The following is a 72,089-nucleotide window of genomic DNA, read 5'->3' on the forward strand; positions in this document are numbered from 1 at the left end:
TAAAGAAAAAATGAACAAAATGAAAATTTATTATTTTGTTGTCGGAGCCAGCATTGGAATGTCACTTTGACTCCAAAATTAAAATGCTTCAACAGTAGAACAAAGGCCAACCTTTGATAGGTTTCTATCAAACTATACTGAATCCTATGTATAGTCCCAGATTATTTAAGAACAAAACAATCCTGTGCACACTATGAGTCGATTTGACAGTAAAACTGAAATAATTGTGAATGGTCTGATATCAAACTTCCCCTAATTTCAATTCAAATGTGTGCCTACTTGTATCTTTTGGTTACACTTGTAGGAGCACTGTTCAGTCCTTGAAAACATGCACACATCTGGTGTTCTTTTTCCTCATCACTTGTACTATCTGTCTACTTGACATCTTTGAAATGTATCTCTTTAAACTTCCTTTTGTTTTCATCGAGACCTCCAAACCTAGGCACAGGGTCTGAGTTGGGTGTTCCATGGCATGTACCAAAATTATTATGTCATTATACATCTGACTTCTAATCTTTTTTGCTTAAGCCTAGTTTACTTATGTGCTATAATTCTCTTTAAAAGTTAACACAGTATGAAGCAAAAATCATGTTTCCCTTCATCTGAGGGGGTCTACATGCTGTATTCACTTCAGTAATCCAAAACCAACTCTTAAACTCTAATGTCCTTATTGTTCCGCGGGTGACATTGCATTCTCCTTTTCCATGGCAATTAATATAAAGTTATCATTTTCTTTATACAATTATCTAACTTGTTTAAATTTTTTTGCAAGGTGTATCCACCTCTGCATGTCCTTTAGTTTCTACAGCGTGGATATTTTCCTTTCCACAAAATAAAATATTTAGTTTGTTCTAAACTTTCAATTGGGAAATTTTAAACGTATATGAAAGTGAAGGGGCTGGTATAATAAATGCCTATTACTTATTATTTTTTAATTTGTTTTAATTTACATTCAAGTTAGTTAACGTATAGGGCAATGATGATTTTAGGAGTAAAATCCAGTGTTTCATCCCATACATACAACAACAGGTGCTCATCCCAACAGGTATTCTCCTTAATGCCACTTGCCCATCCTCCCACCCAAAACCCCTCCAGCAACCCTCACTTTGTTCTCTGTATTTAAGAGTCTCTTATGGTTTTTCCTCCTCCCTGTTTTTATATTATTTTTTCTTCCCTTCCTTTATGTTCACCTATTTTGTATCTTAAATTCCATATATGAGTGAAGTCATATGATATTCATCTTTGACTAATTTGCTTAGCATAATACACTCTAGTTCCACTCACGTTGTTGCAAATGGCAAGATTTCATTCTTTCTGATTTCCAGGTAATATTCCATTGTGTATATATATAACACATCTTCTTTATCCATTCTTCGGTTGATGGACATTTGAGTTCTTTCCATACTTTGGCTATTGTCAATAGTGCTGCTATAAACATTGGGGTGCATGTGCCCCTTTGAAACAGCACTCCTCCTGTATCCTTTGGATAAATACCTAGTAGTGCAATTGCTGGATCATAGGGGTTATATTTTTAAATTTTTGAGAAACCTCCACACTCTTTTCCAGAGGGACTACACCAGTTTACATTCCCATCAGCAGTGCAAAAGAGATCCTCTTTCTCCACATCCTCACCAACATCTGTTGTTGCCTGAGTTGTTAATGTGAGCCATTCTGACAGGTGTGAGGTGGTATCTCATTTTGGTTTTGATTTGTATTTACCTGGTGATGAATGATGTTGAGCATCTTTTCATGTGTCTGTTAACCATCTGGTTGTCTTCTTTGAAAAGTGTCCTATTCATGTCTTTTGCACATTTCTTCACCGGATTATTTGTTTTTTGGGTGTTGACTTTGATAATCTCTTTATAGATTTTGGATGCTAACCCTTTATTCTATATGTCATTTGCAAATATCTTCTTCCATCACGTCTGTTTCCTTTTAGTTTTTCTGATTGTTTTCTTCACTGTGCAGAAGCTTTTTATCTTGATGAGACTCCAATAGTTCATTTTTGCTCTGGTTTCCCTTGTTTCCTGAGGCGTGTCAAGTAAGAAGTTGCTGCCGCCAAGGACAAAGATGTTGCCTGTTTTCTCCTCTAGGATTTTGATGGTTCCTATCTCATGTTTAGATCTTTCATCCATTTTGAGTTTGTTTTTGTTGATGATGTAAGAAAATGGTTCAGGTTCATTCTTCTGCATGTCGCTGTCCAGTTTTTCCAACATTTGCTCAAGAGACTGTCTTATTTGACTGAATATTCTTTCCTGCTTTGTCAAAGTTTAGTTGGCCATACATTTGTGGGTCCATTTCTGGGTTCTCTATTCTGCTCTATTGATCTATGTGTCTGCTTTTGTGCCCATACCATACCGTCTTGATGATTTCAGCTTTGTAATACATCTTGAAGTTCAGAATTGTAATACCTCCAGCTTTGGTTTTCTTTTTCAGGATTGCTTTGGCTATTCTGGGTTTTTCTTGTTCCATACAAATTTTAGGATTGTTTGTTCTAGCCCTGTGAAGAATGCTGTGTTATTTTGATAGGTATTGCGTTGAATATATAGATTGCTTTGGGTAAAATCAACATTTTAATAGTATTTGTTCTTCCAATCCATGAGCATAGAATGTTTATTTTATTGTGTCTTCTTCAATTTCTTTCATAAGTTTTCTTTAGATTTCAGTGTATAGGTTTTTCACCTCTGGTTAGGTTTATTCCTAGGTATTTTGGTGCAATTGTAAATGGGATCAATTCTTTGATTTCTCTTTCTGCTGCTTCACTATTGGTGTATAGAAATGCAACCAATTTCTGTGCATTGCTTTTAGATCCTCAAACTTTTCTGAATTCATGGATCAGTTTCAGCATTTTTTTTTTGGTAGAATCTTTTGGGTTTTGCACATAGAGTATCATGTCGTCTGCAAAGAGTGAAAGTTTGACTTCCTCCTTGACAATTTGGATACCTTTTATTTCTTTGTGTTGTCTGATTGCTGAGGCTAGGACTTCCAACAATATGTTGAATAACAGTGGTGAGAGTAGACATCCTTTTCGTGTTCCTGACCTTAGGGAGAAAGTTCTCAGTTTTAGCCCATTGAGGATGATATTAGCAGTGGGTCTTTCATATATTGATTTTATGATCTTGAGGTATGATCCTTCTATCTATTTTCTTGAGGGTTTTTTATCAAGAAAGGATGGTGGATTTTGTCAAATGCTTTCTCTGCATCTATTGAGAGCATCAAGTGGTTCTTATTCTTTCTTCTATTAATGTGATATATCACATTGATTGATTTGCAGATATTGAACCAGCCCTACATCCCAGGAATAAATCCCATTTGAGGGTGGCGAATAATTCTTTTAATGTATTTTTGGATCTGGTTGGCTAGTATCTTGTTGAGAATTTTTACATCCATGTTCATCAGGGAAATTTGTCTGTAGTTCTCCTTTTTAGTGGGGTCTTTGTTTGGAATTAAGGTAATGCTGGCCTCGCAGAATGAGTTTGCAAGTTTTCCTTCCATTTCTACTTTTTTGGAACAGCTTCAAAAGAATTGGTGTTAACTCCTCTTTAAACGTTTGGTAGAATTCCCCTGGAAGTCCATCTGGCCCTGGACTCTTGTTTTTTGGGGGAGATTTTTGATTACTGATTCAATTTCATTACTGGTTAAGGGTCTGTTCAAATTTTGTATTTCTTCCTGTTTTAGTTTTGGTAATTTATATTTATTTTTATTAATGTTATATGTTATGTTAGGAATTTGTCCATTTCTTCCAAATTTCCCAATTTGTTGGCATATAATTGCTCATAATATTCTCCTATTATTTGTTGTTCTGCAGTGTTGGTTGTGATCGCTCCTCTTTCATTCTTGATTTTATTTGTTTGGGTCCTTTCCTTTTTCTTTTTGATCAATCTGACTAGGGGGCTATCAATTTTCTTAATTCTTTCAAAGAACCATCTCCTAGTTTCAATGATCTGTTCTACTACGTTTTTGTTTTGTTTTGTTTTGTTTTGTTTTGTTTTGTTTTGTTTTGTTTTTATCATTGATACCTGCTCTAATCTTCATTATATCCCATCTTCTGGTGGTTTGGGGCTTTATTTGTTGTTCTTTTTACAGCTCTGTAAAATATAAGGTTAGGCTGTGTATCTTAGATCTTTCTTCCTTGCTTAGAAAGGCCTGGATTGCTATATACTTCCCTCTTATGACTGCCTTTGCTGCATCCCACAGGTTTTGGGCTGTCACATTTTCATTTTCATTGGCTTCCATGTATTTTTAATTTCCTCTTTAATTTCTTGGTTAACCAATTCATTCTTTAGTAGGATGTTATTTAATCTCCAAGTATTTATGGTCTTTCCAAATTTTTTCTTGTGGTTGTTTTTGAGTTTCAGAGTGTTGTGTTCTGAAAATATACATGGCATGATCTCGATCTTTCTGTATTTGTTGAGGGCTGATTTGTGTCCCACTGTGTGATCTATTCTGGAGAATTTTCCATGTGCAGTCAAAAAGGATGCATATTCTTCTTCTTCAGGATGAAATGTTCTGAATATATCTGTTAAGTCCATCTGGTTCAGTGTGTCATTCAAAGCCATTGTTTCCTTGTTGATTTTCTGCTTAGATAATCTTCCCATTGTTGTAAGCGGGCTGTTGAAGTCCTGTATTATGGTATTGTTGTCCATGAGTTTCTTTATGTTTGTGATTAATTGATTTATACATTTGAGTGCTTCTAAACATTGGGGGCATAAATGTTTACAATTGTTAGATCTTCTTTGTGGATAGACCCCTTAATTATGATATAATGCCTTTCTTCATAACTTATAACTGTCTGTATTTTAAAATCTAGTTTGTCTGATATAAATATGGCTATTCCAGCTTTCTTATGGAGACCATTAGCATCATAGATGGTTCTCCAACCCTTTACTTTGAATCTGAAGGTGTTTTTAGATCTAAAATGGATCTATTGTAAACAGCATATAAATGGATCTTGTGTTCCTATACATTTTGATATCCTATGTTTTTTTAACTGGAGGGTTTAGTCCACTTAGAGTGAGTACTTAAAGATATGAATTTAGTGCCATTGTGTTGCCTGAAGTGTTTGAGTTTCTGGTGATGTTCCTTGATCCTTTCTAGTCTTTGTTGTTTTGGTCTTTTTTTGCTTTGTTTCATCTTTTCTCCACTCAGAGAGTCTCCCTTAAAATTTCATGCAGGGCTGGTTTAGTGATCATGAACTCCTTTAGTTTTTGTTTGTCTGGGAAACTCATTATTTCTCTTTCTATCTTGAATGACAGCTTGCTGAATAAAGAATTCTTGGCTGTACATTTTTCTGATTCAGCATGTTGAATATGTCCTGCCACTCCATTCTGGTCTGCCAAGTTTCTGTGGATAAGTCTGCTGTGAACCTGATGTCTTCCTTTGTAGGTTAAGGACTTATTTTTCCTTGCTGCTTTCATAAGTCTTAACTTGTCTGTGTATTTTGTGAATCTACTATGATATGCCTTGTTGATGGTCAGGTTTTGTTGAAGCTAATGGGACTTCTCTGTGCTTCCTGGATTTTGATGTCTGTGTCTTCCCCCAAATTAGAAAAGTTTTCCACTATAATTTGCTCACATAAACCTTCTACTGGCTTTTCCCTCCCTTCATCTTCTGGGACTCTTATGATTCAGATGTTATTCCTTTTTAATAAATCACTGAGTTCTCTAATTCTTGTATCTTGTTCTTTTGCCTTAGTTTCCTTCTTTTTTTTCTGCTTTATTATTCTCCATACTTTTGTCTTCTATATTGCTGATTCGCTGTTCTGCTTTGTCTATCCTTAGGGCCGTGGCATCCATTCAAAATTGCATCTTGGTTATAGCATTTTTTTTTTAATTTTTTTTTTCAACGTTTATTTATTTTTGGGACAGAGAGAGACAGAGCATGAACGGGGGAGGGGCAGAGAGAGAGGGAGACACAGAATCGGAAACAGGCTCCAGGCTCTGAGCCATCAGCCCAGAGCCCGACGCGGGGCTCGAACTCACGGACCGCAAGATCGTGACCTGGCCAAAGTCGGACGCTCAACCGACTGCGCCACCCAGGCACCCCTGGTTATAGCATTTTTAATTGCAACCTGACTAGATTTTACTTCTTTATCTCCACAGAAAGGGACTCTATGCTTTTTTCAACCCCAGTTAGTATTCTTATCATTGTGGTTCTAAATTATAGGTCAAATATCTTCTTATATCTGTGTTGATTAAGCCCTTGGCTGTCATTTCTTTCCATTCTTTCTTTTCAGGTGAATCACTTTGTTTTGTCATTTTGGAGGAAGAAAAAGAGTTAATGAAATAAAAAAATAAAATTAAAAAATTAAAAACAACACAAAAAATCAAGTAAAGGAAGCTAGATCCTAGGTGTGTTTTGGTCTGGCTATTGAAAGAAGCTTTATAGATTAGAGGAAAGGGGAAATAAAAGAAAAAAAGAAAAGTAAGAAAAAGTTTAAAAAATTTTAAAAATGTCTATAATAGATTAAAATGAAATGAGAAAGTGAAATAGAAGAAAAATTAACAAAAAAGTAAAAACCATAGTAAAAAGAATTTGATTTTTTTAAATAAAAGGAAAATAAAAATAAATTTTTCTCTTTCTGTATCCAATAAAAAGAAAAGAAAGGAGAATAAAAAGACAAAAATACATAAACAAAAGCAAAACATTAACAATAGCAAATGGATGAGTCAGTAAACAGAATGAACCCAAATGAAGTTACATCCAGTCTCCCTAGTACTCAAACTATGCAGCACTTTATAGTCCATACACTAAGCAGATGGAGAGACTTATGGTGGTCCTCTAGGACATGCGCTTGGAGGGCACAGTTGGGCAGGATTTCATGTAACAGCTCCATTCTCCACTAGATGACATTGCTTAGTTTACTGAGGTGGATTGGTGTGACACGTGGGCACATGTATGCCTGTGTGCAGGAGAGGTGAAAGTGGCTTCACCCAGCTTCCTAGTCTCTGGCACAGGAACTTTGCACTGTCATTGACTGGCAATCAAGCACCGTTCCTTTCTCTCAGGCTTCTGCCCACTCCCCACTTCTACCATGTCTGGGCCCAAGCCATCAGCCTGCCAGGCGGCATCTCCCCCACAAATTTTTATCTCATATGGGTCTCTGTTTCCAAACCCCTCACTTGAGAGAACCCTGAAGCTTGGACCCACTACAAACCTCTGGGAGGTCCTCAGTGAGCAATTGCCAAGTTCCAGCTTGTCCCAGAAAACTTTTGTCTGATTGCACAGCAGCAAAGGTTCAGAGATTATGGAAAATCACAACACACAGCCAGCACCAGGTTTCCCTGCATTCTGGTGTCTTTGTTCCAATACCAGCAAATGTGGCTACTCTCCACAGTCTGCTGGGACTTTGCCTGTAGAGAAGCCATGTAGTCTCTACCAAATGCACTACAAGCAGGGGAACTTCTTCTCCCATTGTGCCCCATAAACCCCTCAGACCTCACTGCCTGCTCCTGGAGATTCACCCTTTTTCATCATCAGAGCTCCACCAGGTATTGAGTTGCAGAATTTCTGACTCTGCACTGCACTGTTTATAGAGCCCTAATGGTATTGAAACCCTCTCTTTTCTCCATGTCAATGGTTTTGAAGGGAACAGATTTCTTGTTCAGTCCCTTGTGAGTGTTTCCACTTTTTCTGTTTCTCTCTAACTACTTTCAGGGGAAGTACTTTTCCTGCACTCTCCTGATACACCACACTCTCCCTGACTTTCTCTGTCCCCTCCTGATAAAAAGAGCTTCCTACCCTCCACGGTTTCTCTCTCCCCCAGTTCACTTTTCTGCACCATGTACCTGCCAAGTTCTGTGGCTTAAGTTATGCAGATTGCTGTGTTAATCCTCAGATCATTTCCTAGGTGTACAAATGGTTTGGTGCTAATCTAGCTGCATTTCAGGGAGGAGAGAAGCTGGGAACTTTCATGCTGGTCCACTATCTTGGAAAAAAGGACCCCCCATTACTTATTTTAAACAATATCAACAGAATTTAAATTGTGCTTAATGTATACCTACACCCATTTTTCCCCTCTTGTATTATTGTGAGGCCAGTACATGATAACATATCATTGCATCTATAAATTTTTCACTACATATCTCTAAAATATGAGGTTTCTAAAAAAATAATCAGTTCTAGTTGAATTGTTGAATCTCATACCTCCTTATTGAGTGGATAAGGCCCCTGGATTCATTTTAGGTCATAGTAAATATCTGACACATGAAGGGTTGAAAAATGCTGATTTTAGATATAATGCTGAGAATCATAAGTTGTCTCTAACATAACCATTATCTAGAACAAACAATAAAACTATTTATATGATATAATGATTTATATAATATGACATATGGTATATCAATATATGTTGATACACATCTCATATGTAGATTTATTGCTATCTGTCAGTTTTTACTGATATCCACTGTAGTTCTTGAACACATCATTACCAGTACCTGTGAAAATCACTTGAGGGCCGTTAGGATCAATGTAATTCACTAAATTAACTAAGAATTATATCACATAAGCAATTATATCATATAAAATCAAAAAATTATTTGAAGTCTGAGGAAGTCAATACATGAGTTATAAGTCAGTAATGAGTCTCATGCTTGAGTGAAGGAGACAAAGAGAAAACCTGCATAAAATCTTTTTCAAAATTTAAATGAAGAACACATATAATTACTGAATCTACATTGGGAAAGCAACGGAAACATTAATTTGAAATTGACTTCCATTTATTTAAGCAAGAAAAAAGGTAAAGGATAAAGTCTGAAAAGATAAGTATTATATATAGCATTGTTAAAATAACCAAGAAGGTATGAACACAGACAAAAATTCTCACACTCCCTACCTTTTTGTAAAATAAGGAGCAGGAAGACAGAGTCAATCAACCTGTACCCTTGCTTTTGGCTTCCAGGGCAACGCTCGTAAAGAGTCACACTGGAGACAGCAACAAGCAGCGGGCCACTGCATTTTGCAAAGCCCACCAAGTAACAACTCATAGGTCCTAAGCAGATTCTTCTCCATAAATGCACTTCATTTATTGTTCAAGTTCATATAAAGATCAGAATACATATTACATTAAACTCATAATTTTGTATATTCATCCAAATAACAATTAGAGTTAAGAAAGTCTAAATTTATCTAGTAAGATTTATCTAAATTTATCTGGGGCAGCAATTTCTTTAACTTTGATGTTTATAAAGCAATCTCAAGAGCTCCCTCCCCCTAAAAAAATGGGCAATGAGAAGGAAAAACAGGGAGCACTGTGTGAAAATGAAGGATTTGCTGGCTAAAATTCTCTGAGTATTATTTTTAAGAATGAAATAATACTCTAGGGATATGTGATCAGTGAGGTATGCCAGATGTCAATGTTATAAATAAAATTTCATTTAGACTAAAATAAGTACAACAAGATTTTATATTTAATGAGTTAAGTTTATTTTGAGATATATCCACAAATGTCACAGAAGGTATAAAGACGGAAGCTGCATGTCAATAATGGCGTAGGAACGAGGACATCCATCTTGAGAGGTGAAATTCTTAATCAAGAAAATGGTCCCCCGCTGATCCAGAGATTATTGTTAGATGTCTTCTTCAATGGCTATGACAGTATCTCAAATATGTCAAAGATCATAGTGAAAAAATCAAAAGAACCATTTGATGAAAATGAGAGAACATCCATGAATTTTTATGTAGCGGACAAAATTTTTAGTAAAATCCATATGACCAGTATCCCCTATAGAAAGTGGGACGAAAGTAGCCACAGCCACAACCACCATAACCTCCAAGACCATAACCATAGCCCAGGCCAGCAAAACCACCAAGGCCATAGCCAAGGCCACCATAGTAGTTGCCGTAGTAGTAGCTCATTGTGTCAAGGCTTGAGGATTTGGTTGGTTGTTGAAAGTGACTTTCCAGAGAATGAATATCACAACCTGAACCCTGACTTTTATACTCCCTCATTTGGGTGTGGCTCACTCCATAGATATTTCTCATTCTTATTTCTTTTCACAAATATACTAAACATCCCAATTATATCTTTGTCTTGTGATTTTACAAGTTTTAACGCTACTGATGCATAATTTTATTTACTTATCTGCTTCATCTACATTTCTTACAGCCAGAGTCTTTCAATAAAAGGTAATTACTATGACGTCTTCAAAGCTCATGGCTGATTAACATAATCTAACTGGATTGCTACTTGCAATGTGCCCTCTTCTTGCATCATATTAATTTTACTGGTCTTTGGATCTCATTATCCTCCTTTAGAAAGAGCCAGAGCTCTCCTCCCAAGCCAGAAATTGTTTTCCCATTTACTCAGAATGAGCTTGAAGATGTTAAAGCACATTGGTTAAGAGCCCAATATATGGAACCATACAGGCTTTTAGTTCAAACCCTGGTTCTGTCCATCACACATTATATAAACTGAGTTTCTCAATCTCTTAAAATATCAATTTTTACACATGTGCAAAGACAATAATAACTTCCATCTATGTTTTTTACCTTTGCATCAAAGCTCCCTAAGTGTAGAACAACATGCAATGCATACTTTATTCCACTCTCAGCACACAAAAGTAATTATATCAAAGGAATAAATATAGCATGGAAGACTCCTTTCTTATATAGCTTTGAAGATACTTAAAGGCACCGAGTGAAATTGAAACACCCAGAAAAAAAGGTGTACTAGAATTTATATCTGTTAAATGAAAGGGCAATATCTATGTCATTTGGGAAGAAAACCATGCTTAATTAGTTCTTAAGCATTTGAATTACAGTAAGCTTGTATCATTCTAAGAAAGGATGATATTGTATAAGGAAGTTTAATTTAGGTCTTTAATAAGCAATCATTAGTAAATATAATTCAAAAGAAAATATATTGTTCTTTGTAAAAATATTGGCAAAGCCCAAATGGAAAAAGTCCACGTTGATGAATAAATTAATTTTATTGGAAACAGATATCCTCTTGATGGAATAAGGAAGTTACCACAATGTTGATAAAAGTTTTGATGGTGAAGGTGTGCCTTTTGATTTCAAAGGACACTATCAACCTGACTATCCTGATTCATCCTTAAGAAGCATAGCTAGCATTACCAAATTATTCCTTTTATTAGTTCCCTAAGAAAATGCACAAAAAATATGTAGCTGCTTTATGACTTCAAGCTATGTTTAAATTTTATTAGTTTATTACATTTAAAGCTTTTCATGGTTGACATTCCTCAGTCCCAGATTCTTTCAAACTCTTGCTACTGCTGTATCCTTACTATTTGACCTTGATAAAGTACTTAACCTATTTCTGTTTTCTTATCTCTGTGATGAGAATAGTATTTTTTTCTGAAAGATCGAGTAAAAATTTAACTAAATAAAATGGATTCTCAAAAATTAGAACTGAAGGAAAAAAGCAACATATATATGAATTTTCTTTAGTGATACACAGTTGCAATGTATTTGGCAGTTATTCCCAAGGAATTTCCAAAGATATTGCAAAACAGTGAGGGCAATAGGAACAATGAAAAATCCTTGTTAGTCAAAGTAGCCAAAATAACAAATTCTATAATAATGTTTGCCATGAGGTAGTGCCAGAGTTTGCAGTCCTGTGTAATTTATATGGAAAAGGAGAAGAAATTATGACTTAAGCTACAGGAATGCAAGTCAGGGAAAAATAACTAGATTCAAGTTTTAAGGCAGTTAGCCAAGCCCCATACCTAAAATTAGCATATCTATCAAGGGTATAAGAAGCACTGAAGAGTCTTAAAAGCTCTCTTTCAAGAAACTATCTTAGCTAAATTATTATGAAAATAATTTCTAAAGAATTCTTCCTAAGAAAAATAATCCCAGAGGAAAAATAGTCGTTCAGTATGAAAATATATTGCTTAGACATTGCAAAACTTACGTAAAACATGTTCATCTTAATGCATGGACGAGAAACAAAATTTGCAAGGGCAATAAAATTAGTTTATTGGAAACATGACCAGGATTATTACCATAAATAAGGAAGTTAGTGCCATGTTAATGAGCCACAATAATAAGGGAAATCAGTCCTTAATATTAAAGCTAATCCCAAGGGAAGTGATTTGGGTGGGTTTTTACTTTTTTGGCCAGAGGTGGGCTCCAATAAAGTAACTGAAATTAAGGAAATCCAAAGTGAAAATAACATTAACAAGATTGAAGAACTCAGTAGAATAGATTGTACTAATAATATAAAAAATACGAGCTTCCTTATTTTAAATTCACATTATTTATACTTACATGTGTATTTTTTACTTTATTTAAGTGTAGTTGACAAAGAATGTCACATTAGTTCTAGATGTACACCATTGTGTTTCAATAATTCAATAATTTATACATTACACTACGCTCACCACAAGTGTAGCTAGCATCTGTCACCACTGAGCTTCTTAATAAAACAAGTGTTTAAGTACAATAGAGAACACAAATATGTTCCATAAAAAGATGGACAGTGGAAGCCACAGCTATAGCCACCATGTCTATCAATCTGTAGTTAGGAGCAGAGAAAGAACCAGGACCATACCAAATCTACCACAGTAGATTTATAGAATCTCATAATGCCACCACCTACACGGGTCTTCTTTATAGTCTTTCATGGAAGGGAGTGGCCAATTCCACATTAAAAATTCTTATTTAATTGGAATAAGTTTTAAGTATCAATATTAAAAAAAAATTTTTTTAACATTTATTTTGAGACAGAGAGAGACAGAGTGTGAATAGGGGAGGGGCAGAGAGAGAGGGAGACACAGAATCTGAAACAGGATCCAGGCTCTGAGCTGTCAGCACAGAGCCTGATGTGGGGCTCGAACTCACGGACTGCGAGATCATGACCTGAACTGAAGTCGGACGCTTAACTGACTGAGCCACCCAGGCGCCCCTAAGCATCAATATTTTTAAAGGATCCCCAAAGGATTCTAGAGAATAGCAAGGGTTGAGAACTAATAATTTAGGGACATAACAGTGATCCCAATTTGGGATTTGGTTGTTCACCAACTGTTTACTTAGATCTCCCAATTTTCTATGTTTATAGGTAAAGCTTGAAGCAAAATTCGTATCTTCATGATTTACACAAAGGATACAAGTATAGATTCAGAGGATTACATGCACCTTATTGTTTATAGCAGCATTATCAACAATAGCCAAATTATGGAGACTGCCCAAATGCCCACCAAATGATGAATGGAAAAGAATAAAATCCTGCCTTTCACAACAATATGGATGGAACTAGAATGTATTATGCTAAGCTCAATAAGTCAGTCAGAGAAAGATTAATACCATAAGATTTCACTCATATGTGGAATTTAAGAAACCAAACAGATGAACATATAAGAGATGGGGGAAAGAGAAGACACGAAAACAAACCATAAGAGACTAGAAGGGAGAGAACAAACTGAGGGTTGATGGAGGGACGTGAGTGGATGGTGGGCTAAATGGGTTATGGGTAGTAAGGACGGCACTTATGATTATGAGCGCTGGGTGTTGTATGTAAGTCATGAATCACTGAATTCTACTCCTGAAACCAATACTGCATTGTATGTTAACTAACTAGTTTTTAAATAAAAATTTGAAAAGAAAAAAAAAACCTATCTTTATTAAGATTACATTCCAGGAAGAAGATAGTAAATAAACCTATTGGATATATCTATTAGCTAAAATGTAGATGAAGGAAATAAGAGAAAATAATTACATACAGAGTGGCAGAATAGGGGGAAATACCATGATATAAGAAAATCAAGAAAAAGTCTCTTTGAGGAGAAGATATTTGAACATAAGAATGAAGGAGACACATGTACATGTCTAAGTCAAAGAACAAGCTGAATAGAAGGAAATGTACTTGTAAATGTTTTAAAATGGGAATTATTTTAGTATGATGATATGGAGAGAAAGTTAATGTGGCTAGATTATAGTTAATGGAAGGATATAAGGGTGGGAAAGAAAGTCAGAAAGTTAGGCAGATTACATATAATCTAATGTATTAGATTATACACAGCCTTCTGGACCTTGATGATTTTTATTGGAATTATAGGTGTAATGGAAATGTATGGAAGATGTTTAAGTGAAGGGGGTGATCTGACAACTTGCTGCTATATGGTTTGTGAATTGCAAAAGCTCAAGAATGGAAGCTTGGAATCTAAATTTATTGCAGTAATGAACACAAGAGATGGTGGTCGGCTCTATAGGGGTATGCTGGTGGATAGGGCAGAGATGGTAGGTGTAAGAAAAGGAGGAATAAAGGATACCATCTTGGTATGGGGCTGAAGGAATTTGTTGAATGCCTTTGGTGTTATATTTGAGGGGAAGCCTGGTTGGAGGCAGAATATAAAAAGATCAAGATCAAGACATCTGATGTGGACACAGAAATATTTGCTTAAAATATTGAATAGGCAGTAGGACGGGCAATGTGAAGCTTGAGGGATGGTGTCTACAGCATAAGACTGCATGGGATAATTGGAAAGAATGTAGGTAGATAAGAGTTCAGCTCTGGCATGTAAAGGTAGGAAAGAGACCAGGAATCCAGCAAAGGAGTCTGAGATAGGGTGGTCAGTATCATAGGAAGAAAGTGGCAGCGTGGTGATCAGATCAATGAAGAGAATTTTTCAATAGGAGTAATTAGTAACTTCAGTGTAAATGCTGCTGATGGGCACTTGAAAAATAAGAGACCTGACTGGGGAAGAGGGGGTGGCTTCGAGTACACAAGTGGAAGAATGGCTTTTAGACAGAACAAGGATCATTCATGCACTGTAATATTCAGAAGGTACATTGTATGTTTGCTGAGGAATGATTGTGTTAGGCAGAATTCTAAAGACATTCCATCAAGTTTTCTGTCTCCTGGTTACTTAATCACAGATGGATCTAGGTACCACTGAGGGGAGTTTCAGATGTAATAGTTATTAATCAGCTGACCTTAGAATAGGGAGATTATTCCTGAATCATCCAAGTGAGCCCAATGTAATCACATGGGCATTTTAAAAGCAGAAAGAAAGGCAGATAAATTAGATATGTCAGAAGAGAGCAGCAGAGGGGAGCCTGGGTGGCTCAGTCGGTTAAGCCTCCAACTTCAGCTCAGATCATGATCTCGCAGTTTGTGGGTTTGAGCCCCGCATTGGGCTCTGTGCTGACCGCTCAGCCTGGAGCCTGCTTTGCATTCTGTGTCTCCCTCTCTCTCTGCTCCTCCCCTGTTCATGCTTTGTCTCTCTCCTTCAAAACAAAAAAACATTAACAAACAAAATTTAAAAAAAAAAGAAGAGAGCAACAGAGAGATGCAGAAATGGAGGTCTAATATTAGACCGGTAAGAATTTGACCTGCCATTGCTGGCTTTGAAGATGGAGGGACAGGGTCTATGAGCCACGGAATACCAGTGCCATCTAGAGGCTGAAAAGGGAAGTGGGACATCAGTCCTGCAACCACAGGAACTGAATTCTGCCAACAACTAGATGGAGCCTGGAGGCAAATTCAACCCCAGAACTTCCAGAAACAAATGCAGCCTGCCAACAAATTTGTTCTGGTGTTGTAAGACTAAACAGAGAGTCATCTGAGCCATTTTGTGCCTGGATTTGAGTTGCTCTGAACCACGAGGTTTATGATAATCCATTACAGCAGCAACAGAAAATAAATAAAATGATGATTGGTAGACGTTTAATTCTCCATTGTTCTTAATTTTTCAGTGAAATTTGAAACAAGTCACAAGTTGGATGAAGAGTAAAGCAGATAGTGTCAGGCATTTAAAAAATGATAAAGACTGTAATCATTATTTTAGTCATTGGCAAAGTGAATTTAGTAGGAAAATGGAGAATTTCTGGGCATGGCTGAATGCCTAATTGAGACTTAAAATTATAAATGTAATATAAGACAATTCAACAAGGCTAGACTTCTCTAGACAAATACCCCTGTATGTGAGTAAGCATGGAAAAAGCAGAGTTAAGCAAGGATTGGAATTTTAAAAGTCTGATACCACCAGTAAAGTGAGGTGAGGGATTTAAGGGTGTAGCAAAGCTGCGATTGGAATACTGTACAATTGATAATACTATCCCAGTAAAAGTAGAAATAAGAACAAGGGAGATGTACAGTAGAAATTCGATGAGATCCATAGTTTATAGTGGAAAGGGGACAAGAGTTGTTTTTAAAAAATGAATATAGTAATATAAACCCCTAAAAATGGGAAGTAGAAAACAGAACAGTTGAAGATTGAAGGCAGGGACCAGGGCACAGAGGAAAAAGAGTATGAGGAGAGGCAAACACCAGGGTGTTTGAGGTGAAAAGAGGATTGATTGTCTAAATCCAAATGTATGAATAAGAAAAGGTTTCTTTTTTTTCAATATATGAAATTTATTGTCAAATTGGTTTCCATACAACACCCAGTGCTCATCCCAACAGGTGCCCTCCTCAATACCCATCACTCAACCTCCCCTCCCTCCCACCCCCTATCAACCCTCAGTTTGTTCTCGGTTTTTAAGAGTCTCTTATGCTTTGGCTGTCTGCAAGAAATCTCTACCCACTGATGCGGCAGAGACAGGATCCTAGACAGGATTCAGTCAACAAGCAAACACCCACGAAGACAAATACCACACAAGCCCACAGAACAGAGAGCAAATACCTTCCACTTAGACGCATCGTTAAGGCAAGGAGATTATATTTACGAGAGAAGAGCCCTCTCCCATTTAGCAATGAATATTATTAATGGTCACTAATTCTGTTATAGATAGGGAAGTGATAAGTGAAATTTTATATTTGTGGGTTGAGAGGTCAACATTTCGGAAGATATTAGGAACATCAGATTTTGTTGATTCTCTTGCATGTCCTTGGAATCATTCTGAGCCAGATCAGATACAAGTGCTAATTTTAAACCTGTCTGTGGGCATAATTTTAAAAGAAAAATTATTATAAAATAATTGTGTCAATGGACAAATATTGGCATATATATTTATGTTTCAGAAAATTATTATTTAGGCTTTGAAAAAAAAATACACTGGTATGTGTATGAAATTCTTTAACATAAATCAAAATGAAACCAAGTTTGTTATGTCAATGAAGACACTTTATGGGAAAACAGACACAGAGCTGTCTGTGAATGAATGAAGTAGCAGCAGTTCCAAAATGCAGCCATTCTGAAAAGAACTCCAGTGTCTTTGATGACATTCTTCTGAGAGGAATGAGTCTTCCTTGCCCTGCTTTCTTCAAAGCGCCTTCTGTAATGGTGTGTGATGTTAGCCATCTTTGCAGGTAATGAAGTTAACAATAGGCTTGACTTTGAGGACGGGAAGGAAAGAAAAAAAAGTTCACCATTTACAATGAGAGAAAGTTTCTACTGTTTTAGTAATTGACAGATTTTTCAGTGGAAGCCAAAGGAGCTATATCTTCTCCAGAAGAAGGGACCAGAGCAGGTCTTAGCTGAATTTATCATAGTCAATATAGCCAGAACGATTGCCACAGCCACATCTCAGGCTTCCAAAATCATCAAGGTTATAGCGAAGCCCACCAGAGTAATTGACATGGAAACTCGTTGCTAATAGGATTTCGGAATTAAATTTGTTTGTTTGTTTGTTTGTTTGTTTGTTTTTCTCAAGGGCCAGGAGCTTTTGGACCAACTCCTGTGTTACTCTGAGGTTCTTGAAGCATCTGGGGCTATTCTCAACTGTCACATTTAGACATAATATCCTGCTCTTGTGGTATTTTACTGGCATTGGACCATTCGGACCCAAGACTCTTCTCTATTGGGAGCAATGACAAGTAGCGATGTGCCCTACTCTTTATCCTCACCTCACCTTCAAAGTTGGGACGGTTAGGAGAAGATGAGACCTATTTTCATAAGTTCACTGTAACATAAGCTCCAGACACATCCCAAAGATTCTTCTTTATTTCTTATCCCTAGGTAGTTTATAAGAATACATTAGTTTTCATTTTCATTATTCTACTTCTTTGTGTGTTAGTATCCCTGCAATTGAGCTGCTGCACAACTGAGAAAAAGATCTGGGGAAATATGATATGTCTAATTTATTTATACTATAACTTTATGCTTTGACCTACTCAGAGATCTGCTTTTGTTTACACACTATAATCTGTAATCTTGCTAAACTCACATTTTAGCAGATACTTTAGGAAAGTTTTCAGCAGATACTTTAGGATTTTCTGCATATATAATCATATAATCTGTGAACAAGGGATGATTTTATTACTCTTTTTCTAATATACATGCCTTTTATTTCTCTTATTTGCCTTATTTTGCTGATAGGCCTTCCTGTTTGATGTTAAATATGAATACTCAGAATAGACATATTTCCTTGTTTTTCATCTTAAGAAGAAAATATTCAGTCCTTCACAATCGAGTATGATTTTAACCAGGTTTGTCACGGATACCTTGATCAGGATGAAGTTGTGTTCTACTATTCCTAATTTGCTAAATGTCTTTTTTAAATTTTATTCATTTATTATTTCTGTGAGAGAGAGAGAGAGAACAAGTGGAAGAGTGGCAAAGAGAGAGAGAGAGAGGGAGACACAGAATCTGAAGCCGGCTCCAGGCTCTGAGCTGTCAGTACAGAGCCCGACATGGGGCTTGAACTCACAAATTGCAAGATCATGACCTGAGCCGAAGTCGGACACTTAACTGACTGAGCCACCCAGGTGACCCAAAGTCTTTTTCTAATATATGTTGAATTCTGTCAACTTTTTTTTCTGTATTAATTGAAATGATCATGATGCACAACAATGGCACCCTTCCCCAAACCACTTTATGCTATCACTTTCTAGTGATACTAACCTCCTGTCCATAATCCTTGTCAACTGCTGATCTGTTTATTATCACTATAGATTTCAGTTTTGAAGAATATCAAATAAGCGGAATCATATACCACATAATCCTTAAGATTGGCTTCTCTCAGAATTATGTCTTTGAGATTTCTGCAATTAATTGAATGTATCAATAGGTCTTTCTTTTTCATTGTGAGTAGAATTCCATTGTACGTATGTGCACAGTTTTTTTTTAATAAATAAATATTTGAAGTCTATTTGGTTGTTCCAGCTTGGGGCCACCACAAAATAATGTTGTTATGAACATTCGTGCATCTAAATTACTTTTAAATATTGTCAAACACCAAATTTACCCTTACTGGAGAAACATAGCTTCAACTCTGAAAGCAATTCCAAAGATGTCCCAAAATTATGATTACAGAAGAGGCTAAAATCACTAGCTACATATCTATTTAGCACCTCAAAGGGAAAAATTATTCAGAAGTATATAAATCAGTATGTATTTATAAAGCCACTATTAATGTGACTTTAGAGTCTAATTTTGTATGCCAAGTGGTACTTGTGGCTGCAGAAAAAATGACTTCATGCCGGTTCTATCAATGAGCTCTCACTTCAATTTTGTAAATTACACGTACATTCTTTTTCTGATGATTTTCCATATGACTCCCTGATGCCAAAGTAGCCTCTTCGCCTTTAGTCTCATTATTAAAGCAGCCAGCTAGACACTCTTTCTCACCCGTTAGATTCCACAGACATGAATCAGATCCTATAGTCCATTGTGCACATAACTAAAGAAAAATAATATCATTCATTATGAGTGGTCTTATTAGAACCCTACTCATTCAAGTAAGGCAGAAAGAATATTCTACTCAGGATGAGGACTCACAGGACATCAACGTATTTCTTTAAATATAAATAGTCTTTACAAAATTCACATCAATGGTCTCAAACCATCTGTATCTTGTGTATGGTTTGTTGAGCTGTTTAACTGATTCTGAGACGCTAATACTGAAATCCCTGATACTTCCTTGAAATAGCACATTTATTATATGGCAGTCCTTCAATAGAAACTTTTAATCTATCAATTCCATCATACAAGGCTGGCAATAGCTGTCATATCCGCAGTCACCCAGAGCTGTACCTGTAGCCAGCAGAGGAATGACCCATGTCCCTAGGCTAGCATATCCATAGCTACAGCCCAAGAGATCATAATAATTGTTCCTAGTAGCTTAATTTGTCAGGAATAGCAAATGAAAATAATTTGTTGAAATAAGTAAATGGAAGAAAAATCTATGTTTGCTTTCTTTTATACACACACACACACACACACACACACACACACACACACATATATGTCATTCTTATTAAAGAAATGAAATTGGGGCACCTGGGTGGCTCAGTTGGTTGAGCTTCCAACTCCGGCTCAGGTCATGATCTCACGGTTCGTGGGTTTGAGCCCCACAGTCGGGGGCTCAGAACCTGGAGCCTGCTTCCAATTCTGTGTCTCCCTCTCTCTCTGTCCCTCCCCTGCTCATGCTCTGCCTCTCTGTCTCTCAAAAATGAATAAATGTTAAAAAATGATTAAAAAAAAGAAAGAAATGAAACTTACAATTCGTTGCTAAGTCATGTAAACCACGATGTTATTTAAAATAAATGAATCAATCATTGAAACATCCCACCTCTATGATGAGGAGTCAACTCCATTTCACTGTCAAAATCCCATGAGATGGGCACTAAACACAACTTGTAGAGGTGAAATGAAAGCATACAGAGATTAACTTGTTCAAGACCACAAGAGGTAAGGAGAAGTGGAACCCAAACTCAAACCCAAGGCTCTTTAACACCAAACCCCGATGATGAAGTGAGAATCTATTTTCTTCTCAACTTTGAAGAACAAGTAAATGATGTCTGAAGACGTGATGTTAGCACGACTAGAGAATAATTTGTTTCAGAGATGTAGCTGTTGAATATTTGGCTCTATTAGGCTAATGGTGACTTAGAAGTCCGCAATCTACTTTTTCAAGTCCATAATCTACTTTTTCAAGTCCACATCTTGTACCCAGTTACCAGTTAATCAAGACAGTAATTCAGCAGAAGCCAGAGAACCAGCTACTAAATGGGTGATAGCACCATACCCAGAGCCACATCTACAGACGGCCCATGCAAACTGCCTCATCCACATCCACACTCACAGCCCAGCCTTCTTTAGTGATTTCTGTTGCAGCTCACCATGTCGGGAACTAAGGATCTCATTGGGTTTGCAGGGCGGTCTGCATTATAACTACCTATGTAGTGACGTTCAGATCCCTTTAAGAGTGGGATTAAGAAAATTTGAAGACGTGCCACATTCTCCTTCTAGATAAAAATTGCACAGACGAGTTGATAAAACCATTCATTTCATATTTGAGAGAAGATCTGAACTTGCTTGTAAAGCCCTCCATTCATTTTCTTTCTGTTTAGCTTGCATTCTTCAAGGCAAAATTGTGGCTACGATGAAATGATATTTACAGCTTCAAAGTACTCCTCTCTACATTTAAATCTCAAAAACAGGTTTCATAACATTAAGTGGTTCTCTTATAAAATAATGCTTTCTAACCATTAATTATATTACCTTGCTAACGTATTTCTTAAATCCCATATGGTATCCACATCTCTTTCCTATTATTATTAAACTAATAGCATAACATTTACTCAGGAAAATGATGAAAAACCATGATCCCTTTTAATAAAAGTTGTGCAAATGTATCAATCTCTTAATGCCCTTTTATGGTCATTTAGTAGCTTCTAAAGCGTAATTTTTATATCATCTGAAATTTTTCCAAATGTAAAAAAATAAATGAATAAATACATGACAACACCGGTCTTGAGTAAAAAAAAAAGTTCAAATGATTTAAAAATAAGTTTGCAAAATAGAGTATCTGCGAATCAATAAATATGCTAACATTTATTAGACAAAATCAAATGTCCTTAATAATGGAAACATTTGCAAAATTGCTTCTCCCCTTGCCTCTAGCTTTCTCGAGCAAATAATAAAAGAATGAGAAAGTTTTGTTCTTCCCTAAAGTTCTTAAGATCTATTTTCATTAACATTAACAAAACCTAAGAGTTTAATGCAAAAAAAAAAAAAATGATAAATCTGTGGAGAGAGTGCCTTTAAATTCAAGACTGACAAAATTGTTGGAAATATTATCAATTAAGGGCACTAATGGCCTTCTACATGGGCAGCGGATGTAAGAGATTGTTTTAATCAAGCTGTAGGGCAGACTGGTTCTGCAGTTTCTTCAACTAACCAAGCACATACCCAGCAAGAATTTGTTGAAACAGTAGTTACTCAGGCATATGGAAACAAATCTCTTGTGCTAGAAAGCTTACCCTTCCCCCTCCTTCATCCCAAACCCTGAAAAGACTAACTTATATTTTTAATTACCTGAATGCTTCTAGAGGATCATAGAATGTTACAACCAAAAAGAAGCATGTAATTTATTTTTTCCAATTTTTCAATTTCACAAATCTTGTAAGTGGTATTCATGTGTAAGAGAGCGTAAAAAATGTTGCTCAAAGGCCCCAGACATGGCTTTACCCATTTACTCCTGTGGAAAAATCGAAGAATAAGCTGAGAAATTCTTCCAGAAATAGGAAAGTATAATGTTGATGGGACACAATATTTAGTTTGTTATTTCTAAGAATAGACATTTGAAAAGAGCCTAAAGTAGGCTTTTGTCCAAGAGCAGAAAGATATAGAGGAAAGTGAACATAATCTTGAAAAGCTGAACTCTCTTTGGCAATGAAAACAGAGAAAGATCTTGATTTGCATAGTTAATTTGAGTAGATAGTAAAAAAAAATCACAAACCAGTTCTCTGAAATCAATTATGAGCTGCCTTGGGCTAATGTCTCCATGTTTGTTTATGAGGCTGTTTGGCTGTACATATTTATGAGAGGATATAAATTAAAACCACAAGCTCCCTAATGGGCAGTTATAAATGACCTTCTAATTGTCAATTGAAGCACATTCCATTCAAAATCCAAATCATTGTCTTCTCTTCTCAAACCTCTCAGTTACAGAAAAAGAAGCTTATAATTGTGGAAAGGATTTTAAGACTGCAGTCAAAACTTTAATGTTGAATCATCTGTTAGTTTATATCATTGAAATAAAGTAATATGAAGCACAAAATATTGATTGATGCTTTGGGTTGAACTGTGCCCTCACAAAAGATGTACTGAGCACCTAACCTTCCCACCCACATGGATGTGAGTCATGTGGCTTTAGTTGGAAATCAAGTCCTTTAGGGCACCTGGGTGGCTCTGCCAGTTAAGCATCCAACTCTTGATTTTGGCTCAGGTCATAATCTTACAATTCATGAGTTCAAGCCCCACATCAGACTGGGTGCTGAACATGGAGCCTGCCTGGGATTCTCTCTCTTTCCGTCTCTCTCTGCCCCTCCCCTGCTTGCTCTTTCTCTCTCAAAATAAAGAAGTAACCTTATAAGTAAATAAATAGGGTCTTTTAAATGTAATCAAGCTGACATGAGGTCAACATGACATCTTTAGGGTCGGTTGATTATTAATCATGTTGATTATTCAACATGACTGGTGTCCATTTAAAAGGGAAATTTTGGACACAGAGCCAGACACTCATAGAGCCAACAGGACGTAGTGACATTGAAGGGACATACAGTGTGACAATGACTGCAGAGATTGGAGTTCTGCTCCTCCTGGAGCAGCAAGCCAAAGAATACCGGCCTACCATCAGAAGCAAGAAAGAGGCAAAGGAGGATTCTCCTACAGGTTTCAGGTGTATAACCTTGCTGACACCTTGAGTTTGGACTTCTAGGCTCCAGAACTGTGAGATAATAAACTTCTCTTGTTGGGGTGCCTAGGTGGCTCAGTCACTTAAGCTTCCGACTCTTGATTTCTGCTCAGCTCATGATTTCCCGGTTCATGGGTTTGAGCCCCACATCAGGCTCTGTCCACACTGGCAATGGGGACCCTGCTTGGGATTCTCTCTCTCTCCCTCTTTTTTCTGCCCCTGCCCCACACGTTCTCACCCTAAAATAAATAAACTTTTAAATAAATAAATAAATAAATTTCCCTTTCTCTTTTTTTTTTAACGTTTATTTATTTTTGAGACAGAGAGAGAGACAGAGCATGAACAGGGGAGGGGCAGAGAGAGAGGGAAATACAAAATCCAAAACAGGCTCCAGGCTCCAGAGCCTGACGCGGGGCTTGAACTCACGGACCGTGAGATCATGCCCTGAGCAGAAGTCAGACGCTTAACCGACCGAGCCACCCAGGCACCCTTCCTTTCTCTTGTTTTAAGCATCCAGTTGGTGGTGCCTTATTACAGCAGCCCTAGGAAATTAATACAATCACCTACTGTCTTGTACACCATGATATATACTTATTTGTTTACATGTCTATGCATGCAGCAGAGGGTAGGCTTATCTTACAACAGTTCTTGAAAGTAAAAATTATTGTCAGATGTACCTGATTAAAAGTGGATCAATGAAGTTAAGAAATTTGCTTTATGTCATACAGTTATTAGTGAGGAAGGTATACAATCCCAGCCTCTTTGTCTCCAAATTCCACATTTTCCAACTATTCTAAATACTCCTTAGAGTTGTCTGGAGATTTAAAAAGCTTTTCACACTTTAATTGTTATGTTTTGGAGTATTGGGAAAATTAAATAATTATATATTGATTATATATATATGTACATATATATATATATGACATGTTGCAAAATATCTGGCACACAGTAGGGCAGAAATTTTAATTACCTTCCTCTTTTCTCACTAATTAGTTCCATTTATTTAACAAATATTTTTTGAGCTCATGTTATGTGCTAGGCACCTGTTCATTCCTAGAAACCTGTTCATTCCAGGTTAAGATGCAAAGCAGCTTAGCCTCAAAGTTCTTGCAAAGGTTTTCCCTTCAGTCTTTGGTTTTTCTTTAGTTCAATAACCCTTCAACTAACTACATGTAAATCTCTAGGGAAATAAAGACCAACAGTCTCTCTCATTGTTCTCCTTCTCCTATTATGGCTTATGAGAAAGAAGGAATGAAAAAAAAAAAAAAACATTCACATATGATGAACCGTCTGGGACAATCTTTTTCAAATCTGTGTTCTCCTTTCTTGCTGAATCCAAAATTACTTCAACTTCCCTTGCTATCCTTCCCTTGTCTGGTAATTAGAAGCTTTCTGGTTGGCTCTGCAAAGAAATGTCCAACTTCCAAGCATCACTACGAAAAAAAAATAGATTTGTTTCCCCATAGGATGATTTATGCTATAAAATAAGGAGAAATGTCTAAAGAAAGCAGAGAAAAACTGAACTTTTAAACCTGAGGTCAAAAGAAGAGATTATGCTTTGAACAAAAATATAGTACAAAGTCCTCTGAAAAGGTGATCCCTGAAAGAATATTCCTAAAGCAGAATAATTGGTCCATTTGGTAACTTCAAAATTGGCAAACATCAATACGAGATCATGTAGAAGAAATTATGCCCAGTTTGTCATCCAAAGAAATACCTTTATTGAAAATTGAACACAGAGATGCCACAGCAACCCAATCTGTAAAATTCCCAGTCAATTCATGGAATGAAGACTGTTGTTGATTAATTTCAGGGTTTCAGTGTGAGTTTTGATCGTCTTCACTGTACATGTGGCCAGATGGCCAGAGCAGCATCTGGAATCCAACGGAAATACAAAGACGTGAAAGAATTAGCAGTAGGGTGATTGTAGGGTTCTAAAGTCCCAAAACACCAGTCTTTTTCCTTTTCAATAAAAGCTGGAGAATCCATATCCTCCATAGCACGATGGGCGGCACCAGCCATATCTGTGGCCTCCCCAGCCACACCCTAGGCCTCTAAAGCCACCACAACCACAGCCACAGCCTAGGCCATAGCCATAACCCAGGCCTCCACATCTATAGCCCAGGCCACCATAGTCATTGCCGTAGTAGGATCTCATAGTATCAGGAGCTGGGGTTTCTGTTTGGTAATTGGGTGTGTTTCCCAAGTATGAATGTTGCCATCTGCCCAGGGACTCTTATACCTCCAAAATAGGTGTGGCAATAAAAACAAACTTGCATAATCCTCATTCCATGGCCTGAGTAGCATGAAAAACAGACTCATTAATTTCTTTGTTTTCTAATTTAAGACAGTTTTCACAGATTCCAATGAAATACTCCCTATGTTGACAATGATTGTGGTACCTTCAAAGACCATGCATGAGATATGACTGTCATCCATAAAATCCTCTAGCCAGACATCATAGCATCTCATTTCTGTTCAAAATAATGGACACATTCTTTACTGATTGAAGCCAATATCATGGGAAATTATAGCTAATTTTCCAGTAAGACTGAAAAAATATTGATGATCCTTATTCAAAATCCCCAAATATGCCATTTATTCACTCTATTCTAATCAAGGTCTTAAGCACTCTATTCCATTAAGATCTTCAACAATTTATTTTTTTCTCACAAAAATTGAGTTGCTTAAAAGTTTGGCTGTCATGAATTTTCTATCGTTTTTGTAAAATAAGTTGTGGGATCTTTTTGCACAATTCACTCATCAAATAATTCCCAAAGACCTGTCAGTGAATTTAGCTTGAATGTCCATTCATTTTACCTCACTGGCTGGAGTCACGTGAGAATTCAACACAATTTTTTCATTTTGCACTCGATCCTGAATTTCCAAAATCATCAGCAAAGAAAAAAGATTAAAAAACAAAACAAAACAAAAACTCTCCCCAAGTCAGGACTCTTGTTTTGATTCTTTAGGAAAATGTAACAGGAATGCTTTGTCCCTTTACCACTGTGTGCTACTTATGTAGAACATGTTGGATTTATTTGAGTCAAAAAAAAAAAAAAAGAAAGAAATCAATGAAGATTCAATGTCTTTAGGAATAGTTAGATTTCCTCTATTAGTTGTCTCCAGATAGGACCACAGCTCCAAGATTTATTTTATAATAAAAACATCTACAAGACAAGCAGCTAAATTATTCAATGGATATTAATCATTAGCACTAAAAAGATAACACAAAACAACACTGTCATTGCTGATGGGTCAACAGGAATCATTTTTACATTCAAACCACTAACTGTGAATTTAAATTATGCACCAATTATTTCATAAATGAAATAAATATTCATTATTCCCTAAAGGGTATTCCTTAAAGTGTCAGTATCAGAAAGCTTCATATATCTAAGATATCTGTGAGCAAGTCCTCAAGCAACTTCAACCTTTGAACCTCTAATGTGAAAAGTCCTAAAAAGACATCAATTATATTATTTCCCGCAGGAACTTTTAGACATAGGATTAACTTAAGGTGAAATACATGTATGATAAAAAGCTAATCTCTTTGACCTACCAGGAAATCGAAAGATCAGGATTTGCATTGTTAAAGGAAACACAATTTCATTTGAAAGTTATACTCAGTACATTTGAATTTTTTGTTGGCTTGCTTTTTTGTTAATAGTTATATAGTTTTTCTGAATAAACTACAGCAAAAAGACTCTTGTAAAATGATTTATTTACATGCAATTAGCAATTTGAACTTTCACATACGTATCTTCCTCTGGTCCTATTGACAACTCTGAACTTTTGCTGGAAAATGTTGCTTTCTTCATTTTATGTGTACTTTGCATTCAGAAGTAGAGTTAGGCAATTTTGTGACTATTTTTGAAAGGCTAGGAGATTTTCACGAAGTTATATATAAGCAAATAAATGAGACGTTAGCGTGACTCCTATCACTTTACTCCTACTTCAGTTCGTCTGGAAGAAACGTATCAAAGATGAACTTTTAAGAATCAAAATATAATAATTAAAATACAATTTTGTTTCTAAAGAGGATTTGGAAATCAATTGCCAATGCCTTGCCCAATTTCAGCTGGTACTTTAATTCTGTCATTGGAGGTCCCAGTCAGTCCTAATCAATAACCTCTTTGGATCAAAAAATTCTATTAAATTGATGTGTTTTCTTCTGACCAATATTCGTTGAGCATCTGTCTGTATTGGGCAATGTATCAATGCAAGGGGAACAGACAGAACCTGACCTCAAAGTCGGTACGATGAGAGAGATACTGTTTGTTCTTAACCACCAATTCACAGCCACTAACACTGATGGGCACTAACAAGCCTGATCCCAGTTCTCCATTCCAGCAAATAAGCATGGGATGACTCATCTTAGACCCATCTTAATTTTCTCAATGGAAAAGGGACTATTTTATTTCACAACAGTTTTACACACTGAACCGGTATGGGCATAGTTCATTTTATTGTGCTTCACTCTATTGAACTAACACAGATACTGCATTTTTTACAAATTGAAGGATTGTGGTAACCCTGCGTCCAGCAATTTATCAGAGCCATTTTTCCAACAGAAATTATTTGCCTCGTGTCTCCCTGTCACATTTGAGAGTTCTTGAGCATTTCAAATTCTTTTCATCATCATTATATTTGTTATGGTCATCTGTGATCAGCGATTATGATCCACGGAAAGCTCAGATGATGGTTGGCATTTTCGAGCAATAAAGTATTTTTTAATTAAGTTTTGTATTTTTTAAGACATGATACAATTGCACACTTAATAGACTACAGTATTATGTGAACATAGCACTTATATGGGAAACCGAAAAACTCCTTTGACATACTTGGTTGCCATATTTGCTTTTTGCAGTGGTCTGGGACCAAACCACAATATCTCCAAGTTATGTATGTAATTAAAATAAAAGAAAAAAACACAGCTTATATTCTTCAGCATCTAAAGTTTTAGAGAGGGGCTTATTTATTTTCTTCAAGGTAATTTCCTTATCTTTGTACTTGAAAAAATAATAACTCGCTGTAACAGGAAATCTGCTTGATAAATGATGAATTTTTTTGTCAGTTTTATTTTCAGTCCTATAAACTAAACATTTTAAGACTAAATGATTTGCAAATTTCCTGGAACCGTTTCCCCAGCAAGGGTGTGTATGTTAAAATTAAAAACCAGGCCGATGCCTCTAAGAAGGTTATCAAATGACCATAATGTAGGAAAACGCAGCTAAACAATAAAAAATAAGATATAAACCAAACAGTACCATTCCCATCATTCGCAAGAACTTGTTTGAAATAAACACAACATGAACTATCCAGAGGAACATGGTGTGATTTCAGTTTATTATTTCATCTTTTGATGTAATTGTCATGTCAGCTCTCGCCCAGATCAGATCTTCCAAGTGCATAGAATTATTGTACCGATTTCTAGATGATGTGGTCTGAAGAGTGCAAAGCATCCAAAAGCTACCACAACAAACATTGTTGGCTGAAAAGAGAGCACAGATAGAAATGGATATCAAGCATTTTGCTTTAACATAAGTTGAGACGTTGAGTACCATCTAGCAGTGATTTTCCAGGGAAAGTTTTGAGTAACGAAAAGTTTGGGGGCCTATAACAAACCTATTAAAAACAAATTATCTCAGAGTATATACTCCAGGAAACTAAATTGGTAACGCACTCCAGGTATTTTTAATTCAGGTAGCCTTTATGCTTACTTGGAGATAAACAGTGTCTTAAAAAACAAGACCCTCATTCTACAGGCAGGAAACAGAAAAGTCAATTAAGTAAATTAATTAGTCAAAGAAGCAAAGTATACTTTCATATATATGTATGTATACATATATGTATGTATTTTATTTTTATATATTTATTTTGGGATATAAAATTGACCTGGTTATAAATAAAAAGCATTAGAAATTTGAAAATTCAGTGTTGAGTACAGGGCTTTTCTATTACTTGCAGTATTTTTTGTTGCTTACATATTATTATACATTTTATTTTGTATCAGCTCAATGTTTTCTTTAAAAAATATTTTTTTTAATCGCCATAGATTTATGGTCCCATAATAAACCGCAGAATACAAACCATGTATATTGAAATGAAGTTTGCAATTTGTTATTTTTTAAGTCATAAAAATAATAGCTTATAGGATGACTTTATAAAAATGAAATTACATTCAAAAACCACTGAAAACAAATGAAAGGTAAGATATATGAAAGCATATCAAGGTTTTGTTCATCTTGTTCTCCCACGTCCTCAAGACCTCGAACACTACCCAGCACATCAGGACATGCAGTGAACCTTTCTTGAATCAAATTCATTACTGAGTCAAAACACCGTTGAGTCAAAACACCTATTCAGAAGAAAGAAGAGCAGCATTCTGATTGAAATCTCATTAACTCATTAGAAATGTACTGAAATGAATTGAGAAAGCCGCATCCCCTACGCCAGTTAAATACACGAATTAAAAAAAAACCTTAAGTACAAGTTACGCAAGATCACAACAGACACTAGTAACTCAGTAATAATGGGTGAAATCCTGATTCAATGGAAAGATTCCAGATTCTTCTAGAGATAGGAACGACTAATTCCTTTTGGAGCATGTAGCCAATAGATGATAGATGTTTTCTCTACCTTAAGAAAAGCGATCACATCACTGAAGCATAGGGGCAGCAGCATAGGGACAGAAAGAGACTGAGGATCTGTAGGTTTTTAGCAGAAGCCAGTGGAGCCATAGCCTCCAAAACACGTTGGGCGGCAGCAGACCTATCTTTCTTCTCCCCTAGCCACAGCGACGGCCCAGTCTGCGGAAGCTGCCACATCCCCACCCACAGCCACAGCCCAGGCTACCATAGTAGCTGCCGTGGTAGCTCATCCTCATTGCGTCAGGGGTTAGGGATTTGGTTTGGTGCTGAAGATGATTTTCCTCAGGATGTCTCTAGCTTCCTAGAACGTTCTTACACCCTCAGTAGCTGGCGTGGTGAACAACAAGGGGCAGATGGTCTCCTTCCTATATGACAGAATAATTTAAAGTCTAAAAATTAATTCAAGTTATTCTTTTCTTACTTACAAGAGGGTTCATAATCTTCTCAAAGGGCTTTTATTAACTAATGGTTATTTTTTAATGAGTTTGTGTAACGAAAACCAAATGTTTCCAAGATCAAAAGTGATTATCGCCTCTTCAAAGGCCATGCTGGTGTTCCAATTAAAATGGTCTAATCTGGTTGATAGTTTCCAGCAGCCTTGTAATTGTATAAGCTCAGATTGCCTTTTTTTTTTTTTTTTTTTTTTTGCATTCAATTGTCTTAGTTACTGACTTTCCCCAAACCCGTGATCTCTTCTCCATGGTGGCCAGGGCATAGTCGCCAAGTCATTAGTGATTTCCAGGTAGTCAAATGAGATGAAACTTCGGTTTTTTCATTGTTTTGTTTTTTAAATTTTCCTTGGCATTTGGCATTGCTACCCTCCCCACCCATTTGTTCTTTTTTTTTTTTTAATTTTTTTTTTTTAACGTTTATTTATTTTTGAGACAGAGAGAGACAGAGCATGAATGGGGGAGGGTCAGAGAGAGGGAGACACAGAATCTGAAACAGGCTCCAGGCTCTGAGCTGTCAGCACAGAGCCCGACGCGGAGCTCGAACTCACGGACCGCGAGATCATGACCTGAGCCGAAGTCGGAGGCTTAACCGACTGAGCCACCCAGGTGCCCCCCTATTTGTTCTTTTTGTCAGGGTTTCCGTCCTTGTTTCCAGTGACAAATTTTCATTTAGTTTCCTCGCCCAATATGGTATTCCTTCACTAACTTTAAATGCCCCTTTTCCATCATATTCTATGTATACACTTTTCCCATGGAATTTTGCCAAATGTTTTTAATTGCGATGCTTATACTGATGAGTTGCAAAGGGTTCCTCTAAACTTCAACTCCATCAATCTTGTTTAATTGCATATCTCCCATTTGAACTACATTGTGATTCCATGTCTAGTAGGAAGCTCATTTCTCCCTCAAAAAACTGTTTTTCCAGATTACCAGTTACTCAAGCCGCATGGCCAAGACATGATCTTCTTTCATATGGTATGAATATTTCCGCACCTCTGACCATCAACATCATGCACTTAGTTGATCACCAAATGAACCACGTAAGTGTTTTTTTCCTGAATATTACTCATATGTACTCATATTATTTGTTATTATTTAATTTAATCCTCTGTCACTTTCTCCTGGATTAATATAATAGTTTCCCCAATGGTCACATTGCCCCAAGCAAGGGCCCTCATCTGATCTGTTCTCCATACAGAGTCCAAATGAATATTTAAAAAAAAAATTTTTTTTGATCATTTCATTTTTTAGCCCTTATACCTTTAAGTCATTATAGGAAAGATTAAACTCTTAAATTCAAAAACAAGGTTTATTATCACCAAACTTATTTTTCTCTATCCTATTTACTTACAATTTACCATATACTTCCATTTATGCCATATGTAACAATGATGTTGACCTACTACATGCTTTTTTGTACTTCTTTACCGACCTTATTCCAACTCATCCTTCAAAATATAGGTCAAGTGTAACCTTCTCCAAGAAAACTTCAAAGACATCACAAGTTATTTCTACTTCTGTCTGACTTAGAAAATGCTTGAGAGTGCTGCCATATGCCCTAAACAAAATGCTCTATCTTAGCATTTCATCAGATTTTAGTACACTAATTAATTTGTTTACTATCTTTTCCACTATACTATCTACTCCTTCAGGGCAAGAACGTTTATTATAATCACATTTTATAACTTTTGTGGATGGAATAGAGTAGGTAATATATTGTTAGCTGAATGCATAAATTATGAAATGAATAGATCCACAGAAACAAATTATGCACAGTCCATGCTTTTTTGAATCTATGGGTTTTCCATTCTTCTGTGGTCAATACCCTGAACACCAAGTTTTATTTACGTCAATGTGTTTACATGTGTTTATATTCTTCTACTCTATTAAGTGAAATAAATTTAAATTAAACAAAAATTCTGGAAATGTTTCTGTTTATCATTAGCCTCTTAGATTTACTGGGTGGGTGAAATAACAATTCCGGAGGTCCGTGTCTCCTAATGTATCTCCTGACAAATACACAGAGCTACAAAAAGAAAATTATAAAATCACACAAATGCTATGCTTTCAACATAACTACAAGATGGAGGGGACTATAAAGTACAAATTAGAAAAAGAAGTGGACAGAAGAAGCATCCACTTCCAGTGGAGACATTTCTTGAATTTTCCTCCTAACTCTTTGTAAAGAACAAAGCAATGTCAACAGAGAAACAGAATACCAAAGACTGATCGACAACAACAAAAATCCCCCAAGAAAAAGAAAACCTTCTCCCTAAGGAGACATACTGCTTTTAAAAAATTATGCTAAATGAAATAAGGCAGTCAGAGCAAGACAAATACCATATGGTTTCACCCATATGTAGAATTTAAAAAAACAAAACAAACAAGCCAAAGGGAAAAAGGAAAGAGAAGCAAACCAAGAAACAGACTCTGAAATGCAAGGAAAAACTGACGGCTACCAGAGGGGAGTTGGGTGGGGGGATGGGTAAAATAGGTAATGGGGATTAAGGGGTGCATTTGTCACAATGAGCACTGGGTGTGGTGTGAAAGTGTTGAATCGCTATATGGTGCACATGAAACTAGTATTGCACTGTATGTTAACTAACTGGAATTTAAGTGAAAACTTTAAAAAAATAGCAGATAAAGTCAAACTGCACAGAAGTGCTTAAGAATGCAGAAATAGGGTACCAGTCAGTTTTGGAAAGGCAATGGATTTGGAAAGAATAATTTAAGCCGGGAGAGAACAATGAGGAAAACAAAGTGTGAGGAGAAAATAGAGAATCCTAATAGAGAGAAGAAAAAGACTGAGGGATAACTACCAACTGCCTTCCAAATAAGGTGATGCAATTCATTAACAATACTTGATACACCAAAACAAGAGGACACGCCTACACTAGGAATATCATAATGAACTTTACCAGCCTTATCTACAAATACAGAGGTGCAAGAATCTTTTTTTTAATATGAAATTTATTGTCAAATTGGTTTCCATACAACACCCAGTGCTCATCCCAACAGGTGCCCTCCTCAATACCCATCACCCACCCGCCCCACCCTCCCACCCCCCATCAACCCTCAGATCGTTCTCAGTTTTTAAGAGTCTCTTATGGTTTGGCTCCCTCCCTCTCTTACTTTTTTTTGCCTTCCCCTCCCCCATGGTCTCAAGTTTCTCAGGATCCACATAAAAGTGAAAACATATGGTATCTGTCTTTCTCTGTATGACTTATTTCACTTAGCATAACACTCTCCAGTTCCATCCACATTGCGACAAAAGGCCATATTTCATTCTTTCTCACTGCCACGTAGTGTTCCATTGTGTATATAAACCACAATTCAACAATAGCCAAATTATGGAAAGAGCCTAAGTGTCCATCAACTGATGAATGGATAAAGAATCTTCATTTATACAAAGTATAAAACAAAACCAATAAAACAATTATTATTAAAACATTCATCTTAAAACTTCTCCACCCCCCACTCACAAATATAAACAAAAAGGCAGAAGAAATTTTTAACAAAATACTTTATATGAAAAAATTATATGTACTAACGATAGCAAAAAATAAAATTTGCTGAAAAACTGAGAAAACAAGTAAAAGAAAAAGACAAAATCATTTCAGAATGAAAAGAAAGTTCCAAGATGCCTAAAGAAGTATGGATTTAAATGAAAACAAAAGATGGTGGGTGCCTGCGTGGCTCACTCCTTTAAGCATCCAACTCTTGATTTTGGCTCAGGTCATGATCTCACAGTTCTGTGGGATCAAGGACTGCGTCAGGCTCTGTGCTGTCAACTTGGGATTCTCTGTCTCCATTTCTCTCTGCCCCTCCCTGAAAAACAGGGAAAAAAAATATGGAATTAAGAAAAAGCAGAAAAATGATCAAGGTTAATGAATATGTCGCTAAAAACTAAATAAAAGGAGTCAGAGAGAAAGTGGGTAAAACGAGAGACAGGAAGTCAACTTACATGTAAGTAGAGTTTATGAGAAAGGAAAAAAATGGAACAGCATAATATTCAAAATTATACTCCAAGAAAAATGCCAAAATTAAAAGAAAAGCTCTCAATGTGCATATGTTATAGCCATTTATTACCTGGAAAAATGACCCACAATGAAAAACTTCAAGATAGTCTAGTTAAAAATTCTAGAGATGGATAGTGGTGGTGGTTGCAGACCAATGGGGTTGTATTTAATATCACCAAACTGTACACTTAAAAATTATTAAACTGGTAAATTTCAGTTATGTATATTTTATTTATTTTTTTATTTTTTTCTATTTTAGAAAGAGAGAGAGAGTGCAAGTGGGGGGGAGGGCACCAGAGGGGAAGAGAGAGAATCTTAAGCTGGTCCATGCTCAGTGAGAAGCCCAATGTGGGGCTCAATCCCACCACCCTGGGATCATGATCTAAGCCAAAATCAAGAGTTGGACGCTGAATGAACTGAGCCACCCAGGCACCCCTAGTTATATATTTTTTAACACATTAAAAAAATTGATTTTATAGATAAAGAAAAAACCTTCAGGGCATCCAGGAAAAGATCAAATAACTTACAGTGATAAAAGAATTAGATGCTTGTCAGACTTCTTCAAGGCAACTTACAAATCAAACCAATAATTTTGCAACATTTTCAGAAACCTCAAGAAAATAAAATTTGAACCAAAGATGTTGTATCTAATCATTCAATCCTTCAAATATACTGGTTATAGAAAAGAAAATTTTAACTGTGTAAGAACCTGGAGAATATTGGACTCTTAAGCCTTCTTTGATGGATCAGCCAAGGATCCAAGAGAGATATCTGAGGAAACTTTGCAAACGACTGATTTTGAAAATTTAATATACTTAATTTTTTTATCTAAGACTGAACCAAGGATGAAAATGAGTAAAAGAGTATGTAAACACTATATGGTATGAAAAAGTAAAACTAATACAACTATAAATAAAAAAGAGGGGAGGGGAAAGGGTAGAAAAGGTTATGTGATAGTTAAATAAGATATTTATCATTCAAGCTGACAAATGAGACAGTGGGGCACCTGGGTGGCTTAAGTAGGTTAAGTAGGTTAAGTGCCTGACTCTTGACTTCAGCTCAGGTCATGATCTCACAGTTCATGAGTTCAAGCCCCATGTGGGCCTCTGCACTGACAGTGTGGAACCTGCTTGGGATTCTCTCTCTCCCTCTCTCTCTGTCCCTCCCCCACTCACACTCTCCCTTTCTCTCACTCTCAAGAAGTAAATAAACTTAAAAAAAATCAGATACTGAAGGTTTAAATAAGAAAATGTTTATCATCCAATGTTATCATTCAAAGCTGGCAAATCAGATAGTAAAAGTTTAAAGCAGAAAATGAGGGGCTAAGGACTTTTTCATGAAAAATACATAATTAACAACTAAATAACCACTAAAAAAGTCATCAAAACATTTCTAAATATCAAAAGAAGTGTATAAAATATTGAGTAAACAAAATACAATATATAGAGAAAGAAGCAGAACAAACATAACAATATAATAGTAATTATAAAATATTTTTCCAGAGTGACACTGAACCTCATAGCAACTTAATAAATATTAAGAAGCTTAACTTTACTAAAATAAAATATGATTTGAGATCACGAAGAATCAAATATTTATGCTTTAAGTTTATTTATTTATTTTGAGAGAGAGAGAGTGCAAGCAAGGGAGGGGCAGAGAGAGGGAGATGAGATCCAGAGTCGGACATGTTTAACCAACTGAGCCACCCAAGTGTCCCAAGAACCAACTGTTTTCAAGAAAAGTATTTAAAGCCAAGTGATCAAGAAAGTTTAATAATAGAATTATATGTAAACTAATGATGAGATACAACTAGGTACTTATGTACTTATTAAAATGGGTAAAATCCCACAAACTTACAATTCCAATTGTTGGCAAGGGTGCAAAATGTCAAGAGCTCTCATTCCTTGCTGGTGAGAAGACTAAATGGTTCAACCACTTTGGAAAACAGTTTGGCACTGTCTTAAAAAGCTAAAAATAATTGTATCATAAGATGCAGCAGTTGTTCTCCTTGATATTTACCCAAATGATTTGAAAATTTGTACCCACCCAAAATCTACATGTCAATATTTATGGCAGCTTTATTCACAATTTTTATCAACTGGAAGCAATGTCCTTCAATAAGTGATCGGCTAAACAACTGCAGTATATCTATAGAGTGTATTCAGCAATAAAAATAATTGAATTATCAAGATGAAAAGACATAAATAAATCTTAAGTGAATATTACTAAATATATTTCTTACAGGAGAGAAGTTTGGCAAACATTACCTCAGCCAGTTGATCAAGGTCAATATCAATGGTAAAAAAGATATGTTGATAGTATACATCCTTAATATGATGTGATGAAAATGGCATTTTACCTCTGTGATCTTCCTCCAAAAAAACATAATTCCAGTTTAATCCGGAGAAAAATATTGGGCATATCCCAATTAAGAGACATTTACGGAATACCTGACAAGTACTCCTAGAAACTTTCAGGGCCTTTGGGGCGAGAACAAGTCTGAGAAAGTCACGAAGAAATTAAAGAGCTCTGATGACCAAAAGCAATATGGTACCCTGGACAGTATCCTAGAACAGAAAAAGCACACTACATAAAAAATTAAGGAAATCTGAATAAAGTATAGACTTTAGTTGGTAATAATGTGTCAATATAGATTCATTAGTTATAACGAATATACCATGCTAATGTAAGATGTTGATAATAGGAAAAATTAGGTAATTAGGTAATAGTAAAAATGGGATTTACAGGAATCCTCTGTGTTATTTTCACAATGTTTTTTTTGGCAAATCTAAAACTGTTCTACAAAATAGATGGTCAATTCTTTAATGTATAGGCAAAGGTATAGCAGATAAATGGGAAGAATGAGACGGCACTGGTTTTGGCTTTGACATTAAAGCACAATCTAACCAAATGGTAAAACACATTAAAGGAGGCCATCTTCACGATGAAGGTTAACACGAGGAAGAAATAACAGTTATTTTGGGGATGAAATAACACAGCCACCCCCTTTACAAAGCAAAGTATACTAGAGATGTATGGAGGCATATAACACACCAACCTCAGAACAAGACATAAAATGGAAAAATTCAAGTAAGAGTATGGAGGACCAAAACATATTGATGAGCCATACTGACTCCTTTAAAATTGTATATGACTTTACATTTTGATAATGCAAAATAAAACTTATTCTCAAGCATATAAGGAACATTGCGAAATTTTATTATTTTATATCATGAAGAAAGCATCAGGAAGTTCCATGAAAGATGTTACAAAAAAAGTCCTCTAATGGTGCAGTGCAACATGCAGTTAATAAAAATTAAATAAAGACCCGATGAGCCCTTCCACCTAGAAGTTAAAACAAACAAAAAACTATGAACTCATGAGTGAAAGAAGAAATAGAAAACAGATGACATAATTTGTAAAGTTTATGTATTTATTTTAAGAGAGAGAAAGAGAGAGCACAAGCAGAGGAGGGGCAGAGAGAAAGAGAATCCCAAATGGGCTTCACGCTGTCAGCACACAGCCCAACGCAGGGCTAGATTTTACAAACTGTGAGATCATGTCCTGAGCCAAAAACCAACTTAGCCACCCAGGCACCTCCAGATTACGTAATTTTTAAATGGTGATAAGTATAGTGAAAATAGTACATATCATAATATGCGGTATAAATTACAAAGATTGAGGAAGATTTCATTATAAGCGCATACGTCAGTAAAATACAAGAATACAATAATTGCATTAAGTTTCCAATTAAAAATTGAGAAGTACAAACAAGTAAACTACGAGAAGGTATAATTAAGGAATTATAACAAAAGATAATTATCAAAGCAAAAAAAAGATAGGAAACAATACAATAATCATGTAAAATCATGGTTATTGAATACAACAAAATAGAAAAAGTACCAACTAACTTAATTTTTAAAAAGAAGAAGAAGAAGATTGTAACTAAATTTAACTAAATAATACATAAATATATATAGTATAAATATATAATAAACACAAATGTGAGTATAAATATATAGAGAGTCTACTTTATAAATTTCTATGAAAATAAATTTGAAAACCTGGATGGGTTGCATAGTCTTTTTTTGTAGGAAAAAAGATTTACTACAATTGAACCCATTAGAAGTAGAAATATTAATACTACTTTTTAAAAATATTTACTTATTTATTTTGAGAGCGAGTGTGAGCAGGGGAAGAACAGAGAGAAAGGGAGAAAGAGAATTCCAAGAAGGATCTGTGCTGTCGGCACAGAGGCCCACAAGCAGGGTTCAATCTCACAACTGTGAGATCATGCCCTGAGCCAAAGTCAAGAGTCAGATGGTTAACCACCTGGGCCACCCACGTGCTCCAAGACTAACTTTTGAGAAGAAAACGAGAAGGAAAGCAAAAATATACCTCCCGCAAAAGCCACAAGTTCCATTATTTCAGAGGTTATTCTACCAAAAATCCAAACACATAGTGTTTATGCAACATACATAACTTGTTCCAGAGCACTGAAAGTGAATGAAGATTCCAAACACTTTTTATAAAGCAAATACATTTATCGAAACTCACTAAAGACAGCACACACACAAAAAGCAAATTACAGACCAGTATTACTTACAAGGATGTATGCAAAAATGCTTAAAATACTAGACAACTGAGTCTAAAACCATAATAAAAAAATAATACATCATGGGGAAATGGCATTAACTTAAGAATATAAGTGACCTCCTTCTAAGGACCTTTATTAATATAATGCATCATGTTAACAAATTCAAGAAGAAAAATCATATTACTATTACCATAAATGCTGAGTAACTTTTGACGAATTTCAACACTCATTCCTAATAAAAGTACTTAAGAAAATAGGAATTGATGGATTATTTCTTAATATAGTAAGATTGTTTTAAAGTCAGCATCTTCATTAATTGTGAAACTTTAGAGACATTTCCATAAAGATCAGGAGAAAGACACAAATGCCCAGTATATTCACTATTAAATCTTGTTCTGGAGATATTGGCTAATGCAGCTGGGCAAGAGCCCAGCTCAATAAAGGAGCAAAAATTAGAAAAAAAGGTAGGGGCGCATGGGTGGCTCAGTTGGTTGAGCGTCTGACTTCAGCTCAGGTCATGATCTCGTGGTCTGTGAGTTCAAACCCCATGTCGGGCTCTGTGCTGACAGCTCAGAGCCTGGAGCCTGCTTCAGATTCTGTGTCCCCCTCTCTCTCTGCCCCTCCCTTTCTCATGCTCTGTCTCTCTCTCTCTCTCTCTGACAAAAATAAATAAACAAAAAAAAAAAAAAAAGAAAAAGGGTAAAAAGAAATGAAACTATCTCTACTTGAAGGCAATATAATAGCATACCTGGAAACCCTTGAGAATCAATGATAAAACCAATCCAAAAACTAAAATAATTCATTAAGCAGCACAATATAAAATTACCACAAACAATCAATACTTTTCATGTACATGAAAAAGTAAATGATATCGTGATAAAAAAAATCTCTATTTACAAAAGTAACAAAGAATATAAAATACTTAAAAATATACTTAGCAAAAAAATATGCAAAATCTGTATTAGGTGTTTTAAATCCCAAAAGACTTCAAAGTAGACTAGAATAAGTGGGAAAAAATCCTCTCTTCATGGAATGAATAATTCAATAACATGACAATGTAATGTTTCCTCAAGTTAATTTATAAACTCCATTTAATCTCAATAAAAATATTTACAAGTTAAGGGGCATCTGGGTGGCCCAGTCAGTTAAGCATCTGACTTCGGCTCAGGTCATGATCTCACGGATTGTGACTTCGAGCCCTGCATCGGCTCTGTGCTGACAGCTCGCAGCCTGGAGCCTACTTTGGATTCTGTGTCTCTCTCTCTGCACCTCCTCCACTCGCGCTCTGTCTGTCTGTCTGTCTCTCTATCTCAAAAATAAATAAACATTAAGAAAAAAATATTTACAAGTTTGTTTATTTTAATGGAGATAGATAAATTGATACTAAACTTCATGTGGCAAAATAAACAGATGAACATAGCCAGGAAAATATTAATTTTAAAAGGCTGTGAAAAAATTGTAGCCCTACCACATATTAAACTGTAATATATACCTCTAATGAACACCATTTGGTACTGGTTCATGAATTAAAAGATACAAGAAATAAAATTAAGAATCTGGAGAGAGAGCAAAATACTATGAAAACTTAGTGTATTCAACGGAATACTACTTGACAATGCGAATGAATGAAATCTGGCCTTTTGTAGCAACGTGGATGGAACTGGAGAGTGTTGTGCTAAGTGAAATAAGTCATACAGAGAAAGATATCATATTTTCACTCTTATGTGGATCCTGAGAAACTCAACAGAAGACCATGGTGGGGGGGGGGGGTGGGGAGGGAGAAAAAAAAAAAAAAAGCTAGAGAGGGAGGGAGCCAAACGACAAGAGACTCTTAAAAACTGAGAATAAACTGAGGGTTGATGGGGGGTGGGAGGGAGGGGAGGGTGGGTGATGGGTATGGAGGAGGGCACCTGTTGGGATGAGCACTGGGGGTTGTATGGAAACCAATTTGAGAATAAATTTCATATTAAAAAAAAAAAAGAAAAGAAGACTTAGTGTATTGATAAGGTGGGTAAAATATACTTTTTAACAAATAATATTTGGGAAACTAGATAGGAACTTATAAACACATAAAAGACAAAGTAGATCCATGTCTCCTCAGGACACAGAAGCAACTCATTCCATCTCTGTGAGCCAAAGGCACATAAAAGAACCACATAGCACTAGCAAAGCATATGAGTGAATTCCTACACAATCTGGTAATAGGGAAAGGCTTTTTAACCTTGACTAAAAATCCAGAGCAATAAATAAAATAATTGATAAATTTGATTTTTAATTTGAATTTTAACTGAAATTTATATGTAAATATGTATATCTTTATCTGTATCTATATTTATAGTATATTTATCATTTATATATTATACCTATATATTTTTTGGCAGCACCGCCATAAGAAAAGGGCAAAAAAAAGGGAAAAATATAGGCAACATATATTCTATGTAAAAGGATCATATTTTTAACATACAATGACTTTGAATATTAAGGTAAAAAGGCAATGGGCAAAGCTATGAGCAGATAATTCAGCAGAAGGCTGTACAATGTCCAATGAGTATAACAAAAAACAGTCCCGCTGCTAATACAAGCACAAATTAAAATTAGCATATGCTATTTGTTGCCTATTAGATCGGCAAAAATTTAAAATACGTGACTGCATTCTTTTGGTGGAGAAATAGTCATTCTTGTACATTCCTGATGGTAATGTAAATTGGTGAAAACTAGGTGCAGTATGTGGTAGGGAAAATAATGCCTTCCCCCCCCCCCGAAAAATGTCCATATTCTAGTTCCATAATCTGCAAAACGTTACTTCACACGGTCAAAGAAAGTAGGCAGACGTCACGTCGGTTACGGAATGTGAGGTGAGATTACTATAGGTATTTAGGTGGGTCCAATGTTATCACACTAGTCCTTAAAAACAGAACCTTTCTCTGCTGCAGAGAACCAGAGGGATAACAGCATGAGGAAGACTCCATGTTCATTGCTGGCTTTAAAGAGGGAGGAAGGGGACATGGGCCACAAAAGGCAGGCAGTCTATAGAAACTAGAGAAGACAAGGAAATACATTCTCCCGGACAGCCCGCAGAAAGCAATGCAACCCTAGCCAGTGTGTGCTTGCTGGCTGACCTCTAGAGCTGTAAGATAATGAATATGGATTGTTTCAGCTACCAAGATTGTAGGAATTCATTAGAGCAGCACTAGAAAACTAATATGTAAAAGAAATTGGCAGTAACTTCAAATGCATCAATTTGTGAATCTGCAGGTGCCTCTTAAAGAATTTACCCTGAAGATAGCAATATAAATATAATATGGACAAGGGTGTTCATCGCACCATTGTTTGTAATTACAAACAATGTTGAAACCCAAGTGCCCACAAAAAAGGGCGGTTGCGTCTATGCCCAAAATGGAGCATTACACAACTTGAAACTTTAAAAACTTCGAATGAAGAAAGACCATATCTTGAAATGGGCCCAGAATGATTTCCAGGAAACACTGTTAAGTGAAAAAAAGAAAAAAGCAAGGTGTGTCTTTTGTGTAAAAAAAATACAAAGATAAGAAAATGTACATTTATCAGATTATTTGGGCATGAGAAAGAAATATAAACCACAAACCAATCAGGCTGATCACCAATTGAGGAAGATCTGGACTGAAGGGTAAAGGATAAGAGGATAGTAACAGGATAGAAAGGATGGATTCTGAGCTTCAATATGATATACTTTTCTTTTGACCTTTCCTTAAAATATATTTACGTGTATTTAATATATTTATTAATTATTTTATTTGCCATTAAACATTATATTATTTATTAATATATTACTATCTTTAATATAATCATACAGTAGGTACACTTTTCTGTATGGCATCTTTAGTTCAGTTATATGTCTGTGGAGCTCACCCACATTACTGAGGGAAAAAGTGCTTCATTTCTTATCACTGCTGTGTGATAGCACTACTATGAATGTCCTTTAACTTTTATGCTGGTGGGCATGTTCACTCTTCTCCCTTGGACACGTTCGCAAGAGGGGAATTGCAGTGTCGTAGATTATATGGACGTTCAAAATATGAGATACGTGGGGCACAAAGCATTCGGCCACTCATTGGTGAGCCTCTCTTCTCAGATGACTCCCAGACTTACACTTGGGAATATCAGGTAGCAGTATCATCTCAGATGCATTTCTCTCCAGAAATGACAGAGGTCGGTGAGCCCAAAGAGCATTTTGTGTTTCCTCGGAAAATGTCCTCATCAGTGAGAAACACAGACCAGACCAGACTTTCAACTGCTTGAGTCGTTTTCCTGAAATTGTGGGTTCAGTTTCCAAATGCTGTGGCAACCAGGAAGGAGGGGCGTCAGCCTCTTTGCTCTATGTCATCTCATGTATTCAAGTTTCTAACCCCCTTTTCCATGTCCAAGAATGGGGAAAGTGGAATGTACAGATCAAAATAGAATACGGTGTGGAGATAAAACAACCATTTAGGCTTTTGTTGTTGTTGAAGCTAAACACTCAAGTTTTCTACCTTCGTTTTTAATTTTTACTTCATGGTGATACTGAAAATCAAAAAGTTTAAACATAAAGACTTCTTATTGCTAAAGAACACTAAAGAAATGGGAGCTAGCACTTATAATAGAAATAAAGATAAAGTTGTTTCTGGAATGCAGATCTGTAATTGGGTATTTTTTTTAAAAAAGCATCATCTAAAGTCTCCAAAAGATGATAGGAGTTAGCTTGGTAATACAGCAGTTAGCAGGGTTAGTATTTCAATTCACTATTTAGACTTCCAGGCCCTTCATCACTACACTATGGAAGGCAGCATCAGTGTGCTCAATATGGGTGACATCACACACCTGTGATGGGTTTCCCATTGGAGCTCAGGCTGAGCGAGCCCCTCCTATTCACTCACTCCAGTGAGCTGGCTGGCACTTGCCGAGGGAATTGGGTTGCACCCTACCTACCTCCTGTCATGTTGCCACTCTTTCTGCTTTTGTGGTGGTTTATTTGATGCCTTGTTGGTTTTAATGTACTGATAACTGATGGTGTTGAAGAGTCTTGAAGGTGGTTAAGGGGAATCATGTCTTTGCTCAACTCTCCCACCCAACCATAGGGATAGGTGGCCATTCTTTCCAAATTGTGGATGACTCCCAAAGAATGTCATGTGACGTTTTAAGATATGGGTTCTGAAGATGCTCGATAATGATGATGATGATTTTATTTGAATATACTTGGCCCACAATGTTACATTAGTCCCAGGTGTACAATTTAGTGATTTGACAGGTTTCTAAATTATGCTATGCTCACCACAAGAGCTACCACTGTCCCATTATATCACTATTACAATATCATTGACTGTATTCCTTATGCTGTGCCTTTTATTCCCATGACTTGTTCATTCTATAACCAGCCTGTACCTCCCACTCCCCTTCACCCATTTTGCCCAACAGCCTTACTCCCTTCTCCTCTGGCAACCATCCATTTGTTCTCTGTATTTATAGATATGATTCTGATTTTTATTTGTTTACTCATTTTTTTTAGATTCCATATATGAGTGAATCTAAGCCTGACTTATCTGACTTAGCACAATACCCCATAGGTCCATCCATCTTGTCTCTAATGGCATAATCTCATCCTTTTTATGGCTGTATAATATTCTTGTGTGTTTGTGTGTGTCTGTGTGTGTACTATATCTTCTTTATCCATTCATCTATTGATAGACACTTATGTTGCTTCCATATCATGGCTATTGTAAAAAATGCTATAATAAACAGACATGCATACATTTTTTAGAATGAATGTTTTCATTTCCTTTTGGTAAATACCCAGGACTAGAATTATTGGATCATATGGTATTTCTATTTGTAATTTTTTGAGGAATCTCCACACTCTATCACAGGGGCTGTACCAATTTACATTCCCACTAACAGTTCATGAGGGTTCCTTTTTCTCTATATCCTCACCAACACTTCTTAATTGTTGTCATTTTAATTTTAGCCATACTAACTGCTGCAAGGTGATATATGTCGTGATTTTGATTTGCATTTCCCTGATGATGAGTAAAGTTGAGCATCTTTTTGTATGTCAGTTGGCCATCTGTATGTCTTCTTTGGAAAAATATCCTCTGCCCATTTTTAAATCAGATTGTTTGTCTTTTTGGTATTGAGTTGTATGCATTCTTTATATATCTTGGATATTAACCCTTATGGGATATATCATTTGCAAATATCTTCTCCTATTCAGTAGATTGTCTTTTTGTTTTGTTGGTGGTTTCCCTGGTGGTGCAGAAGCTTTTTGTTTTGATGTAATCCGAATAGTTTATCTTTGCTTTTGTTTCCTTTGGCCTAGGAGACATATCTACAAAATAGCTACCTTGTTATGGCCAATGTCCGAGAAATTACTGCCCATACTCTCTTCAAGGATTTTTATGGTTTCAGGTCTTCCATTTAGGTCTTTAAGCCATTTTTAGTTTATTTCTGTGTATGGTGTTAGAAAGTGGTCCAGTTTCATTCTTTACATGGAATTGTTGAAGAAAATCAATGACTGAAAATTCCAGAAGTTCTGAATGAAAGTGGGTATCTTTAATCAACACTGGCAAAAACTACATACTGTGCAGGTTGAAGCCAAAGGTCAATGTTGTTACACTGTTAGTGGAGTGGGGGGAGCACTGGTACCTGGTAGTGTAAACAGTCCCTCACATGCATGGGCTCTTACACACACAAAGATGAAGTCTTAGGTACTAAAATTGAAGACTTCATGCACTCAAGAATCTCCACAACTTGTATCAGACATATTTTCTTTTCAGGAATGAAGGGAAGTCCTCCCATTTTTTAAAAATATTTATTATTTTTGGGAAAGTGCAAATGAGGGAGGGGCAGAGAGAGAGGGACAGAGGATCCAAAGTTGGGTCTGCACTGACAGGCTGATAGCAGAGAGCCCATTGGGGGGCTCGAACCCACGAACTGTGAGATCATGATCTAAGCCGAAGTCAGATACTCAGCCAACTGAGCCACCCAGGCGCCCCGAATTCTCCTATTTTGGAGTCACTTTTATGCCAATTCTATAAAACTGTAAGTAACTGTATAAATTTGCTTTAAAAATGTAGTTTTGTAAATATTTAACATTCTTCTAATTGGATTTTGAATTATAATTGTCAAGTACCATGTTTGGGGGGTTATGTTTTATTATACTTTGTTAACAAAGGAAGATTGTGCACTTTAAAATTGTTTTATGTGTAAATTTAATATACTCATGTTAATCATGACTTTTGGGATGCCCCTAGGTCACCTAATGGGAGGCCGATGGCCAGGGAAACCGACCCTTATGATTGGAGGGCTGGAACTTTCAGTCCTTCATTTCCACCTCCAGGAAGGAGAATGGGCTGCAGGTTGAATTGATTGCCCTTGGGCAATGATTTAATAAGTCATGATTGTGTAATGAAGCTAACATTAAAAAACCCAGAAGGATAGATTTCGGAGCATTTCCTGTTGGTGAACATGTGGGGATTTGGGGAGAAAGGTGCACCCTTTCCCCATACCTTGCCCTAGACATCTCTCCTACCTGACTGTTCCTGAGTTATATCCTTGTGTAATAAACTGATGATCTAGGAAGGAAAATGTTTCTGTGAGTTTTGTGAGCCACTCAAGCAAATAAATTGCCGAAAGGAGGTAGTTATTGGAGCCTCCAAACTATAGATGGTCCATCAGAAGTCCAGGTGATAACCTGGACTTATGACTGGTGTCTGAAGTGATGGACGACAGTCTTGTAGGACTGGTCCCTTAACCGGTGGGATATAACATTATCTCCGGATAGTCAGTGTCAGAATTGAGTTAAACTGTAAAATATCCAGCCTGTGTTGGAGAATTGCTTGTTAGTGTGGGAAACCTTCCCCTCCACACATACACCCACATGTTGAAGTTGGTGATCACAACCGTTCATGTGCCTATTAGACTTGCGGATATCTTTTGTGAAATGATTGTTCAAGCCTTTTATAAATTTTTTAAATTGTCAAATTTTTACTTATTGAGTTTCTAAGTTATCTAATGCATGCCAGTGCCACATAAATGCATGTCAAATATTTTTTTCCCAGTCTATGACAGATCTTTTCAAATTTTTTATGGTGTCTTCTCATAAACAGAAATTTAGAAACCCATACCATTTTTCTTCGTCAAGATTTTCTTGGTTATTTCGGGTTTGTTTTTTCACATTTCTAGATAAATTTTAGAATCACCTTTTAATGTCTATAACATCTCTCCTTGGATATTTTAATTGCACTCAATTTATAAATCAAATTTGTCAGAACTGTCGATAAGGAGGGTTCCTCCAAACCACAATTGTGACAGATCTTTCCTTATATTTAGACCTTCTTTAAGCTCTAAGTAATGTTTTAAAGGTTACTAGGAATTGGACATTTTTGTTGAATTTATTAATAGACGGGCAATCACAAAGGTTTGCATTGTCAGATTCTCACGATGAGTTTGCAGAATGAGTTTGCATTAATGAGTTTGCAGAATAGTGCTTACCACAACAAAACCATTTTTTCTTTCCAAGTGAGGAAAACTAAGGGAATAAAGATTCAGTTAACACGGGCTAAATAAGATTTAGGGTGGGGCGCCTAGGTGGCTCAGTCAGTTGAATCTGATTCTTGATTTCTGCTCAAGTCTTTTTTTTTTTTAATTTTTTTTTTTTTCTTCAACGTTTATTTATTTTTGGGACAGAGAGAGACAGAGCATGAACGGGGGAGGGGCAGAGAGAGAGGGAGACACAGAATCGGAAACAGGCTCCAGGCTCTGAGCCATCAGCCCAGAGCCCGATGCGGGGCTCGAACTCACGGACCGCGAGATCGTGACCTGGCTGAAGTCGGACGCTTAACCGACTGCGCCACCCAGGCGCCCCTCTGCTCAAGTCTTAAACTCAGGGTTCCTGAAATTGAGCCCCACCCCATGCAGGACTTTGTGTTGACAGCTTGGAGTCTGCTTAGGATTTTCTCACTCCCTCTCTCTCTACCTCTCCCCTGCTCTCTCTCTCTCTGTCTCAAAATAAATAAACCTCAAAAAAGTTTTTAAACAAGATATAGGGTATGTAAGATCTCAACTTTGCTACTCACATAGGCTTCATCTGGCTACATAGCTAACTTCCAATCTTTCACAGAACAGTAGAGCATTTGGGGTTTATTTGTAGTAATCTACCTAGGTAAGCCAGGTATACACTGTGAAAAGCACTCCTAGCACCATCAGCTACTGGACAGAACAATCCATTCAAAACCCTCCTCCATTCATTTTCATTTTTAGCCACTAAACTCCATGAGTCTAGAGGCCATGCCTTACTTACCTCTTAGGAGAAGATGTGAGAGATTTCCCATTAATCCTTTCCTCTCCACTCTGTATTTAAGGTTTTGATGCTGCTGGAAATTACATTGATTTTTAAATTTGGTTTCTAGTGCTTCATAAGTAGAAATGCAATGAATTTTTACAAATTAAATATACTGGGGAAATAATAAATGTCTCATAAATTAAACATTTTCCAATGATTATTACTCTTATTATTACTACTGCTCTCATTAATGTTGTTGCCTAGTGGTAACTGTTAGGAACCACAGGACAATATTGAATAGAAGTGATGGAGGAAGAAATTCTTCCCAAGCTCAGGAAGAAAGCATTTAGTATTTTGCCAACAAGTAGCATATTGATTGTAAGTGTTATCTTTTTTGTTGTTGTTTTTTAGATGCGTTTTATCTATTTCTGGTTTCTGTTCCAGCATGCAAAGCTGGAAATCATCACTCCCCTCTTTAGAACAAAAAGAGCAAGGGAAAAAAAAAACCCAAAAATAAATGACTTCCATTGGACCCACCAGGTAACTGAAGTTCAGACCAAATCGCCTCCTTGAGTCTGGACAGAGTGCTTCTTAGAATCACAACTTAGATCTGCTTACCTGGGACAGAAGCCCCTGTCATCACAGACTGAAGGAAGAGCTTGCATGAGAATTTTAAGAAATTGCCAATCAGGTGAAAGTAAGAAATTCTTAGGACTAAGGGACCGAGGTGTTAAGGGGATTGCTACACTTTACTGGGCTTTGTCTCCAAATTTCCTTTGGTTTTCATGACAAAGATCCAAGAAAGATCCCATTATGGCTCTGGAAGGGAAAGAAAAGAGTAATCAGTATGAAATACATCCAAAACCTCCTCCATAACAAAAACTAATGCACCAGAGAAAAGGGAATTACTTCCACTCCAACCCCTTTCAGCCTCTCTGTCTCATCTAAAAGAGGAAAAAACCCAAAGTCTACAGGGGTCGGGACTTCAATTAAATATACAGGGAGCCCTACATCCAAGGAAGACAGTAAGGGCTGTACCAACTGAAGAAACAATTGTGAATATCAACCTTGAGACACTATCCACTAAGAGACAGAGATTTAATTCTAAGATTACAGAATGACTCTTTTGCCTAAATCTTATGATTCCAATGGCGCTCCAGGATAATAGTGGATTATAGCAGAAAAAGCTGCAAGACACAGACTCCTTTTGAAGAAAACTACTTAGAAAAGTCTTCAGTCAAAAGGAAGCAAACCTGTAGCTCCTACAGCTATAACAAACATTTAACACAGCCCTACTCCCAACCACATTAACATAAATTCTCACAGTAAAGGCTTTGCCTCTGTCCCAAGTACCTAATAAAACACAGTTGACTTTCAACAACAGCAAAAAAGTACAAGGGATGTCAAAAGGCACGGAAAAACACACGCAGAAGAGAAAATCATCGGAACTAGACTCAAATATAACAAGGACATTGGAACTAACAGTCTGGGAATTTAAAATAATCTATGGATACGACATAATGCTTTTCCATTTACTCTGTTAATATATTGGCATATGTTTCTAATTTTTTAATGGTAAACTTTTCTCATACTCTTCAAATAAAACTCATTTGCCCATGATGTATTGTCTATTTCATATGTTGTTTTATTAAATTTGCTTCTATATTCTGAAGAATTGTACATATATGTTAGCGAGAAACACTGGCTTGTAATTTTCTCTGCTGATGATAATATTTTTTATTTTGAGATATTGCTAGCTTCTTCAAAAAAAAAGTAGGGAAGTGTTTCCTCTTTTCTTATTCTTTGGAAGAGAAAGTGTTTAGAATTTACCAGTAAAACCATCTAGGTTGAAATTGGCATTTTTGGCAAGATTTTTAATTGTGATTTCAATTTATATGCGAGATATAGAACTCTTCAGATGTTTTTCCTTCTTGGGTCATTTTTCCTAAATTTAATTTAATATGATAACATATAGGCCATGATAAATGGTTTTCACCTTTATTTTATGAAATAAAATAAATATTACAACAAATATCATATACCTAACTCCTAGACTTACCAATTGTTAATATGTTGATATAATTCCTTTATGTTTATTTTCTCAAGTATTCTCAAATAATTTGCATGCAAACCAAAGTATTTCCTTATTATTTTGCTTTAGGATTAACCAGATAATTTCCAAGGCGAAATGAATTTCAAAAGTGAACCTAAGTTTGAATATCATCACAGAACCTCTTTAACCCGACGAGATAGAATTCTTACCTTCTGGTAGGGAAGAAAAGGTAGATATTGAAGATGATGAGAAAGGAGATAAGATGAAGGAGAAGAGATAGTCACGAAATAAAGTATATTGGTAAATTTCTTAGATCGAAGAAGCAAATGTTGCCATAGTTGATGATTATATTAGTGCACTGCAGCAAATTTACTGTGATTAAAAAAAGAAAGAAAGAAAACAAAACTGAAACTCAAAACACGTTTACTCTGTCAGAAAAAGATTATTATAGATACCAGATATAGAAAGGCAAAGCCTGGCTAGGGTACAATGACTCTCCATCCTACACAGAAGGGGATCCTTGAAGAGCATTACTAACGAAACATGTACTGAATCAAGTTTTCATCACATTATTGTCAGAAACCAGCTGGCCCAGATAACAGTTTAAGTCTCAAGACAGGATAAACAAAGTACGAGGTTATGAAATACAATTTTCTGGATGAATCAGAGACAAGCGCACAAATTGTAAATTTTCAAGTATTTATTCAGTAGAAGCCAGAAGACCAGTATCTTCCATAGTAACAGGGACGAGAGCAGCCGTATCTGTAGGCTCCCCAGCCACAGCCGCAGCCCAGGCCGCCGAAGCCTCCACAGCCGTAGCCCAGGCCTCCGTAGTAGCTGCCGTAGTAGCTCATGGTGTCAGGGTGGTGAGTGTGGCTCGGTATCGTGGTCCAGTTTTGTGACTGTGACAGCACAGGGACATTTATATGTACGCTGAGGGGTGTACAAGGCCACACCTCTGAATGTCATATGATAGAACACATTACTTGGAAACTATGTCAACCATCTTGTTTCCTAACACCAAACCGTGTCTTCCGCTTGTTTATGTCACTTAGTTATTTAAAAGTTATGCAACAGGCCTGATTTTCTGCTTCATTTGAATACCTAGAGAAACATTGGACTGTTAATAAGACGCTATTGTGTCTATAACCGCCATACTCTGGGTTTCTTGGCTTCCCCTCCCGTCAGCAAATCTCTGTAGCTTCAGGCATTTTTCAACTCGGCGTCACAGGAGATTGCATTTTTTTCCTTTGACAATTGTATCTTTTCCTCTAATTGTATCTTTTCCTTTGACAATTCATGCCTGTTGACTCTTTTCTAAGCCAAGGGTGTCTTCTTTACCAAGAATTCACATAAAGTGAACAAGAATCGTTCCCTGAAATACTAGTCCTGTGACAATGGCAATCAACTGTGATGTACATCTAAATACAATGTGCTTTTAAAGTCAGCTGAGACCCAGGTTTCCTGGTGCAAGGATGATATTTAATTTTTAGAACAGCCACAAACTGGGAGTCAAAAGAATGCCTCAAGCACTATGTCTCACGTTAGAGTAAGCCTGCCTGGTAGATTCCGCTGAAGATTGAATAAAAAAAAGAGTTCCTGCTGATTATTATAAACAGCTCTCTTCCCAGGAATACATTCTTATATCAGGATCTGAATTCCATATTATCATGGGACCATAGGATTTCAGAATTCAAAGAGACTTGGGGCACCGTTGATGTCAGTGTCCTTTATTTATTTGTTTTCTTAACCAATGAGAAACTACAAGTCAGACAACAGAATTATGCAACAATGATTTTTTTTTTTTTTAATTATTGAAGCATGGTCAACACACAATGCTACATTAATTTCAGGGTCCAACATAGTGACTCCACAAGTCTGTACTTTATACTATGTTCCCCCACAAGTGTAGCTACAGTCTGCCCCCATATAACTCTCGCAATACAGTGACTGTATTCCCTATGCTGAGCCTGTTGTCCTCATGCCTTATTCATTCCATAACTGGAAGCCTGTATCTCCCACTCCTCTTTCCCCATTGTGCCCATTGCCCACCCCTCCCCTCTGGCAACCACCAGTTTGTTCTCTGTATATGCGTCTGTCTCTGCTTTTTTCTTTGTTCCTTTGTTTTGTTTTTGAGATTCCACATGTAAGTGAAATTACACGGTGTTCATCTTTGTCTGACTTATTTCACTTAACGTAATGCCCTCTTGGTCCATCCACATTGTTGCAAATGGCAAGATCTCATTCTTTTTTATGACTTTTATGACTGAGTAATATTCCATCGTATTATATATACCACATCTTTAACCCTAAGTGCTCCAATTCAACCTTAGTTTGTCAGATAAATTTGAAATTGAGGCTATGCTTGCAGGTGAGGGAGTTGAATCTCCGAGGTGCAGTGCTGCCTCATATCTGTGGTTTATTGTTTATTCCCACTATTATTAGAATAAATGCAAGTGACATGAAACCAATTAGCACGTTTATGTAGTTAGTTCTGCTGAAAAAAAATGCTCAAAATATTCAAATATCAGAAAGTGTATAGATGCTTTTTGGACTTCATTTAAGCTTATTACGCTTCCTCCCCCTACTAGTTTATTAATAGTACAATGTGATTAAATGGCTTATTATTTCCATACTGATGGAGCTTTGCAATGTACCAATTGAAGAGAATTATTAATGGTAAAGAACTGCTCTTTTTGGGTCTGTTTACACTAGCAGAATTTGGTTTAATAAAATTTAAGGAAAAATATTTTTTTAATTTTTTTATCGTTTATTTTTGAGAGAAAGAGACAGAGCGTGAACAGAACAGGGGCAGAGAGAGAGGAAGACCCAGAATCCAAAGCAGGCTCCAGGCTCTGAGCTGTCAGCACAGAGGCCAATGCGGGGCTTGAACTCATGAACTGTGAGATCATGACCTGAGCCGAAGCTGGAGGCTAACCGACTAAGCCAGGCGCCCCTAATTTAAGGTAAAAATTTTAAAAATCTATTATCTTCAATCCTGTCATAACCCAGATAAAGCCAGGTATTTGCCTTGTAAAGGACATCAGTAATAGAAGATATCACAAGGTTGAATCTAGGAACTACCTCCTGTGTTCTGCTTTATTTAAGTCCTAAAGGAGGAGCCTACTTCTAGCCTTAAACTGTATTTGTACATGAAACACCAAGTGATCTGTCTCTTCGTCTTATCCTCAGCCTACACCGCTTCCCACCCAGCACAGAAAGGACCAGACTCTCGCAACCACCTAGGACTCATGCTGGTTGTCGAAGAAAAGAAACTTTCTCCCCATCTTTTATCGCTCCAAGATACCTCTGTGTTCACATCTCAAGATTTTGCCAAGTATCAGTGTTAGAGGCTCTTTTGATTTCTTATAACAATTCTTCATTTTCTTTTTAATCAATGTATATTTTTAAAATGTGTTCACTTAAAAGTCAGCCTTATTCTGTGGTTTTGAAACAACTGTGGAAAAATCGAATAATCAAACAGCAACTGCAAGCAGTATGGGGAAAATCAAATTCCCTCAAAATGTGGTTCAATTCAACAGACCCTGGATATCAGCCAATTTGTTAAGGTAATCATATATAAGCCGTATTTCATCGCACTCCCAAGAACTGCCAAACAAGTGCAAGAACTTGTAAACTATTCAAAAATCAGCACAGTGTTTTCATTGACAATCCTGAAGAAGAAATCTTTTGGATGATTCTCCACAGACAGTACACATTGACTAGAAAAGAACTAGACAGGATACTTACTGACCTCGTCTACAGAATTTATACTATCATTTTAAAGTAAACAATGATAATACAAATATTTACCAGGGGATCAATATAGGCCAGGTAGTATTTGAAGTCCTTTATATGTTTTAGCTCAACCCCATAACAATCTTGTTAGTACTATTCCCATCCTGTTTGATTGCTAACACAAGGTCACACAACTAATCGGTAGCTGATGTGAGTTTCAAAATCAGTTTTCTGGTTAACAAGCCTTTACTTTTACTCACTATACAATCCTGTCTCTACCATTAGGTAAGGGTAAAGTCATTTGGCCTTCAGAAGGAACACGACGTCAGAGAAAAGCATTTAACTTTCAAACAAGAAATACTTAACCTATTTAGGAAAAAAAAATATTATTACTTTTTAAAATAAATTAAAACAAATGTTTGAAATATTTCTTTTTAAAATTGGTTGGCTTAGTAAAATAAAGCATGTTACTCCTAAATTAACCTTTCTTAATTCTTTTTCTTTTTTTTTTTTTTTTTTTTTTAGTTTATTTATTTTTGAGAGAGACAAAGACAGCACAAGTAGGGGAGGGGCAGAGAGAGAGGGAGAGAGAGAGAATCCCAAGCAGTCTTCGAGCTACCAGCACAGAACCTGACACAGGGCTCAAACCCACGAAACTGTGAGATCATGAGCTGAGCCAAAACCAAGAGTCAGATGCTTAGCTGACTGAGCCACCCAGGTGCCCCGACCTTTCTTAATTCTTTAGCAACCCCACCAGGAATGCTGATTAATATAATACTATTTACTTTAAAATATCTATGGGAAGTATTAGCTTGCTAAAGGCAGCCTGCACAACCTTTTGGTGGTTAATCTATTCAACAAACATTTATCTGGTGATTACTACATTTCAGTCCCTAATATACTCAGTGTAAAACAGAAAAGCCAGCCCACGAACATTATGGATACTGCATTCCAGAATAAGAGATAGATATTAAAGCACGAATAAAAAGGAGCAATATATAACTAATAATTTGAGTGGGGGGAAAAAAAGAATTGAAAATAAAATGAGCAAAGAGCTCTGTCCGGAGGTCTAGGAAGTTATCTTACCTGTGGTACAATCTGTAACATAATCATTGGATATTGACTTGGAAGACTGGTTAGTCCTTTAGCTTAATAACTACAGGGCACCATGTGGATTTCTGTCTCTTTCTCTCTCTTCCCTCAAGACCACAGCTTTTCTATTGTCACTTCTTGAGACTTTCAAAGGAGTTGTCACAAACAAAATAATTTGTTTCTTTGAACCAGAAGCTTCTGATTGCGGCCTCATCCTGCTGTGTTTGAAAACTGTGTTTTCTAGTTTATCCTTGTTTTTTTTTTTTTTCCATTTTCATAATTTTCATTCCTTTTCCTTCTTCTTTATCGATCTTTCTCTTCAGAACGTCAGTGGGCCTTAGAGTTGCCAGTTAGGGCCAGTAGAAAAACACACTTCTCATTTCAGGTTTATATTGTACCTGATCAAACTGCAAATTTTTCCTCTGGAAACATTTACTGAGTTGCCTAATATGGTCCACAGGGGTCCTGTGTCTTGAGCACACGCCAGTGAATAAAACACACCCTCTCTCTCTGCTTTCAGGAACCGTAGTTGTTTAAATTTCCAAATGTCATCTCTTTGCTGATTCTTTTCCCCTTCATACAATCCACAGTATTTGCCGGAACTTCCCCGCCAATGACTAGATTTAACATTAGAGTATGTCTTAGCACCGCTGGAAAAAAAAATGTTTTACACGCCCACGCACGTGCTTTGCATTTAAAGAAAAAGTCATTAGTGAACATAAGTGGTGAAGTATATTAGCAAGTTAATTATACTAGATCTATTCTGCATGGCCAAAACAGAAAAAAAAAAAAAAAAAAAAAAAAGCATGAAACTGAACACAATACGAATGTTTTGCCTCTGAGCCCAACTAAGCCCTCACTGCTGCCCATAAATCCATCTCTGTGCCCAAGTTCGTTTCTTCCCCGATTCCCCACAGTCATGTCAAATGTCTGTCTGTCTTTCAAAACAGACTCCCATTCTCTTGCTCTGGCCCAAGTTGTACTTCACAAAGCAGACAGTTACCATCAGGCAGCAATCCTTGCCACTCCCCACCTTCTCTGTCTCCTGGGCACACTTATTTGCTTTGAAATCCATTTCAGATTCAATATATGAAAAATGTATTAAAAAAAAAAAAAGAAACTTGGGGCACCTGTGTAGCTCAGTCAGTGAAGCGTCTGACTTTGGCTCAGGGCATGATCTCGCGGTCTGTGAGTTCGAGCCCCGCCGCGGGCTCTGTGCTGACAGCTCAGAGCCTGGAGCCTGTTTCAGATTCTGTGTCTCCCTCTCTCTCTGCACCGCCCTCACTTGCTCTCTGTCTCTCTCAAAAATAAACATTAAAAAAATAAATAAATAAAATCTTTAAAACAAAACAAAACGCTGCCCATCTAACCTTTTATGCACCGAGCACTCAATGTTTTTTCTCTTCCCTATCTTGACACAGAGCTTCAAAATTCACCAGTTATGCAAGCCAGGTACCTGGACTCATACCTTAGCCAAGCTTCTTTCTTCTTTCTGCAAATTCAAATTAATTTTCATTCATTCATTGGACAAATAATAGAGAACATTTACTTACTCGTCTTAAAGATAAAGTAGTAAAAGAAAAACAAATTCCCCATTTCCCCTGGACTCACATTTTAGTGGCGGAGACAACCATAAACAAAAGGGACTGATTGTATACATTCAACAAATATTTACTGAGTGGCTACTTTGTGTTCCACATTTTTTCCAGGCACTGGGAAGCACATTTCAAGGTAATAAACAAAGCAGACAAAAGCCTGTCTTCCTAAAGGTTCCTTCCATTCTAATGGGACAGGAGCCGATCAATCAATCCATCAAAAGAGTATATTTCATACTGATAATAGTATTAAGAACAAAGAACAAAATGAGAACAAAATATAAAGCAGAGGTGGGAGATAAGCAATGACCCACTGGGGGTAGTGAAATGGTAGATGGGTAAGGAAGGCTCATCCCATCCCAGATAAGTGAATTTTCATAAGCCATGTAGCTGTCGGGGGAAGAGCAGACAGGCAGAGGGAACCAAAAACACAGGTGCCCTGATATGCGGTCATGCTAGGCTCCTTGAGGGTCATGTTCCCTGAAGTGGAACAAACTAGAGAGAGAAGAGAGGAAGGTTGCATGAGAGATGTGAGATCATTTAGGTCTGTGCTGATCAGTTATACTCTTAGCAGCACCATTTAAAAGCTTTGGCTTTGCTCTGAAAGAGATGGAAAGTGGTTGCTCAGGGCAACATGAGAACATGTCACTTGGTTAGGTAGCAGGTTAAGATGGTCCTTAAGATCTACCCCTTCCTGATATACATGCCCTGTATTATTTCAGCACTGTGAATATAATAGGTTTTTCTACTGTGATTAGGCTCTTTCATATGTAGCACAGGTGACTTAAAAAAATGGAGATTATCTGGGTGGGCCTGACCTAATCACATGAGCCCTGTAAAAATAGTTTTCTCTGGCTGGTAACAGACTCAGAATGAGGAGGGTTTGACATGACTTAATGATGTAGTGGGGGGTGGGTGGGGCATGTGCCATGGAATGTAGGTGGCATCTCATTGCTGAGAGTAGCCCCCTGCTGGCAGCCAGCATAGAAATGGGAATTCAATCCTCCAACCACAGGAACTGGATTCTCTCAACAAGCAGATTCTTCCTTAGTCCCGGGTGAGAACTCAGCCCAGCTTTGGGATACAATGAGCAGAGAACCCAACAACACCTTGCCAAACTTCTGGTGTACAGGAGAGGTGGGGGCGTGAGGACATGAGTGCTCTTTTAAATAAAGAAATTTGTGATGTTAAGCGTCCGACTTCAGCTCAGGTCATGATCTCACAGTTCATGAGTTCAAGCCCCATGTCGGGCTCTCTGCTAACAGCTCAGAGCCTGGAGCCTACTTCAGGTTCTGTGTGTGTGTGTGTGTCTCTCTCTGCCCCTCCCCCACTTATCTCTCTCTCTCTCTCTCTTTCTCTCTCAGATAAGTAAACATTAAAAAAAAAAAAACCTTTAACTGATAAATTTGTGGTGATTTGTTAAGCAGCAAGGAAAACTAATATAGTCTCTTAACCTTACAATCTCAAATATGTTTAACTCAATCCCTGAAATCATTAGTAATATTCCTGAACTTCATCAGGAATAAGTGTTGTCACACATGTACGAGTCAGAAGGGGTTCAAAGAGAATTAGGAAAATAGTATCATGCTAAATTTGTAATATGATGTATCTGATTATACATGTCAAAGTAAATATATTAGAGGTTGACCTTCTGGGAATCTGCTTTATGACTCTTTCGCATGGATAGGAGATTGATGCTAGTTTAATGCCACATTCTACCTGTCAAACTTCAGAAAAGCATGCTGTTCTTAGAGAAAGCTTTCTTCTCTGTACAGACCGGTAAACAAAAGCTAAAATTTAGAATTCTTCCAACTACAGTTACACGTTAGCCTCAGTTCTGGTTATGTCATATAATGCGACATTGAATGTTAAGTTGAAATTCATTTTGAAAAGTAAGACAAAATGGCTTTGTATAATTCAAAAACTCTGTTGCAAATGTTAAGGAAAATATATCGGAAAGGTGTTTTGAAAATGGAAAAAATAATAGAACTTACTAAATAACAATATTCTTAAGTGAAGTCACTTAAGGAGCATTCCTTGAAAGCTTTCAGCAAGATATTGTTGATCACAACCTTAATCACCAAAATACAGGTGGTCTTTTTTCAAAAGTTCTTGTTAGGCCCCTTTGCTTTTATGAAAGAACTACATTTGTACCTGCTTTCGCTAACCCAAAGAAATATTAAGAGGATTTTTCCCTTAAAAAAAATGGCTGCTTATGAAAATTGTATCACCGTTGGCTTTGCAATGTGTCATTATAAAGGCTCGGCGCACCCCGAGGTATGACAGTAGCGCCCCCAGCGGCCTCCTCAGGAACTACACTCAGCGTCTGAGTACCAGCCAGTAGAGCTTTGAATTATATTCGTGAGCACCTGTGCTGTACCTCCATTGATTTTGCGTATCCATTAACAAGATGTGTCCCAAGGTATTAGAAAAGACTAAAAGAGGTTATTTTGGGGTCTAGGAATGCTTGACGTTTTTTCCATATAAATTAATGGTAATTGCATCTTCACTTTATGCCAGTTCATCTGATGAAAGGTTTCCTAGGAATGCTCTTTCAGGATGGCTGCGAGGGTGGGGTGGGGCAGGGGGAGGGCGGGCAGACTGTAATGGCTTTCTGCTACAATCGATTCTCCAACTTAAATCTTCTTTAGACTTGTAATAATTACAAAACAGGGCACTGATTCTTCTAAATCATCTGTCTTCAGTTTCATATCCGTACTCACAGCAATTTCTAGAAAACTGCCACCATTATTTTTGATGGTGGTTATCACCTATGAAGCTCGAAGAGCTTTCCAGGCAATCTAACTCCACCTTTCAATTTCTAGTTTCTAAATGAATCTCTATTGAAAATGTTGAACAAGTGCATGTCTACTAGAGAAATAGCTTCTGGTTAGTGGTTATGGCAAAATGGGCTCTACAGAGCACACAGCTAGCACAAACACTGCACCCCAACACATTCCAAATCCCCCCTTCTTGCACTTTTTTTCAATACTGAGTTCAGGTAGTATCTTTTCTGAAAACTCTGACTACACAAGGCTTGATTAGATATCCCTCCCATGAGGTCCCATTGCTCTCAATACATAGATCTTTCTGAAAAGTTAACACAGATATGGGGCACCTGGGTGGTTCAGTGGGCTGGTTAAGCATCCGACTTGTGATTTTGGCTCAGGTCATGATCTCACGGTGCCTGAGATGCAGCCCCACATGGGGCTCTGCACTGACAACATGGGGCCTACTTGGGATTCTCTCTCTTCCTTTCTCTCTTCCCCTCCTCTGCTCATGCTCTCTCTTTATCTCTAAAAATAAATAAATAAACTTCTAAAAAGTTAACACAGATCACTGTATTATGTATTTGTTATCTGAGTTCCATCTGAACTGTGAGCTCATCAAGATCCCAGGAAATTTTTTGTGTCTTTCTACCTCTGATACTTAGTGTAGATCAGATACAATGTGATGATATATTCCCCTGAGCAGATATCTGAACCCATCATGCGAGCCATCAGCCACCATGACGTCACCAACCATAGCACACTGAATAAGCCAAGGCTCTTGTTGACACAGCTTGCACAGATACTTCTAGATGCCCAAGCCCAGAGCATCCTATGATACGGATTTTTTTGGAATGTAGATTAACTTACAATCATATTGTAAAGTTCAAAAAAACTTTGTATTGGGCTGAACTTGAACTTGGGCTACATGCAGCATGCTGTATCTTTTTGTTGTTGTTGTTGTTGTTGTTCCAGGATTTTATTTAAGTTAAAGTTAGTTACCATATGGCACGTAGTGAAGTATTGGTTTCAGGAGTATATTTCAGTGATTCATCACTTGCATAAAATACCCATTGTTCTTCCCAATAAGTGCCCTCCTTAATGCTCATCAACTATTTAGCCCATCCCACCACCCAACTCCCTTCCAGCAACCCTCAATTTGTTCTCTGTATGTAAGAGTTTCTTTTGGTTTGCCTCCCGCTCTGTTTTTATCTTGTTTTATTTTTCTTTCCCTTTACCTAAGTTCATCTGTTTTTTTTCTTAAATTATACCTATGAGTGAAATCATATGATGTTTATCTTTCCTAACTGGCTTATTTTGCTTATGATAATACACTAGTTCCATCCACGTTGTTGCAAATTTCATTCTTTTTGATAGCCGAGCAATATTCCATTGTTTATATATATACCACAACTTCTTTATCCATCAGTCAATGGATATTTGGGCTATTTCCATAATTTGGATATTGTTGATAATGCTGCTATAAACATTGGGGTGCATGTGCCCCTTCAAGTCAGCATTTTTGGATCCTTTGGAAAAATACCTAATAGGGTAGCTCTATTTTTACTTTTCGAGGAACCTCCACACTGTTTTCCAGAATGGCTGCATCAGTTTGCATTCTCACCAACAGTGTAAGAGGGTTTCCCTTTCTCCACACCCTGGTCAACATCTATGGTTTCCTGAGTTGTTAATTTCAGTCATTCTGACAGGTTTGAGGTGGTATATCTTCGTGATTTTTATTTGTATTTCCCTGATGATGAGTGATGTTGAGCATCTTTCCATGTTTCTGTTAGCCATTTTTATGTCTTTGGATAAATGTCTGTTCATGCCTTCTGCCCATTTCTTAACTGGATTATTTATTTTTTGGTTGTTGACTTAGATAAGCTCTTTATAGATTTTGGATACTAACCCTTTATACAATATGTCATTTGCAAATATCTTCTCCCATTCCAAAGGTTGCCTTTCAGTTTTGTTGATGGTTTCCTTCACTGTGCAGAAGCTTTTTATCTTGAGGAAGTCCCAATACTTCAGTTTTGCTTTTGTTTCCCTTGCCTACAAAGATATTTCTAGGAAGAAGTTGCTATAGCCAAGGTCAAAGAGGTTGCTGCCTGTGTTCTTTTGTAGGATTTTGATGATTTCCTGTCTCACATGTGGGTCTTTAATCCATTTTGAATTTATTTTTGTATACAGTGTAAGAAAGTGGCCCAGCTTCCTTCTTCTACATGTCACTCTCCAGTTTTCCCAACACTATTTGTAGAAGAGTTTGTCTTTTTTCCAGACTTTACTGCTTTGTGGAAAATTAGTTGGCCATATAGTTGTGAGTCCATTTCTGCATTCTCTATTCTGTTCCATTGATCTATGTGTCTGTTTTTGTGCCAGTACCATAATGTCTTGTTGATTACAGCTTTTGTATACAGCTTGAAGTCCGGAATTGTGATGCCTCCCACTTTGCTTTTTTTTTTTCAACATTATTTTGGCTATTTGGGGTCTTTTCTGGTTCAATAGAAATTTAGAATTGTTTTTTCTAGCTCTGTGAAAAGTTATGGTGTTATTTTGATAGGGGTTGCACTGAATGTGTAGTTTGTTTTGGGTAGTATATACATTTTAACAATATTTGTTCTTCCTATCCACGAACATGGAATGTTTCCATTTCTTTGAGTCTTCTGCAGTTTATTTCATAAGTATTCTATAGTTTCCAGAGTACAGATCTTTTACTTCTTTGGTTAGGATTATTCCTAGGTATCTTATGGTTTTTGGTGCAATTGTAAATGGGATTGATTCCTTGATTTCTCTTTCTGCTGCATCATTATTTGTGTATAGAAATGCAACAGGTTTCTGTACATTGATTTGAGATCCTGTGACTTGCTGAATTCATGGATCAGTTCTAGCAATTTATTGGTGCTGTCTTTCAGGTTTTCTACGTAGAGTATCATGTCATCTGTGAAGAGTGAAAGGTTTACATCTTCCTTGCTGATTTGGATGACTTTCAGGTCCTTTTGTTGTCTGATTGCTAAGGCTAAGACTTCTAGTACTAGGTTGAACAACAGTGGTGAGAGTGGACATCCCTGTCATGTTCCTGACCTTAGGGAAGAAGCTCTTAGATTTTCCCCATTGAGGATGATTCACTGTGGGTCTTTTGTATATGGCCTTTATGATGCTGAGGTATGGTCCTTCTATCCCTACTTTCTTGAGAATTTTTAGCAAGAAAGATGCTATATTTTTTCAAATGTTTTTTCTGCATCTATTGACAGAATCATATGGTTCTTATCATTTCTTTTATTAATGTGCTGTATCATGTTGATTGATTTGTGGATATTGAACGACCCCTGTAGTTCAAGAATAAATCCCACTTGATCGTGGTGAATCATTCTTTTAATATACTATTGGATTTGATTTGCTAGTATCTTGTTGAGAAATTTTCCATCATGGGGTATTGGCCTATAATTCTCCTTTTTAGTGAGATCTTTGTCTGGTTTTGGAATCAAGGTAATGTTGGCCTCATAAAATGAGTATGGAAGTTTTCCTTCCATTTCTATTTTTTGGAAGAGTTTCAGAAGAATAGGTATTAATTCTCTTTAAATGTTGGGTAGACAACACAAGACAACACAGGTATTGATGAAGATGAGGAGAAAGGGGCATCCTCTTGCACTGTTGGTGGGAATGCAAAGCAGTGCAGCCACTCTGGAGAACAGTATGGAGATTCTTCAAGAAGCTAAAAATAGAACTACCCTATGACCCAGCAATTTAACAGTTAGCTATTTATCCAAAGGATACAAAAATATAGATGTGAAGGGTACATTCACCCCAATGTTTATAGCAGCATTATCAAGAATAGCCAAACTATGGAGAGACCCCAAATGTCCATTGACTGATGAATGGACAAAGAAAAATTTTTCAGAATTTTTCCCTCCCCACTTTATTCAAGATTTCATGTGCTTTTGTTTTTGATCAGTTTTGTTTATAGACTCCAGACCTCAGGATGTCACTCTCATAAGTTAAAATATAAGTAGGTTAAATGTTGACCTATTTTGTGTTTATATCTTGAATGCAGTTGCCTTCCAAAAGCTGTCATTCATTTTAAGACATTTCAAGAGAACTTGCCTCTTGACAACTGAAAAAAAAAGTTCTTCAGAAATACAATAGAGCTCCATACCATTGCCATTTTTGTAGGGTTTTAACTTCAGTGAAGCAAGTCTTGTTAAAAATTTTTTAAAAATGTTGAATAAAAGGTGAAGATGGCAACTGGAAGTACAAACAATGGGTAAACAGAATAACCAGGACAATGCAGACATTTCTGGAAGCCTAGAAACAGAAATGATGTTCAAACACACACATTTCATAGACGGACTTTTGGCCCTTTAAATAGCATCCCAAACCAAGTTACATAAGTGTAATTCGTCTGATTATCAAGGGGACAAAATTAATCAAGGTAGGACGTTGGAAGGAGCAAATATCTACAGTATGACAAATGTCTACTTGGACTCCCAGTGTAGGTACTTACAGAACTACATATCCACATATAACAGAGAGCTCTGGGCACCTGGAAACAAGGATGGCAACTCAGCTAACCAATTGCTATGTAATTCTGAAGGCTGTTTGAGCTTCTTCAATTGTTGTTTAAGTGAGGCCCAAATAGCAGCCACAGGAGACAAAATCCATAAAGAACACAGCTTCCAACAACAGAATAGAGTCCTATCCTGCTTGGAAACGGTAAAAGACGGCAGGGTTTTGAGGACAACAGTGGAAAATGGTGTTATAATGTTGCATAATGATCCCACTGTGAGGCTATGAGGCTGGGTAAGATCAGCTACAGCTGTGTTGATATACTTTGAACAAAGTGTGAAAAGAACTGCTGGACAGTCTCTTTTCCCTTATGGTTACACAGGATTACAGGTCTAACAGCAGCATCAGGAGCTTTTACAAAGCACACGGGCACACACAGCAGACATACAGAGGCATAAACTCACACTCAGTGCTTGTACATGTAGAACACTTGTCTATGAGGGAGAGAAGAGACACTGTGGCCATCGACAATGCCAGGCAAAGTAAGTTTAATGTAAAGTGAATTTTCACAAGCCTCTCATGCACAGTTGGGAATGAGAGTTCTGCCACAAAAACGTATCCCAAAGGAGAATCATTACCCAAACTGTACGTCTCCCCATCTCCCTCCAATATTAGAATTGCAAATTCAGATGATTCTTATCAAGCCAGTCTTGGCATGGCAAATCTGAAGGAAGGTCTATCCCAATAACCGAGGATTGGCTCATCATTATTTCATAGAAAAGAGGCACCAACAGAATGAGATATCTAGAAGGTAGAGCCGGCAAGAGGAAAAGCAGCTGAAAGTCCTTTGTCGTGTGAAAGGTTGTGTTCAAGACTTCTCAGTAGCAGCCAGAGGACCAATATCTTCCATAGAAACATGGGCGATAGCAGCTGTATCCGTAACCTCCGTAGCCAGCACCATAGCCACAGCCATAGCCACAGCCACAGCCATAGCCGCAGCCCAGGCCACCAAGGCCATAGCCCAGACCGCCATAGTAGTTGCCGTAGTAGTAGCTCATGGTTTCAAGAGTTGACGATTTAGGTGAGAGCAGTGTCTGCTTACAGAATATGAACCTCTGTTTCCTCGAGGCCTTTTATACACCCTCAGTAGTGCATGTGGCAAACCACAAGTGATAATGCCGTGCATTTTATCCACTAATCTGGATGAAAACCATGTCATTAACAGTGCATTCATTTACAGGAGAAGCCCTCACACCCATTAATTTGAGGATTCCTTTGCTGCTGCCTCCAAATGCTTTCAAGTACATAGTATATACTTCATAGTGAAAACAAATTTACTGTCTTATTTAATCTCTATAACGAAGCTTCATGAGTTTGCATGGCGTGAAAACCGCATGTATTATTTACGCTTGCCATGAAATAATAACATCATCCCTCTTCAGACTTAAAGCACAAATGCACAGAAACCAGAGGTTGCAAGAGTAGGATTTAAATCAACATTGTCTTGAATTTTGTTTTGAGAGAGAGCCTCAATGTCCAGAGAAACACTGCTTTTTGTTTTGTTTCAGTTTTCTGACAGGACTGATTCTGGTACTTGGTTACAAGTAATTTGTGTAGCCAATTTCACGAATACTGTCATTCTTATTAGTTTGCATGTTTTTTATGTGGTTGTATGGTGTTTAGTTTTATATGCATTGACATTTCTTAAGCATGAGATATCTAAAATATGTTTACCAGTAAAAACTATGTGTGTAATATTAATGTATTGTGTATATTGAGGTATGTAGAGTAAAATGTATATAATACAGATGTGTGTGTGTGTGTGTGTGTATTGAGGTGTGTGTAGTAAAGTGTATAGATTGAGAGGTAGATTTAATGTGGTAATATCTAGGGGTTGCTTATAGCATAACAAATAATAATGGTATAAAAAGTATAGTACAAATATGGCAGGAACACTCTACCCCAGAAAGGATCAGAGTCTTTATGAAACAGAGTTATTTGAGGCAAAAAAGCATTAATTTTCAATGGATGGAGATTTAAAAAATATATTAAATCTTTAGATCATTTTCTTGACACAATTCCAATGGTGATAATAATTGAAAAAGATAGAGACATAACTTTTATTATTAAATAACTCCATGAACATTTTGTTAGAGGAAAACTAACCATTCTTTATCTCTATATTGTTCAAGATGATTGCTTCAGCTTAAGTGTACTATTAAGTTTTATCGTCAATGTTAAAAGCATGTGTATACTTCAGGAATGAACACCGAAATAAGGCAAGGATTTCTGTAACTGCCGCTGTTACTGAACATCTTTCTGTAGAGGATGTCAATCCACCTGAAAAAGAAAATAGACCAAGAGATAATATAGTGAAATGGAAATATCATTAGAAAATCGATGGTATGGTCACAGTTGGAAAACACAACAAAATCAAACCAACTACCAATGAGAGTAACAAGAGACTATAGTTAGATGGGTAGTTATAAAATAAACATTACATGATTACAGACCTTTACGTATCCTAACAAAGTCTTTTAGAAAGTATAATTGAATAATAGCTTATTTCAATTTGAATAACAATGTCAGATAGAGTGATGGATTTAAGGAGGAATGTGCATGACATTGGTGAAAAAATTATATGGAACGACTACAGAAGGCCAGAATGGATAAAGAGTTATGCCGTGTGTTTCACTGTATGAGAAGATAAAATATAGAAATGATTATAGCCCTTCTCATTTTAATTCATAACTACAATAGAATCCTCATCAACATCACAGTGTAATTTGGGGGGAAATTTCCAAAATTATCTTAATATTTATCTGAAAAAAAGAAGGTAGTTTTCCACAAATTATTTAACATACAATGTAGTATTGATTTCAGGAGTAGAACCCAGTGATTCATCTCTTACAGATAATATCCAATGCTCATCACAAGTGCCCTCCTTAATGCCCATCACCCATTTAGCCCATCCCCCTTCACCCACCTCCACTCTAGCAACCTTCAGTTTGTTCTCTGTATTTAAGAGTCTCTTATAGTTTGCCTCCCTCTCTTTTTTTATCTTATGTTTCCTTCCCTTCCCCTATGTTCATCTGGTTTGTTTCTTAAATTCCACGTATGAGTGAAATCATATATTTGTCTTTCTCTGACTGACTTACTTCATTCAGTGTAATATACTCCACTTCCATCCACGTTGTGGCAAGTGGCAATATTTCAGATTTCTTTCTTTTTTATCTCCGTGTAGTATTCCAGTGTGTGTGTGTGTGTGTGTGTGTGTGTATGTGTGTGTACACACATACATACATACCACATCTTCTTTAACCATTCATCATTTGATGGACATTTGGACTCTTTCCACAATTTGACTATTGTTGATAATGCTGCTATAAACATCGGGATGCATGTATACCAACGGATTAGTATTTTTGTAACCTTTAGGTAAATACGTAGTAGTGCAATTGCTGGGTTGTAGGGAAATTCCATTTTTAAGTTTTTGAGGAAACTCTATATTGTTTTCCAGAAGGGTTGCACCAGTTTTCATTCCCATGAACAGTATAAGAGGGTTCCCCTTTCTCCCCATCCTTGCCTGCACCTGTTGTTTCTTTGTGGTTGATTTTAGCCATTCTGACAGGTGTGAGGTGATGTCTCATTCTAGTTTTGACTTGTAGTTCTCTGATGATGAATGATGTTGAGCATCTTTCCATGTGTCTGTTGGCCATCTGGATGTCTTCTTTGGAAAAATGTCCATTCATGTCTTCTGCCCATTTTTTAATTGGATTATTCATTTCTGAGGGTTTTCAGTTTTATAAGTTCTTTAGATATTTTGAATATGTCATCTGCAAATACCTTCTCCCATCCCATAGGTTGTCTTTTACTTTTGTTGGTGGTTTCCTTCACTGTGCAGAAGTCTTTTTATTTTGATGAAGTCCCAATAGTTTATTTTTGCTTTTTTCCCCCTTGTCTCAGGAGACATACCTAGTAAGAAGTTACTACAGTCAATGTCAAAAAATTACTGCCTGTGTTCTCCTCTAGGATTTTAATGTCTTCCTGTCTCACATTTAAATCGTTAATCCATTCTGAATTTATTTTTGCATATGGTGTAAGAAAGTGGTCCAGTTTCATGCTTTTGCATGTTGCTGTGCAGTTTTCCCGATGCTATTTGTTGAAGAGACTGTCTTTTTTCCATTGGATATTCTTTCCTGCTTTGTTGAAGATTAATTTGCCATATAGCTCTCTGGTTTGTTACTGGCTTTTCTATTCTGTTCTATTGATTTATGTGCATATTTTTGTGCTAGTGCCATACTTGTTTGATCACTACAGTTTTTTAATATAGCTTGAAGTCCAGAACTGTGATGCCTCCAGCTTTGCTTTTCTTTTTCAAGGTTGCTTTGGCTATTCAAAGTCTGTTGTGGTTCCATACAAATTTTAGGATTGTTTGTTCTAGCTCTGTGAAAAATGCTGTTGGTATTTTGATACAGATTGCATTAATGTGTAAATTACCTTGTGCAGTATAGACATTTTAATAATATTTGTTTTTCCAAGCCCTGAGCATGGACTATTTTCCCATTTCTTTGTGTTTTATTCAGTTTCTTTCATCTGTGTTTTATAATTTTCAGGGGATAGAGGTTTTCCTCTTTGGTTAGGTTTGTTCTTTGGTCTCTTTTGGCTTTTGATGCAATTGCAAATGGGATTAATTTCTTCATTTCTCTTTCTGCTGCTTCATTATTGGTGAATAGAAATAGATTTCTGTATGTTGATTTTGTATCCTGTGACTTTACTGAATTCGTGTATCAAATCTAGTGATCTTCTGGTGGACTCTTCCAGGTTTTCTATATATGTACTATCATGTCATCTGCAACTAGTGAAAATTTTACTTCTTCCTTGCTGATTTAGATGCCTTTCATTTCTTTTTGTTGTCTGATTTCTGTGGCTAGGACTTCCAATACAATATTAAATAACAGTGGTGAGAGTGGACATCCCTGTCTTATTCTTTTTTTTTTTTTTCAACACTTATTTATTTTTGGGGCAGAGAGAGACAGAGCATGAACGGGGGAGGGGCAGAGAGAGAGGGAGACACAGAATCGGAAACAGGCTCCAGGCTCTGAGCCATCAGCCCAGAGCCCGACGCGGGGCTCGAACTCACGGACCACGAGATCGTGACCTGGCTGAAGTCAGATGCTTAACCGACTGCGCCACCCAGGCGCCCCATCCCTGTCTTATTCTTGAACCTAGAAGAACAGCTCTCAGTTTTTCCCCATTGAGGATATTAGTTCTGGTTTTTGTTTGTTTGTTTGTTTGTTTTGTTTTGTTTCTTTTTTTCCTTTTTTTTTTTTTTTTTTTGTATATGGCCTTTATTATGTTGAGGTATATTTTCTCTAAACCTACTTTGTTGAGCATTTTTACTAAGGATGCCGTCTTTTGTCAAAAGCCTTTTCAGCATCTGTTGAGAGGATCATATGGTTCTTATCCTTTCTTTTATTAATGTGGTGTATTACATTGATTTTTCTGTGAATATTGAACCACCTTTGCAAACCAGGAATAAATCCCACTTGATCATAGTGAATGATTCTTTTAATGTACTGTTGCATTTGGTTTGCTAGTATTTTATTGAAAATTTTTGCATCCATGTTCATCAGAGATATTGGCCTATAGTTCTCTCTGTCTCTTTTTTTTTTTTTTTTTGTTTTTTTTTTTTTTTGTTTTGTTTTTATTTATTTTTGGGACAGAGAGAGACAGAGCATGAACGGGGGAGGGGCAGAGAGAGAGGGAGACACAGAATCGGAAACAGGCTCCAGGCTCTGAGCCATCAGCCCAGAGCCTGACGCGGGGCTCGAACTCACGGACCGCGAGATCGTGACCTGGCTGAAGTCGGACACTGAACCGACTGCGCCACCCAGGCGCCCCTCTGTCTCTTTTTAATGTTTATTTATTTTTGAGAGAGAGAGAGTGAGCAGGGGAGGGGCAGAGAGAGAGGGGGACAGAGGATCCAAAGCTGGCTCTACACTGACAGCAGTGAGCTTGATGCAGGATTAGAACTCACAAACTGCAAAATCATGACCTGAGCCGAAGTGGGACATTCAACTGACTGAGCCACCCAGGACCCCCTGTAGTTCTTGTTTCTAGTGGAGTCTTTATTTAGTTTTGGAATCAGGGTAATACTACATAGAATGAATTGGGAAGTTTTCCTTCCTTTTCTGTTCTTTTTTTATTTGTTTGTTTTGTTTTTTGTTTTTGTTTTTGCTTTTTGTTTTGGACTAGTTTGAGAATAGGTATTAAGTCTTTCTTCTTTGAATGTTTGGTAGAATTCATTTGGTTATCTTTTTAAAATACATACTGACTTCTATTGTGTTTGAAACTGATGACCATTACCAACACCTAGCAGGTATATACTCCAAATGCTTGAAGTAATTATATTATTTGCCAGAATTATCACTGATTAGATAAAGATTACATTTGTAACAATGAAGTAATGGTGCCTTAGGCAGTGTCACAAAATTTCTGAAGGTTATGTATCCTTCAATTTACCGTGTAATTAAAAATTGTGCGTATTATTTTTACAAAGAAAAATGTATGAACGCAGCATTTTAAATATGATCTCAAGAGATGAATGGGCAGCCAGTAGTTCAAGACACATGAAGTTAGCAAAAGCTACATTAGATGATTTCAGAAGCCAGGCAATTGGAGCCTAGTGTGGGACACTCAAATTACTAAAGTATTGAGATATGAAGTATTTTTTTAATAGCAAAGAGCATTGATCTTGCTATTTCCAAATTCCCTTCACTCATAGGCAAAGGAAAATAGTCATTGTCCTACGTATTTGTAACAGTCAACTTTTTGAACTTTGTGATTACTTTCAGAAAGGGATGAGTAGATTAACCACTTGAAAATGAAAGTTCTGGATTGTTATGAAGGAAATTTGTCTCATGTTTTGGAATATCTTGGGACTGGGGTCTTTTACTAGTAATAACTATAGTCGGTGAGGAAAATGTTGACTGTATCTAGGCATACGGTGTGAAGTTCATCTAGCACAGGTCAAGTATTGACTGAGAAAGGGCCACCAAGGCTTTAGTGGGGTTCTTTTGGATCTTGGGGTTATGGTAAAGAACACAAGTATTCTTCAGGGCAAAAGTGACCTTAATATAAGACTTCAAGTACTTTTAGTCACATTAAGATGATCAAATACATTGTGTAATGACTTTATTAAGTTATCCTAGTCTGATATCATTAAACATTCAGTTTATGTAACTCCCTATGTTCTAATTCTTGGCCCAGAACACAACTTTCTGATTATTATCAGTCTTGCCTTTCCTTTCGGGAAGAAAGTAAGCTTATTATATTGGGTTTAAGCCTTTTGGCCATTCTGACAGTGATTTCTCAGGGTACATTAATAAATTGGCCTCTGATAATGATTTCGTTCCCCAAATAAAATAGAGATGATATGGTGATAAAATGTGCTTTGAGTATTTCCATTTCCCTGTAGCAGTAATTTGTCTCGTAAATTAATAAAGTGATCTAATTATAATTTGGATTTCCATCTAGGTTAGCTATAAGGAGAATTCACAAATCAAGCAAACTCAAGTATTACAGTTCCTGCAACAATTATTTCTTATTGTATATTAATGAGTTGGCATTATGTTTTATATATGATTCACTTGAACTTGTTAATGTTAGTCAGCCCCTTAGAAATGGATTTGTTCTCAACGTACTAACTGAACCAAACCATCTAACTGAGCCTACAAGCCGAAGAACTAGATTTTGGAGAGAGATAAACTTATCAGGG

General features: G+C 36.8%; 2 protein-coding genes across 2 annotated transcripts; both read right to left on the minus strand.

Annotated features, from left to right (window-relative positions):
• Positions 1 to 25,250: 25,250 nt before the first annotated feature.
• On the minus strand, positions 25,251 to 25,735 carry LOC112849777 (keratin-associated protein 19-4-like). Its single transcript, XM_025913481.2, has one exon. It carries the CDS (start codon positions 25,703 to 25,705, stop codon positions 25,514 to 25,516), a length of 192 nt encoding a protein of 63 aa, XP_025769266.1. The 5' UTR covers positions 25,706 to 25,735; the 3' UTR covers positions 25,251 to 25,513.
• Positions 25,736 to 51,304: 25,569 nt separating this feature from the next.
• LOC112850493 (keratin-associated protein 19-7-like) lies at positions 51,305 to 51,486 on the minus strand. Its single transcript, XM_025914156.2, has one exon. The coding sequence runs from the start codon at positions 51,465 to 51,467 to the stop codon at positions 51,318 to 51,320; it is 150 nt and encodes a 49-aa protein (XP_025769941.1). The 5' UTR covers positions 51,468 to 51,486; the 3' UTR covers positions 51,305 to 51,317.
• Between the last annotated feature and the right edge of the window lie 20,603 nt (positions 51,487 to 72,089).

The sequence above is a fragment of the Puma concolor genome, chromosome C2 (assembly GCF_028749965.1).
Source record: "Puma concolor isolate L17-30 chromosome C2, mPumCon1.1.hap2, whole genome shotgun sequence".
Taxonomy (NCBI): domain Eukaryota; kingdom Metazoa; phylum Chordata; class Mammalia; order Carnivora; family Felidae; genus Puma; species Puma concolor.

Excerpts from the sequence above, each read along its gene's own strand:
- LOC112849777 (XM_025913481.2), bottom strand. The coding sequence starts at position 25,705 with ATGAGATCCTACTACGGCAATGACTATGGTGGCCTGGGCTATAGATGT.
- LOC112850493 (XM_025914156.2), bottom strand. The coding sequence starts at position 51,467 with ATGAGCTACTACGGCAGCTACTACGGAGGCCTGGGCTACGGCTGTGGA.